Genomic DNA, 59,364 nt, shown 5'->3' on the forward strand with positions numbered 1-59,364 from the left:
CTCCACGGAGAATATTCCAAAGTATGGTTTTAACTTTCTAATTCCGTGGAATCTTGCCAAACTTATTTCACCATATTTGTTTGGATGTTCATTTTATTGGATGAACGCCTGATCTAAACCAAATGTGAATGGAATATAAAGTGCAGCCCTGTTCCTCAGCCCATTTTACAGTGTAAAGTCCAAGCCATACACATTTAAAAAAAAAAAAAAAAAGAGAGAGAGAGAAGTGGAGACTTGACTCTGCAATGGAGGTGCATATAATACGGCAATTATAAAGACCTGCTTAAGAGATGGGATACAAATGAACCATAACACAGTGAGGAGATGCACACCCCACTCAGACAGATCAGGGGTCTAACCCACAACCTCCGCACTGAGAGGAGGAGACAGGATAACCACCCTGCCACAGAACACAGGGAGGACATGCACACTCCTCTCAAAAAGATCAGGAGTCAAACTCTCAACCTCCTCACTGAGAGCCATGGAAAGCCAACTACTCCTACTTGACTATTCACATTTGCATTTTGCCCACTATTTTGTCTTGTTGAATATTTCATGTGGCAGTTGTTAGAAAAACCACAAAGTTCACCCTCTCACTGACAGTCTGCTGTGCTGGCTTTTGGTGAAAATATTAAAGTAACACTATAGTTGTTAACTATTTAGTAAGTAAACGAGTAATAGCAACAATAAGTAAAATAGGATCAAATGTGATTGTCACATGGAGAAATCAGAGTATTATTATTATTATTATTATTATTATTATTATTATTATTAATAGTTCATAATTAAAAAGCAGTTTAAAAATATATATTTTCAAATTTTGAAGTAGCAAGCAGGGTCACCTCTCCACAGATGTGACCTGTAACTCAGCCTGATGGCATCTCCTGCTTATTTTGATGCAGATACTGTGGAACATTTAAAGCCATAGCATCTCCATGGAGACAAGCAGGTGGTGGGCCCTCCATCAGAAAAGATCTTGTTGAATTCCAACATTACTCATCTCTCTCTCTCTCTCTCTCTCTCTCTCTCTCTCTCTCTCTCTCTCTCTCTCTCTCTCGCTCTCTCTTACCCCTGTCTCTTTCTCTTTCCTGCTCTCTCACTCCCTCCCCCCTCTCCCTCTCCCCCCCCTCTCTGTCTCTTCTCTTTCTCCCTCCCTCTCTCTCTTTTCTCTCTTTCTCTCTGCTCTCTCTGTCTTCCCTCTACCTCTTTCCTCTTCTCTCTCCCTCTCTATTCTCTCTCTCTTCTCTCCCTTCTCTCCCATTCTTCTCTCTTTTCTCTCCCACTCTCTTCTCTTCTTTCTCCCTCTCTTTTCTCTCTCTCTTCCACTCTCTTCTCTATCTCTCTCTCTCTCTCTCTCTCTCTCTCTCTCTCTCTCTCTCTCTCTCTCTCTCTCTCTCTCTCTCTCTCTCCATACCAATATAAAGCACTTTTAAGATACAGTTAAAATGTTCTGTTTAATTGTGGTCATTATCTTATATTCACCTGGTAAGTGGTTTTCCACCTTCAAGTCACTCAAAGCACTTTTACATCAAGGAACCACTCCACCCAGTCACACACACATTCATAGTCCAGTGTACGCAGACACTGGGGCAAGGTGGGTTAAGGGTTTTTTGCCCAAGGACACCACAACAGCATTCATCTGTGCGACCTGGAATCGCATCCCCACCATCACCTGTGGGTCAACGAATCTGACCGTTCAACCAGTCATGTTTATGTCGAGAGCAGGATTCAAACTGCCAACCTCTGGGTCAGTGGGAAAACACTTTGACCAACTGAGCTACTGCTGTGTGAAAGGCCTCTTCCTCCATCTAGTGGTCATAAGTGAATCTACAATAACTGCTGCATGCTCTGAAAACGTGATATACATTTACCATATATTGGGAAAGTCAATTAATTTTGGTGATGTGCAAGTTCAAATAAACAGCTGAACAGAATCTGAACATTACATTCTACATTCAGTCCATGCATTCCCTTTACTCAAACCCCAAATTACACTTAAACATATTCCATACATACTTCTTACTAAAAATACTAAACATTTTTGTACATGACACAGCATACCATCATAATTATAATGATTAACTTGGCATGTGTGCTTCAAATTTCTGTTGTAAACGGTAATAGCATGACAAGAATACATAAAAACTTTTAAGAAGATACTTGTGATAATTGTTTTGTTTTGTTTTTTTCTCAATTCAGGGTATTTTTTCAAGGTAGCGCGTCCCCTGTATGATTCCATGGAAATATAAAATTAAGGCAAGGCAAGTTTATTTGTATAGCACAATTTGTACACAATGTAATTAAAAGTGCTTTACTTCCTGGTACTAGTCTGTTAAAACAATACTTGGGAGTATTCTGTATTGAAATAAATACGTTTTATGCCATACTGTGGAAGATTATAGCCAAAAAAAACAACAACAATATTTCCATGGAAACAAGCAGGATGAGGCCCTCCAGGCAAAATAAGAGAGTGTTCAAAATGAGACTACAATAAAAAAAATTCATAGGTTTTACAAATTGCTACAGGGGGGCAGCAACGCAAACACGGCAGGGGGCGGGGGTGAGCTCACATCCATATAAGACTCTAAATTAACATGTGAAGTGGGGCCCCCCATTGAAGAACTTAGCACCCTGATAGCTCCTCCAACCAAAAATGTGGTGGTGCCACGGCTTTATTTCAGTAGAGTTGGGCAATTCCAGGGCTGAATTCCTGTATTACCACATAACATCACAAGGTGGAGTATTTTCTGTTTCAGAGAACTACTTAATTATGCAGGGTGTTAAACATGCAACGAAACAAAACACAACTCCAGCTTTGTTTGTGATGAGGAAACAACATTATAATGAAGATAAGAAAGTAGCGTAATAAGTTACACCATTACAGTTTCATGCACTTTAAGTGCATGAAACTGTAATGGTGTGACCTTTACTTAACGCCAAATATTTAATTAAAACACTATGCATATTTGATTCTGTTAACAAAAACTTAGTGGTATATATTATTCATTATAGGTCAACTGCCATCTTCAGAGCTGCATTGTTATCCCAGCTCTAACAAATTCCAATTGTTGCTACTCTGCATTATTGATAAGATACACGATACACTTGTAATGCCTCATAACCCAGAGACTGAACCTCATGTGAACTGAAGGACTGATCTGTCAGGGTCTGATTCAATGCCTTTACTCTTTAATACAGACAGTGGTGGAACATAACAAAGTAAAAGTATTAAAGTACTGCACTTAAAGGTCCTATATTGCACAGAATTGACTCTCATGAGCTTTTGGCCATGTTACAATGCTGTTACCGCCTCAAAAACACACCTGGAGTTGTGTTTTGTTTCATTCACATATGTTTTAGTAACTTTTTATTATTAGTCTGTTTACATCTCCAAAGCTCAAAATGCTCTGTTCCACCTTGTGATGTCATGTAGTGGCAGTTTTCAAGTTAACAGCTCCTTTTACCTTTAGTTTAGAGATTGGCAATTCCAGGACTGAAATTATCCAAATGATTATTTTAAAGGTGTATGGAGTTTAAATACACAGTGGAGCACTTCCTTTATAACCACATGACATCACAAGGTGGAACAGAGTGTTTTCAGTCTAAATATGCAGGATTTGTTTTGGGTTTGTGTGTTAAACATGTGTGAATGAAACAAAACACAATTCCAGATATGTTTTTGATGAGGAAACAATATTATAACATGATCACAAAATATCATTTACGTACAAATGTTAGGTATCTGTACTTAAGTACATTTTGTAGAGGATGCTTTTTACTTTTATTTCACTACATTTGAGAGCAGACATCTGTATTTTCTTAAGTAGATTTTTTTTCATGTGATACTTTTTCTTGAGTATTTTTTATTTATTTTTGCTCTGGTATCTGTACTTTTACTTAAGTAACAGAATTGAGTACTTCTTCCACTACTAGAAATAGAGTAGTTTATAGTATATTATTTTATTAACTTCTGGTGAATATATTTGTCTCATCATAGTGTCAGAGTAAAATGGCATGTTACGTCCACCCGCCTCTTCAGATATGCTTTATTTTGACAAAAGGAAAAGCATAAGAATTCTTTGAGGTATCAATTCTGATATTAAAGGTGCACTGCTTAACGTTTCTGGTGAAGAATTTGTCTTCACCAGCTTTGGCTGGAATATTCCACAGCATGGCATTAAACTTATCTATCTTTGGAGACAAGCAGGTGACGCCACACAAGTTATTGATCAGATCTGTGAAGAGACGAGAATCTGAAAGTAAAGTTTGCTTTTCAGAGTATTTGTTTAGCAAGTGAATAAACATGGAGCATTATATGCAAAGCAGTAACATCTCCATGGAAACAAGCAGGATACTTGTTCCAATAGAAAAAACCTGTCACACCAGAAATGTTACACAGTACACCCATGATGAAAATGACATATTAGCATGTGATGGCTGACTGCCATGAAGCATGAGCATTAATACAGTTCATTTCGCAACAAAAATAAATGGCAGGGATCTACTTTCCAAATAACTATAGTCAATGGTGGAATGTATTAAAAAAGTTTTTTAAATTATTTTTGAGACCTGCTGAAAAGGCCAAGAGTTTTTATCAACTTGAAAATTTGAACAAAGAAATTATACAAATAAAAATAATTACATTAATTCAACAGTTTCTGCTGAACAAAAATCAACACAAATCTGTATCAAAATCACTACATTTGAAGATTTATTGCTAAAATCTGTGGAAATACTTACACTTTTTACTCTCTAAGTACACTTTTAAACAGGTACTGGAATATTTTTACTTAAGTGCATTTTGTCATGTGATACTTTTACTTGGGTATTATTATTTATTTATTTATTTATTTATTCCTCCTGTATCTGTACTTTTACTTAAAAAAACAAAACTGAGTACTTCTCCCACCACTGACTATAGCCTAAATTTGTATTAAAACATTTTACCATTTACCATTTACCATTTAAATTTGTATGTAGGGTGATATCAGCCTACTACCAAAATGACTGTTATTCACACACAAATGCATTTCTTTGTGATAATAAATGTTATTGTATAGTTATTATAGCTAGATTTGCTGATATTCTAACAGTATGCATAGTCAATATTTAACCCTGAGCTTCACCATCCTGATTCAGTCGACCTTCATACTCACTATAATGCACATCTATAACTGGTTTGACTTGGCTCTGTTCATGAATAATTTACTCCTCCAAGCACCATTAGCCATTTATTACTTTATTATCATTGTACTGTTTCAGCCTATAAATGTTAGTATCAATACATATTTACCAATTTAACCTAAGTATTCATTGTAAACCCAAGAGTACCCAGTCTATTATTCGTTTTAAGACCAGACCTTATTGTCCCCACCTGTCAATCTGTCTAGTCCCATTCACATGTCCCTTGCGTTCCTATTGGCCAACTCTTTCGACTCTCCCACGTGATTGGCCGTTCGTCACGTCTGTCACCGCCTTAGCCCCGCCTTTTGTATTCGCGACTTCCGCTTCTGTGTCAGCGCTCGCCTCCCGTGCATATCAGCCCTTCATCTTTGCTTTGGACTTGGATCAACGCTCACGGGAATCTCCGAGGTACGTTTTTAAGCTAAAAATCATCGTTCCTGCACGGTTGTACTTGTCGATTACTTTCACAAATCTGCGTTTTACGAAGAGGACATATTGTGCTGCTAATTATGCTAGTTAGCCTTCTTTTTATGTAGCCCGCCGCCCGCTAATGCTAACACGCTATCTGTCAAAGCGGGGCTCGGCATCCTGTCAAAGAGTTGTGTTTACCATTGTTTTTGCGATGACAGCGAGCGTCCAGGATACCCACTGAGTAATCCTACCATACTGAACACCAAATCGGCCAGTTTTCTTAAGTTTGATCTGTAAAATATCCACTTGATTTTCCGCTCATATGAAGCTAAAATGCACAGTTTGTGATGTTATCGCGCAGTGTCAGGACCATTGGTGTTTTTGGAGTGTTTTTGAGGTGGATTCAGCTTTGAGCCATCGATTAACTGGATAAAATGTTGTTACAGGTACAAAAAAATACAAAAAAAAATAAGGAGGGAAAGCGGTTGAAAGCTTCAGAAAGGCTAAGATGCGTGAAATTTGGGCATGACAAAGTGGGCGTTGGTGGAATTCTTCAGACACAGATTGTAAACATTAAAGGAACACCCGGTTTGCATGAATAAAAGGCGAGGTCTAATACATTTAAATGACCAAATTATTTTATAATTACAATGTGCAATTTGTCTACGTTAAATGGACATTTCCATTTCTTTCTTTTTAATACTTGCCAGACAAATTTGTAGTCCTTTTGAGTAGAGTTAGGGATTTTACTGATGATTCATAAGCATGCAGTGACAGCCGTGAAGAATAAGCTTTAAAAAAAGGTCATATTGCGAAAAAACAAACAATGGCTAGGAACTACTTCTCCAACAAATACTATAACCTTGTTCTGTTGTCAAAAGTATTGAAAAATGAGATACTAAGCAATACTAAAACTAGTATTGAAACTACTTGCTGAAATGAGTATGTAGTTATCGATACTAAAGAGTCACATTCACAGGACAGAAGTGAACCTTTCCTGATTGGGTTTAGAATTATCTTGATCTGTATCAGAACAAGTGTAGACTAGTATACACCCATGGACCACTATGGAACATACCTGGACAAGTGAGGGATTGCACAGGTATAAGCCCAATGTAAAAGAAAGTACTAAGAGTAATGGTGAAAATGACATTCTATTGTCTAAAGAAAGTGCTTTTTTACTACCATCGTGGTATTGGTTTCGGTATTGAGTAGGGGTGTGAATCTTTAAGTCCCTTGCGAATTCGATTTTGATTATTGGAGTACTGATTTGATTTTTTTTTTTTAAAGATTCTCAATTATAAAATGATTCTAAAGTCATTTATTCAAAAACAAAGAAAATGTATTTTACACATTTCAAGTTCACTGTAAGCTTTTGTGTAAACTACATCAGTACAAAATAGAATTCTTCTTGGGTCAATAAGAATCTGAAAGAAGGTACTTAAAATTGTATTTAGTTGTATATATATTGTATTACTTTATAATTCAATAAAAAATAGATCTATTCAATCATTGTCTAAGCCCTGTTAATTCGTATTGCGGTGATTAAACTTAAATACATTGGCCTATTTGTAAAAGATAAAAATTGTAAATATTTTGTAATAAATTGTTATAGCCTATGTATGATGAATGGGGCTCTGGGCCTTTAACTCAGACAAATTGTGGCTGTATTTGGCGCATTAGCGTTCCTTCAGACAACAACATGGCAAAGCAAACCACGGAGCAAAAGTAATTCTAAGTAGTGCTGATGCTCCGTTCATCTCTCCTCTGTGTCAGCACAGCCTCATGTAAGGCCTAGGACACACTGCAAACGTATTTCTCTACGCAAGTGTACAAACAGCACATTTTGGACACGTATTTAGAATACATTAAAAGTGAATGGGGAGGGCCACACTACCCCTGTACGGAGTGCCTCTAGAGCAGCACGTCCTATGTGCATAGATTTCAAAAAATAGAATTCAACCTATTTATTTTAGAAGCATGCATTTGTCGCTGTATTTGTGCATTTACCATCAATGCAACATATTGCTGGGGCAGTTATGTATCGTCTGAAAGAGCCAGGTTCAGAAAGATTGTTAATTAGTGTTTTCAAATATTACTTTGGAAATCCTCACGTTTGATGTGGCCAGCCTGTAGAGACAGTAAATATAAGTGTATTCAGCTGGTTATTTTCACTGAAGACCTGTTACAAGTGGCTAATTGTGCCTAGTCAAGTTTGATCATTGACAAACACAGAGCCAGTGTCACATATGTCCTGCTTGAGCTTCCATTGTGGCCCTCACATTGTTGCATGGCTGTGGTTTTCCGAAGTTTACTCACACAAACAGCGATGTGTGCTGTGTGCTTAGGGCCTAAGTCTTCTTCTTTGTGTTTTTCAACACAGCTAGTATTGAGTATCCAGCCTATTCATTAGTATCAAAATTGAGTTTGAAATTTTTGTATTACACTATAACCTTGTGATTTTAGTGAATGAATAGTTGAAGTTAGGTTTAAATGATTGCTTAATTTTTGTACAAAACGTTAATTTCTAATGTTTTGATTGAAAAGTTTCCTACTGATGAATTAAATGATAGTTTAGTTTTATTACTCTTGTTAGTTAAGTGCAGTTTACTCTTTTGACCTGGGACATGTGCATACCTGTCCTATGAGGGTCCGTACATATCACGCATTATCTAATTTGTATGACGTTTTTATCTTTTCATCTGTGTGTCTGGTATGTTTTGTCATTTATCTTTCATAAATATTATGTAGTAGGTGATGCAGATTAGTTGTAATAGATGCCTCTTTCAGTACTTTATATTACAATGACAAGTGTAGTCAAAATAATTTGGTAAAAGTCAGTCGACTATTTGTGACTAGTAGTTTATTTTTGCCAATTTATATTGTATTAACTTGTGTCTAATTGAAATTAATTTGTGTATACTGAAATGTATTGATTTATACTCATAGGGTGGCCATACTGACTAAAAATAGCACCTCAGTATTTCTTGGGATTGTCTCACTAACAATATTTAGACAATATTTTAACAATGGATGAAGAATGTGCTAAAACGGGCCTATAATTATCTTGGTTGTGGTTCAAGTATTACACAAATCATAAATAGACCATAAAATGTAGAAGATTACACTAGGTGTGTCTGTTCATATCAATATTTATAAGTTCATCTTAACACTTGAGTCTTCATCAGGGCAGTATGGTACAGCACTATAGGCTTGTAGGCACAACTTAAATAGGTCACTATGTCACAAATAATGACATATTTATATCTTTTAGAGTTAAAATATCTAGCTTCTATGTATTTTATTTATGTGGAGCAACTTGGATTATGTGAGAAAGAGTTAGATTGTGCTGGACGATAGAGTGTTACAGCATTTGACTTTTTAAAACTTTTAAAATCTTGAAAATATCTTGCTGAAAGTTGACTCAAATTGTATAAAAAGCTGAAGTCACTGACAACTAAATAGATAATGATTAAACTTAAGCTCTGTTAGAAGCCTCCAAGTTATTACTATTATTACAATTCCCAGTTTCCTGTTGGTCTGTAGCTGTTTATTCGATTAATCGGCTGATGCAGTGTTAGTTGACTTAAGACTACAACAAAAAGAAGACAGCATGATCAAGTTAGCTGGAGTTTTGGGAGCAAATAGTGAGTTTAATCCACCTTTTAATTAGTACCTCTGCATATGCGTACTTAAAGTTGCATCTGTTTGGGTGAAATGCATGATAACAAATTTTGAAGTGTGATACATTGCTGAAGTAAATATAGACAATAAACAATAATACTGAAACTAATTTATGCTTATTTAAGAGCAGATTTATGCCACAAAGACTATTCTAATACACAATACTGTTAAAAAACATGAACAGCAATAATTAAACAGAATTAATAAATGAAACACTGTAGTTAGGCCCGAGCCCCTACAGGGCGTAGGGCCTATTGCTTCCGCAACGATGAGTGCGAAGCACTCATCGTTGCAGACTGTCTTCACGAAGTTGCGCGCGAAGCGCGCAACTTCGTGGCAGCACCGCGACCTTGCACAGACTCCTGTGTCCTAGCAACCCATGCCGTAGGCATGGGTTTTCATATTTGTTGTTGCTAGCATGTCAGCGTCAACATCGAGTCAATGGGCGAAGCCCATTGACTCGATGTTGACGCTGACATGCGTTAACAGGAGTCAATAGGAGTCGTCCCCCATCGCCTTCACAGACTCCTGTGTCCTAGCAACCCATGCCGTAGGCATGGGACATGCATATTTGTTCTTGCTAGCATGTCAGCGTCAACATTGAGTCAATGGGCGAAGCCCATTGACTCAATGTTGACGCTGACGCAGCGCGAAGCGCTAATGTACCCAAACACACTCCTGACATCGAGCCCTATCCAAGCCCCCATGCCGCAGGCATGGGCCATACTTGTTACTGCTAAAATGAATGGAAGTCAATGGGAGGTCAATGGCGGACCCCGACGTCATGGCGAATGACGAGCGCTAACGCGCTCGTCATTCGCCATTGACCCCACGGTGACGTGGGGAAGGTCGAGAGCTTTCAAAAAACGTATAATATGTGTTTCTAATGTTATCGGATATATTGTTTTTGCTAAAAATATTATTATTTTTATTATTTTTTTAGGCCCGAGCCCCCACAGGGCGTAGGGCCTATTGCTTCCGCAACGATGAGTGCGAAGCACTCATCGTTGCAGACTGTCTTCACGAAGTTGCGCGCGAAGCGCGCAACTTCGTGGCAGCACCGCGACCTTGCACAGACTCCTGTGTCCTAGCAACCCATGCCGTAGGCATGGGACATGCATATTTGTTCTTGCTAGCATGTCAGCGTCAACATTGAGTCAATGGGCGAAGCCCATTGACTCAATGTTGACGCTGACGCAGCGCGAAGCGCTCATGTCCCCAAACACACTCCTGGCATCGAGCCCTATCCAAGCCCCCATGCCGCTGGCATGGGCCATACTTGTTACTGCTAAAATGAATGGAAGTCAATGGGAGGTCAATGGCGGACCCCGACGTCATGGCGAATGACGAGCGCGTTAGCGCTCGTCATTCGCCATTGACCCCACGATGACGTGGGGAAAGTCGAGAGCTTTCAAAAAACGTATAATATGTCATTCTAATGTTATCGGATATATTGTTTTTGCTAAAAATATTATTATTTTTTTTATTTTTATTTCTTTCTTCTGCTCTTTGAGCAGGAATTTGACCCCCTGAACATATTCAAAAACTCACCAAATTTTGCCCAAAATTCAGGTCTGCCGAAAAATTTATGTTTTTATATGTTGCATCATTGGGCATAAAAAAATGGCGCGACAGCGCCCCCTGCAAAAGTCAAAATACATTGCGTCAATGGGAGACGTCCCGACGTCAACTTTGGCGTAGAGCCACGAAATTTGGTACACGCATTCTTCAAGTGATGCCAAATAAAAAAGATTATTATGGCCACGCCCCCTGACGCACCGGAAGTCGGCCATCTTGGATTGAAAATTCCAAAATGCCGACTCAGCGTTTTCGCTGACGTCGCATTTTCATCAACTCCTCTGAAGGCGCTTCACCTGCAGGGCTGAAATTCACTGTACATCATCTAGACAAGTGGGGCATCAAAAGTTATCCAATTTATGATGATCCCTATTACGGTTTCCGTGCGGCGAAGCCGCAAAATTCCATCGGAATTTTTGCAATTTTCAAAAGTCAAAATTTGCTCCCGTTTGCGCATGCAAAGTCCGATTTTGGTCAAATTCAAATCAGTTGTAAAACTTTCGGGCCTAAAGCTACTCATTATGACAGAATTTAAATTGGCGCGATAGCGCCCCCTACAGAACATCTAATATATTTGTATGGAGGCCCGAAAATTTTGTTTTCCCAAATGTTACCAAATTTGACACAAAATTCCATTGGGTCATCCCAATCAATAAAGTCAATCAGACGTATGTCGTTTTATGCACCGTATTTCCATGGCGATGCGTCAAACTGCCAATGTTATCCTAATGGGAATCTTCACAATTTTTCCCATTCATGGGAAAAATATTAGTTTCTTGGATTAATGTCAAATTTGGCACAATGACTCTTCATGTCATCCTGATCAAAAAAGTCAATCAGACCCAAGTCATATTTTTCACTGGGTTACCATGGTGATGCGCGAAAGCGCACATGTTATCCTAATGGGAAAATTTCCACATTTTCGTAGATTTCAAAGTCTTATAACGTCTTATTATCGTCAACGACGAACATAAAATTTGGCACAGTGATTCTTCAGGTCATCCCCGTCAAAAAAGTCCGGGGGGCCAAGTTTGTATTTTGCACGGTGTTGCCATGGCGATGCCTGGAAAACCCATGTTTTTGCATTTTGTGCATCAGCACTTCGAATGTGTTTTGACTTGTTTGGTGAAGAGTGCAGCCCAAAGCCGCAATAAAGAAGGGACAAGTGGCGCATTAGCGCCACCCACAGGGAGTGCGGGGTCGGCCGAGTGCGAAGCACGGCCCGCGAGGGCCGTTCGATGCCGCTTGCGGCTTTAATTTTTTATTCTTTCTTCTGCGCTTTGAGCAGGAATTTGACCCCCTGAACATATTCAAAAACTCACCAAATTTTGCCCAAAATTCAGGTCTGCCGAAAAATTTATTTTTTTATGTGGTGCATCATTGGGCATAAAAAAATGGCGCGACAGCGCCCCCTGCAAAAGTCAAAATACATTGCGTCAATGGGAGACGTCGCGACGTCAACTTTGGCGTAGAGCCACGAAATTCGGTACACGCATTCTTCAAATGATGCCAAACAAAAAATATTATTATGCCCACGCCCTCGGACGCACCGGAAGTCGGCCATCTTGGATTGAAAATTCCAAAATGCCGAGTCAGCGTTTTCGCTGACCTCGCATTTTCGTCAACTCCTCTGAAAGCGCTTCACCTGCAGGGCTGAAATTCACTGTACATCATCTAGACAAGTGGGGCATCAAAAGTTATCCAATTCATGATGATGCCATTTACGCTTTCCGTGCGGCGAAGCCGCAAATTTCCATCGGAATTTTTGCAATTTTCTAATTTCAAAATTTGCTCCCGTTTGCGCAAGCAAAGTCCGATTTTGCTCAAATTCGAATCAGTTGTAAAACTTTCATGCCTAATTCTCCTGATTGTGAAACAAATAAATTTGGCGCGACAGCGCCCCCTATAGAATAACAAATAAATTTGTATGGAAGGCTGAAAATTTAGTTTTCCCAAATGTTACCAAATTTGACACAAAATTCCATTGGGTCATCCCAATCAATAAAGTCAATCTGACCCATGTCGTCTTTTGCACCGTGTTGCCATGGCGATGCGCCAAACTGCCAATGTTATCCTAATGGGAAACCTCACAATTTTTCCCATTCATGGGAAAAATATTAGTTTCATGGAATAATGTGAAATTTGGCACCATGACTCTTCATGTCATCCTGATCAAAAAAGTCAATCAGACCCAAGTCATATTTTTCACTGGGTTGCCATGGCGATGCGCGAAAGCGCCCATGTTATCCTAATGGGAAAATTTCTTAATTTTTGTACATTTCAAAGTCTTATAACGACTTATTCGCTTCATTGAGGAATGTGAAATATGGCACAGTGATTCTTCAGGTCGTCCCCGTCAAAAAAGTCCGGGGGGCCAAGTTTGTATTTTGTACGGTGTTGCCATGGCGATGCCTGGAAAACCCATGTTGTTGCATTTTGTGCATCAGCACAAATTGACTTGTTTAGTGACAAGTGCAGCCCAAAGCCGCAATAAAAAAGGGACAAGTGGCGCGTTAGCGCCACCCACAGGGAGTGCCAGGTCGGCCGAGTGCGAAGCACGGCCCGCGAGGGCCGTTCAATGCCGCTTGCGGCTTTAATACTTTGTTTGCATCTGTAATGAGCCATAGTAATGATTAATTTAACTTTCTACGGTCAAATCTTATCATAGAGCCATAGAATAACCACAAAATCCCCAGTAGTGCAAAGAAAAAGGCCCCACGATAAATATTGAACCCCGCCAAAAAATATTGTTCCATCTAACGATAAGCCGATATAGTAATTATCGTGACAGGCCTAAAGCTTGCACCAAGGCCATTGTTGTCTACTAATGAATACACAGAGCATGTATTTAGTGGACCAATTAGTGAACTTTAGTAGTCTGCATCTCGCACATACTTGGATTGTGCAGTTCACAGCAGATTATTGCTGAGTGGGAATGTCCCCGCTCCTGTTTGACTGTTAATTTGTGACGCAGCCTGAGACTAAAATGGGCCCTGGAGGTGGAAGATTCAGGGAGGAGCTGACAAGTGTATGCCATTCACAGAATACATCTGCAGCGCCCATACTCCAGGAAGGACAAGCGGACAACAGGAGAAGCCCATTCACTTTAGTTTATTAGTTTATTTATCAGGGGCAATGTACATAAAAGAAGAGAGGTAATATGTTTGCACAAGGTTATAGCAAAATTGCTAATTTCCTGAGCTGTAACTCGGCTAAGGAAATTCTCAACTAAAGACATGTCCTACCAATCGACTGGTTGACTAAAAAGGGGGCGTGACTCTCAAAACTATTGCATATCTCTCTGTATCTGACCCAAACTGCACTTACAAGATTACACATGCATGGGAGTTCATGCAAAAGCTACTATTTATGCAGAAAAAAGTACTAGGAAATTGTGTATTTATATTAAGACAGATTAAACTGCCTTTTTACATATAAATATCAAAATATACCAACTCTTCAGCCAGGTCACGAACTATCTTCTTCTTCCTGCTATTGTCCTATAAAAATATAATATAATATTGGACAGGTTGGTGTCAAATGGCATACGTGCCACTTAAATCAAATACATTTTAGAGTAGATTATTAATACAGTCACTCATCCTGTCAATCAGTTTAAATTCAGAGACCAGTCACACCACCTACACAGGTTATAAAAAGTCCTGAAAATGTCTTAAATAACCTTTAGTAAAGTAATGTTATGTCTCTGTGGTCTGAACTCAGTCCAAAACACGTGCTTTTACTGACATGCACAACTGAAAAGAGCCATATCATTGACAATTAGACATGACAGAATCTTGATTCAAAGTCAGTCTTTTGCATCCCCCTAGTGTTGCTTAATTTAATTTACCTAATTTACCTGATCTATGGTGTTTGATGTTAAATTTTGAAAATGGATGGTTACTTTGATGCTAGGGATGCACAATAATTAATGGTGACTGACACGATATTATTGTGATTGTGATATTATTGTGATTGCAATTATGATGTCACCCTGATGAAATAGTTCACCGAACAAATTTAATCCAATAATTGCCCAAAATACATTGATTCAGCTGCTTTTCCTGCGAGGTTTTCTCCCTCATAGTGCTCAATCTTAACCCCCGACTCCGCCCCCTGCTCCAGCCGCACACACAGAGGAGCCCCGAGCTAGAGGCAGAGAGCAGAGGACACATGTTTACATATACAGGCTTCTTTTACATTTGGAGGAAAGATATTTCAGCGAAACCACTTTGAACCAGCCTCACAACACGGGAGATGGGGTACTGGCTGAACACATTAGAACAAGTCATACAAAAGTGTTCACCGCGACAATGAGTGGCAAACACGGGGCAGCCAAGACTTTGACAGTCTGTGCATTAGTGCTGAAGCTTCACATAGATGCTATGGGGCTGGCAGGCTTGGACTATGTGAGGTTTTACTTATATTTTAGTTCTTAATGAAACGAGAGGGCATGTGGTGCAGTGAGAGGAGTTTGTCTGTTTGAGCTGCTGCTGTGCTCCATGTTCTCTGTGTGCTCTGTGAGTTTTGCAAAATTGCCCAATGTAGACGTATAGGACTGTATGTGTCTGCCTCTCTCCACTAACTTTTTATTCACCGTCCATATTCACAGTACACAGCGGCTGCTTCGAGCTTGTGTCACTCAAAATCCGTCTCATTTTAAAGGAGCAGCCACGAAGCTGAGGCCCCGCTCCTTTCCTTCTGTTGGACAAAGTGTGCATGGTTTTTCTGATTCATATTGTTAATAATAAGGAAAACAACAAAATAAAACAGCATTTACAATGTGGCAAGAAGAGTTGATGTAAGCCTATATGAAACATTACCAGAGCGTAGGAAGTCTATAGTTAATTTATATTGAGCTTATGAGCAGGGTACACCCCAATACAGTTCATATTTGTAAATGCCATATTTTTAAGGCTTTATACTGTCTGCTTTAGTCACCTTTTTAGGCTTATTAAACAAAAACAAATAAAAATAAGTTTGCTTTTCGAAAACTTCAATTAAAATGTGTTATCAAATGATCCGTTATCAGCATTGATTGAATATTCCATTATCGTGCCTCAATAATTCATGTCTGTTATCTCTCAACCTAACCACATTCATCTGCAACAATACAACTTTTTTTATTTTTTTTTTATTGGTGTGAGTAATTTTTTTTTCAAAATGATTTAAGTGCCAAGATACAAATCATACAGACTTCTTGTAGATGAATGTGATAAAAACTGATTTGCTAATTGTGTCCATTCAAATGATTGAGCTATTTCGATCCAGTTGAGATGAATCTTGCAACCCTAGTGCAGGCTTTATAATAATCAGTACATGCCAGACGCACACAGTACTTACACTTATAATAGTGTATACAGCCTATTTGAAAGCCTCATTACTGTTACATGATTAGACTGTGTTGGTTCTGTTGTGAGTTGCAGCTTGTTGTCATTTTGTCCTGTCTTCCTCCCAAAGGCGTCTTAATAACCCCCTCTGTTAGTTACCACAGCCACAGTCTCCAAACCACATCGCATCATATCACATCTCCCATGGACTATATGTTCAAGTAGGTCAGGTGAGGTACGAGGTACTGTGTCTTATGATGAAGTTATATTTTGTGGTTGAAATGAAGAAACTGTTACGGAAAGATTTTGTAACACTTCCTAATAATCCTCGTAAGAATATAGACATGTGACACATATAAACATGACAGGTTAGTGTACTCATTTCAATAAACCATATATATATATAAATTATTATTATAATTTTTTTTCACATGTGACATAGTACGTAGTGGTTACCTAGCAACCATACTGTAAACAGGCTTGTATAATAAAAATGAATATCTTGGCTGTATATATAAATGGACACGGCTAACGCACTCTCCGACACGTTCCAAACAGGAAGTGATCAAGGGTGCACTTCCAGCTCCATCGATTCTTGCTTTAATTCACTTAACATTGAAAAATTGTCATCCCTCACTCTGTAATTGCTGCAGTGAACTTCGTCATTTTGGTCTTAAAATATTCGTATTAACCCGCTCTACATGACCCTGATGTGTTTATTTTGAAATTTTATCTGTAAATCAATATATGAACATTAATAACAGACAAATCAGCTGCCTTCTTTCCCTGAGGTTGCTCCAGCTAGTATTAGCAACAGATTTGATTGACAGCATTGCTAATCATTGGCTCTTTGGTTGCTATGATACCTGTAAGCAGAATTGCAAATATGGAACCCTGCTGCAATTTCGCCCCTTTAACTCTAGCCTCGATGAGCTTCATTTGACCGGAGCTGAACACTATGGGCGACGTCGCAATCACTTAGTCCACTTCTTTATACAGTGTGGATGCAGCTCTATCATCATAGAGTTTTATAGGGCAGTGTTTCTCATACTGTGGTACATAAGCTCTTAAGCAAACCTTTTCAAATTTAAGTTAATTAATTACTTCATTAAATAAGCACTTGATTTTATCCAGTTTAGAACTCCTGTAGCAATGGTGTAGTCCTGTTTTAGACCTGGTATGACTTTGGTGGTATGTGGTGTGAAGTTTGAGAAGCACTGTTGCAGGGTAAAGTCAGTGTTTGTCAGTTGCAGGATTCAAGCTTCACTGTAATCTTAATAACAGCATGAACTTGTAGTAATTGCTTTAGTCCCATCCAGTGTTCTCCCCAACAAATTGAACTGACAGACCAGCGGACAGCAGAAGCCTCCCACTCGTGTCACATTCTCAGTCAGTGTGAATGTGATGATGGACCAGACTCATGAAATGATTTGTGGTCGTTTTCATGTCTAAACAATCATATAAAAACTATACAAGTGTTTCATTTATTCTAGTAGAAGGTAGGGATGTAACAATAACTGAAATATTGTGATCACATCATCCGAACTCTCACAATAATATCGTGGGCCATCACAGTATATTGAATTAAGTTTCTCTTCTTACATTCATTGTTATGATGCAGCAATAGCTAAAATAAAAAAGAGGGAACTAGTCCATATATAATGATCCTTTGCTCTGTTTCATTGCAGATTACATGAAGACATAACTGTTATTAAACACTTTTAAATCTTAAGCTTTTGGTTCTGTCATAATCCAAAGAATTGTCAGGCATTTTAAAAGGAAAAAGTAGCATATTCATAATATAATATTCATAGGCTCCACAAAATATTCAGAGCTCCAGACTCATTGTCATTTTCATTTTAATATGTTATCCTTAAATTACCTCAACAATAAGGGTAGAATGACTTGTGTGTACAATTTGTTCTCTATACGGCACTATTTAAAAAAACCCTAAATTAATATATAAAACTATTATTTATATATATATATAAGTTGTTTATTTGAACAAAATACATTAAGAATTTACCTTTGTTAAGTTCAAACTGAATTAGTTGGTTTGATGCTGCTCTTTAAAGGTAAATACTGTGTCTCATTCACAAATAGATGAAAAAACCTCAGCACATTGGCTTCAGCCGCTTGGACTGGCATTGCAGGTCTGGTCAGAGGTGAAGGGAGAGTGAGTGAATTAATCTTTTTTTTTTTTTTTCTTTTAGTTCAGTAGAACAATAATTTAAGTATATTCTATATAACTTAACCCTTATTTATAAATAATAGGGAGGACGCAGGAGAAGGGATGTGACCAGTGATCTGGCAGGTGCACCGATGTGCAAGGAAGATTTTTAGTCGCACTAGGCACATTTTTAGGCGCATGTGCCCAAACTGGTTGCACTCTGGAGCCCTGATATTGTAATAAATTGTACTGTGAGGTGCATATCATGAAAATATTGTACCAAAAGACTTCAGACTTCAAAATCTGTACTACTACTACCACTACTATTTTAAGATTATATTAAGCTTTACCTAATATGTCCATTTCTTCTTACACTGGACCTGACCGTCAAAGAATCCAGCAGAACTCGTCTGTTGTCGTGGTGACGGAGGCGTTGATGGGAGTGCCCTGTTTGAGTTTGAGGTGGACTTGGCTCTCTGCAGAATCCATTTATGTCCTCCTCGCTCTGTAGCTCTGTTTCAGCAGCCCTGTCGATCCAGTGCTGAGTCATACTTTAGTGAGCCTCAGCATTTCTGTAAAAGCTTAGCCACAGACATATGAAGAAAGTGTAAAGATGAGGTTTTCTGAGGGTAAATTTTGGGTGACGTAAAGAATAACACCGGTCTCTGAAGGATTAACACGAAATGTATGTTTTTAATTTTGGATTAGTAGTGGTGGTTTTTGTCTTCTTTAAAACTCTGTAACAACATCAACTGAGTTTGCATTTGCTGACAACAGTATGAAATGAATAATGAATTTAGCATTTTGGCAAGTATCAGTTTAGTTTATGTATTTATACGTTTAGTTATGTTTGTGAAGGAGAGGTTGACAATATTGACAGTATCCTAATAACTTAAGTCTAGTGATTAATAAAAATTACCTGCTTAAAGTTCCTATATTACACAAAATTGACTCGTGTGAGCTTTGAGCCATGTTTAAATTGTTGTTTCCTCCTCAAAAACATAACTGGAGTTGTGTTTTGTTTCATTCACACATGTTTGAGTAACCATTTATTATTAGTCTGGCTACATCTCCAAAGCTCAAAATGCTCTTTTGATGTCATGTTGCAGTAATTTTCAAATTAACAGCTACCGTTTACCTTTAGTTGAGTGGAGATTAGCAGTTCCAGAGCTGAAGTTATCCAAACACTTCTAGCAAAGGTGTAAATGTTTAAGCACATCCTGTATTACCACATAACATCACATGATAGAAAGTGTTTTCAGTTTAAGAGAAAAACTCAACCTAAATATGCAGGGTTTGCGTGTTAAACATGCGTGTATGAAAGAAGGCAAAACTCCATGTATGTTTGCTGTGAGGAAACAGATCAGTTCAGAAAATAGCGTGACATTGGCTCTTTAAACTTTGGACATTTTACAGGAAAATACAGTGATACCAATCAGGAAAATTGCTCTTGCTCCTCAACTGGGACTATGACATCACATTGTAAAATCAAAAATAACACCTTTATAATCTTCTTTGTAAGATTACAGTATATATTTCTGACATTTTTATTTTGAAAGCTTTTGGTGGACTTTCAAGTGTTTCAACTGATATTCACATTTAGCTTCAAAACAACAATAACGTGATGTATTGCACCAATCTAGTGTTCTGTCATGTGGATATCGAGCAGGGTTTTTGTGGTACATCTGTGCTTCTAGATACAGCACTTGTACTAAATATAGTTCTTGAATTTTCTGAACTCTGCTACCAACTTGCTATAACCCTGTATGAATGTTTTTTTTGTTTTTTTTTCTCCCCTATTTGTTCATTTGATCCACTCTTCGAAGCTCTTGGTCAGAAGCAGTCGATCCTGTGTAGAGGATTTATAGACGTTAAACACATATATTGAAACCAAACCATAAAGCAGAGTTATCCCCTATAACTGTATCCTAAAGCGACAACATTGTTAAAAATATCAGCTGCAATAAAACATAACAGAATGCAACACTTAAGTAGTTGGTTGCTTCATAATTCAACCCTCTACAGCTCAGAAAAGTAATTAAACTGTTCCCTCTATTTCACAAACATGGGGACGTCACAATTATTATGGCCAAAATTATTGCGATTAATGATTTATATCACGATAATTATTAAAGTTGCTGACGATGTAAAAATGTTATAGATATGAATAATTAAATATGGATCCTCTTCATAGTATTGCAATGAAAAACAACTGTTATATTTAATTCAGTTCAATTTTATTTATATAGTACATTTAAAGCAACTTGAGCTGCTTCACATAAAAGTCAGCAAAAACCAAATACACAGATGACACGATACACAGGAAAAGAACAATAAAACGCCAAGATATCCTGTCTAGCTTGTGTTAAATGCCAGGGAGAAGAGGTGGGTTTTCAGTCTAGTCGTAAACTTTGCTAAAGTCTGAGGGGATCTATAGTGCTGTACAACAATGACCTAGAAGAGAACATTAAGGAGAAGTAGCTTTTCTGTGCACATTCTGGTGATATAATGGCGATTATCGATACCACATATGATTATTGATGATTTTATGGCGATAAACGATACTATTGTTAATTGTCCCATCCGTACGATGTGCAAATAAAAAAGTATTGTTCCATCTAACATAACATTTTACAATAACTCAATATAGTATTCATCGTGACAGGCCTACTGACTCACACTCTGGAGACGGCTCTACTTTCCTAACCCGAGCTAACAGGTTGTTTAGTGTTTGAGCAAACATTTGCAGCTGATATTACCTCAGCTACTGGAAAAAAACATGTAATATACTGTACCTCTGGGCTACTTGACCTTGCTTGCCAGCCACTTAAACCTTTGTTGGCCTTATGACAGCCAACATCTCGCTGCTGTAAATCTATTTAACTACTTGCTTTAGTTCTGGCTATACTTTCTCTTTGTGTGTTTTATTATACACAAGACACCAGAATTCTCTTCAAAACAGGTCAGATCTGGTCTGTAAGAGTGCAACATGACAGGTTTACATGTGTGGCAGTTTATGGAAAAATGTGCAAAATGTCACGATAACAAGTTTTGAAGTTTGATATACTGCTGAAGTAAATATAGACGGTAAACGATAATATCAAAACTACTTTATACCACTGACACAATAACCCAAGAGCTGATTCAAACTACAAAATCTATTCTAAATGTAGAATATTGTTAGAAAAATCATGAGCTGCAATAAGTAAACAGCAGAATTAGACAATTTACACACAATGCAGTTTAAATTCCATTTAACAAAAATAAAGGTGCTGTCACTTATTTTTTGACTAATCTTTGTTGTGGCCCTTGTTTACTTTATGGTTCCTAGGAAACCGCCAAGGAGTGACCTCTTCGTCACATCTACTGCCCAAGTCGTTCATCAAAATAATGATAATAATGATAATAATGATAATAATGATGATAATGATAATGATAATAATAACAACAGTAATAATAATAATTATAATAATGATAGTGACAATAACAATAACAACTACTAACTAACTATAACTATTAACTATGTTTTCGTGAAATTAGCAGCTCTAAGGTGTCATATGCACTAAGGTTGAAATTATTTGGGAAAAAATATCATATTGCAATAATGGGATTCTGTTCAAAGTTCACATTTTAAACATGTCCAGAAGAATTGACAAAAAGACTGAACTATGCCTTTAAACTGACTAAACTAATACAAGAATCACATTTCAAAAGAGATAGATAGATCTAAGATAGACCTAAACTACAAGGTTAGCAGTTTTTGAATGCAGAATAAGACTGGAAATTTAGTTGTTTGTGAAGAAAACTATGGCATTTAAAAAACTGCAGCTACTTTGCGATTTGCTAATAGTTTAAATCACGATTCATCTCACAGCCCTAGTGCATATCCTGCTTCAGTGCATAATATTTATTCCCTGTTTCGGAGGCGTTGTTGGAAAGGCACAAACAGAGGTTGGGCCTTGTGACTGCGTTGGGAGTCGATTAGATTTCATACTCACTGTGTTTGCTCCAATGAAAAGACATTTGTGGTGCACTGACATTTGGAACGAGCTCCTGGTAACGGTCTTGTGATGTGCGTTTGTGACCATAAATCTCATGGCTGGATGGATGTGTTAATGCTATAGTAAAGATCTGATTTAAAACTACTATTAACTACAAAGACTGAATTATTGATCGATTGGTAGTGAGGCACGATAATGGGATTTTCAACTGATATGATGAACAATAGTTTGAACATGTGCGTCATCGATAAGTGATTAAGTAAATCTGTCAATACGTTTTAAATTGACCTGATTTTTTAAATGCTTGTTTTAATTTATTGGTTTATAGGTTTAAATGTGATTCGGTTGTTAAGCAAAAAACACGGTCCCTGAAAGTTATGAAAGGTGAAATTTAATGCATCAATAATGTAGTTCCGAAACTTAAAAAAACACAAAGTTGGAAAGACATTAAGCCAAATCTTAGGTTTTCAATGTTTTTTGAAGTTAAAATAATTGTGTCATAGAAGTTAAAGTTGCTGTACCTATTTTTTTTCTTTCTTTTAAAATGTGAAAAACAGAATTAGTTCATTTTAAAGTTTTGCAGCATCAAGTTATTCCTCACTTATCTTATGCATTTCGAACAACTTAATTATTCACCCCGATGAGTTTATAAGCGCTTTTCACAACCACACAACCAGTGCAGAGTTTTGCCGTGATGGTAAAGCTAACAACAACTAGGATGCTAACTTGCACTTTCTGATTATCGGACAATAAAACGCTTTTATAACTTGATATGCAGGACTTATTTCGACCTCAAGAGCTGCTTATACTGGTGCAAAAAGACATATTTTGTTCAAATACATGGAAAAAATCAGGTACAGATTTCACTGAGCTTTTAAACTCAATAGTTCTTCATGAATTTTACGAGAGTTTCATTATATTAACCAAGTTACCCAGGCGCTTAACGTCATTAGTCACTCTCAAGGTGAATACTGGTCATTGTTTGTATGGGATAGGACTGTTGTTTAAAGGCAGGTTCAGTGCATTCGCAGAGACAGGCGTGTTGCATCAGTCTAACAACGCAGGATCATTGTTTTGGCTTATGTCATCTCTAAGGGAACATATTACTGAAACCGCCTCAGGATTTAACTCCGCTAATGGTATAGAATGTTTTATTTTTATATCTAATCAACACAATACTAGTTTTCATGCTAATTCATACAACGGCTAATACTGAAAAAGAAACTACTAACATTCTTTTGCCTTAAAAAATGAAATGTTTGTACGGCGACAATACCAGTTTATATGCCAGTGGTTCTCAAACTACGGTGGTGGTACGCAACCTCCTTTTGATTTTGCTGCAGTTCAAATATTTGCTGTCAGTTTGATCTACATTTCGTCATGTTTCTTTAAAAATGGTGAGGCCAAAATTACAAATTGGCTCTCAGAATAATCTCGTATCTTGTATCTATCTGGAAATTGTATCTCGTCCAACCCCTACTAATTATTCACCCCAAATTATTCAACTTTTCTTTCTTTTTTTTATATAGAGGAACCAAATGAGAGCACCCAGTATTTATTTTTAATGGGTGCCTTGTTAAAAATATAATGCAAACAAAAAACTAACAAAAATATAAGTATGTAAGTCTATATAAAACATTAAAAACAGGTGCAGGTGTGTGTATAAAAGTTCTTTACCAGATTAAATTATATTAATTTACTTGCCAGACCAGAGTTTTGCCATCACAGAAAAGCCAACAATAACTAACCTGCATGCTAACTCGCACTTCCTGTTCATCGGACAATAAAATGCTTTATAACTTGATACAGCCAGCACGCAGCGGACATATTTTGAGCTGTGTCTGTACTTGGGGAAACACAAATTCTAGTTAAATACATGGGGGGAAAAAGAAAATCACTTTCTGACCTAAATTTCATATCTTGTACAGTTGTTTAGCAGTGACTCATTGGGATTTTTTCGGCATTAGGACAAACCAGATGGACTGATTGAGAAGGCATCCAGCGCACGTCAATATTTTAATAATTAATTTCGGAATGTTGGACTTCCCTGTACAGACATCGGAGTTTCGCTGCGGAGGCGTGTCCTTGGCTCACCTCTTTCATATTTATGTAACGGCATCAGGGAGACACCATCCTAATCCCAACATGATCTGAGGTTCCCCTTCAACCAATCAGAACGCTCTCCGATTCACGCTCCAGCCAATCGCGGCGCTCGAATGAACTAGTTTGCATCATTACGGATGCAAACAATATAGCCCAATTAAGAACGAGGAGCTTGAATGAGCTACTTTGAACTACTCAAATTAAAGGAACAAATTATATTCTACTAAATACCTTTTAAAATATATTTACTCTTGACTAGGATGTTTGCGATAACATTTTGTGCTATCTTTTCTGCATTCTAGCTATAGGTCTGTACGCTGTATTGTAATCTGTTGATGTTGTCTTTCTTACACATTATTTTGTTAAGTGAGAATCCATGGAATGAGTTAATTGCAGTTTTGTGAGTGATTGGACAGTTTAATCTGCCTTTTCACTTCTGGATATACTGTTTACTAATGTTTTTGTGAGATGCTAATAATTTTGAGTGCTTTTGCTAGCGCTGTGGCCTTTTAGTTGATGAGTCGATGCACAGGGCTTTAGTCGACTATCTTATATTTTGCACATTTAATTTTTACATTTTAGGTACAGTGTGCAACTTTCTGATGGCATGTCACCTGCAACATCATGGAAGCAGAAAGTTAAATACTTTGCTCCACGGAGATAGTTTTATGAGATACTGTGGATATGTGGAGCCAAAATAATTACCTTTACATGACAAGTAAGAGTCAGGTTTGTGGAAATGCAAGTCTGCTCACAGTAACAACTGTTTTTTTCTATGTATTTCAGCTTTTATATAAGAGTAGGCAATATGGGGAAAAAAATATTTTTTTCCCTTCCCAATATTGATCAATCTCAAGGCACAAAGAGCAGTGTAACGATCACTGCAGTTTTTATTTTTGTGTTATAGGACCAATAATTCCAGAGAAATCCACACAATCCGCAGACTGCACCACACACACAAGGCAGAGGGAAGGAGGAATAGACTTTTAGTCAATTTGTGAAGATTAAAGTTAAAAGTTGTGAAATGCGAGGCTACGTGAGGACATAAAGAAACGTCTTATGGCCCTGACTCAGAGCCTTCACCTAAACACTCTTGTTTAGGTGAAGGCTGAGTCAGGGCCACAGCAGTGACTCCTCTTCAGTACCGTACACTCTTAGTGCCAAACAATTGACTGTAAACATGTCGATTAAAATGTGCTTGCTTGCAAAAAAAATTTAGATTTTTGGCAAAGTCCAACTTCTATGTTTGTCTGTTTTGTGACAAACTGTGACTTTATTAAAAATTGCACAGTCAAATGAAATTCTATGATAAGTAACTTTTTTTATTTTAAAAAGAAAAAATAAGGTAGCCCAACTTTGAGATTGTTAGGACACAACCATATGACTAAACCTCTAACTATTTCAGAGTGAGGCAATGGTTTCTTAAGAACTTCCAGGACATCACAGACAACCAGGTCATTCACTGGAGTCTGAGTTAAACAGCACTGAGAGGGGAAACCTGTGTGGGTTTACAGTGAAATTAACTTGTGTTAAGTGTGTCCTCAGGCTGAACCTTTACCAAGAGGGATTCTGGGAAAGGTCTTGAGTACAACTGCAAAAGATAACAGGAAATCTGTTTCTGTTCATGCTGTTTTTTTATTGCATTTCAGGTCACCACAAGCACAGGATTAAAAGACTCATTTTTACAGCTTGGGGCGGTAATATTGTGACTGTTGTGTGTTGTTCTCTTGGTGAAATCAAGGTAGGAAAGTTTAGCGGTTCTAAAAGGAATGGCTTGTTCTTAAAGCCCCATTGTGTAACATTTTTGATGGCTGCTACATCAGTCTTAAGTCACAATCGAGTGTGTGGAGAGGCAATCCTGCCCACAGTGGAGTTGTTGTGATACAAACATTTAGATTTTGATACTAAGGATAAAAATTCATAGTATTTCTTAAACTGACATGATTTAGATTTTTTTTAGTAACATCTACATTTGGAAAACCCTGGTTAAACTACAGTTTCCAGTGAGGTATTTAGGCATTGGAACCCTTTGCATCGATTAGAATGAGTTTATAGATCTTTTTTTTTGTTTTTTTTTTTACAACTCTACAAGGTAACCCAGTCTTTTCCCACATATCCTTCATGTTTACCCGCCTGGAGCCGCTGCCCTTGACCAGTGCTGCAGTGACCTCCAGCTGTGACGTTGGCTGGGGACACTCAGTCCTGAGCAGCCGAGCAGAAACGGGCCGTTTGATAAGAGCTTTTACTACCTCATCTATTCTGCCTCAAAAACCACCCAAGTCTTAGAGCAGGACAGAAATACACACCCCATATACTGTAATACTACTGGGGGATTGTCAGCACATTTCAAATTAAAAGTGCGGACATTGTTCTTGCTGACCACAGGAAATGTCCCGAGATGTAATTTTATCTTTTGTTAGAAACCAATTTTGCCCTCTTTTTGTAGGGAAGACCTATAAACAGCGACACGTAAACAGGAGCAAGTGCGCTGGTTAAAGCCTTTTATTGATCAGTGCCCTGTTTTATTTTATATTTTGTCCAATCATAGACATGACTCTTTCGCTGCAAGTGATATGGCACACGGTGAGCGAGGGGCTTTATGTGGTTGAATTAAAATTTCTCGGTCGCTGGCGTGAGGGTCCGACAGCCACGCAGCTCCTTGTCGTGATGACGCTTATGGTGAAGTCAGCTCCCATTTGACACGGGTGTTTTCTAACGCGGAAGTAAGAAGAGGACTTGTTTCTTTTGAAGTTGTTTTAGATAAATATTGCGATTTTAAATGTACAAATTACAACATGGTGATCCTCGGGTGTCATAGATTAACTATATAGCAGACACGGACACAATAGGTCTTCTTGAAATACTCTGAAGGTGGTTTACAGTTCTGCATTATTCCCTCTCTCGTCCGTCTCACTCAGTGGTAAGTTAAGGTTACAGCATCTCCAACCCTAGAAGGACCTGTGATAAAATTGGGTCACATGTTTGCTAAAAGGCTAATTATCAGTTCGCTGCCGCCTATCTCGTAGCTGTTATCGATTTGTACATGTTGGGATTCAAAGTTCAGGCGTGCTAAAGGTGTGACTGGATCAGACGAGGCCTCGCTAATATGAAGGGAATGCAGAAGAAACAGGGCACAGTTATAAACTGCATGAGGAGGTATCCATTATTGAAGATATACACAGTAAGGTAGGTGGGTAAAGCGCGTTACTTCATACTGATAACACAAACGGAGAGTCGCCATAGGATCAGTAGGTTTAGTTTTTGTTTATTTAGGATGTTTGGCTCTGTGTGCAACCGATGATGTATTAGATCTTAGACCAGTAAATGAACTGTTGCACTTTTATTTACAAAGCTTGTCTGTATTATTTGATGGATAAATTGGTTTGTAAAGCATTTGGATCAGTTTTGTTATGTCTTGATACTGTTTTAAGTATAGAAATGTTGTTTTCTGTGTCAGTATCTCGTGGGTAACTACACGTATAGCCAAAGTACTACTATTTGTAATGGAACTGAAAAAATTGGATTGGTACAGCTCTGTTTATAGCCAGATCATTTGCATTCTGGTATAAATATTAGCATATACATATCAGAAAAGCATGCTGTTAAGTTAATTTCAATATTTCCATACAAAAACTTAACCTCTGTCTGAAAATTTGTGGTTCATTTCTCAGTTCTAATTTCCAATTTACAAAGCAAGAACCTAAATGTAGCGTAAATTGTGTGTTATTGCTAGTCCTACAGTCTGGCATGGCTCGGCTGACCTTTCACCTCTGTATTTGTACCATAACAGCGTGGAAGTGTCAGTCAATAAACGCTAGCAACATGTTTGTTTAATCACTGTCAGTACAAACAAAAGCTTCAGTGACTGCTGTTCATTCTTTGCGCTGCGATTTGAACATGAGAGAGCGGAAATTTTGTTTTTTATTAGAACTTTTTGGCACAGGTTTGGAGTGGGTACTTTAGATTTGTGTTGTCACGATACTAAAATCCCTAACTCGATTTTGATATTAGGAATAGACTCAGTACTCAACCGATTCCGATGCCATGATGGTAATAAAAAAATAAATTAAAAAAACTCTTCTTGAGACAATAGAATTCAGCATTAAATAATAGTTTATTTTATGCTACCATGTGGCTTTATATCTGTGGAATCCCTCAGTCGTCCAGGTATGTTCCGCAGTGGTCCATGGGTGTATACTAGTCTATATGGTCTTATAATTTTTCTGCTACAGCTCAAGATCATTCTAAAGTTATTCAGGAAAAGATCATTTCTGTCCTGTTGATGTGACTTTTTTAGCATTGATACCAGTTTTGATAGTAATATTGATTAGTCTCTGATTTACGAGGCTTTTGACAACCCTACTTTGGATCGATAGATTATGTTCTATGTTTAGGAGACATTTTCTGATTTTAAATGGTTTGAGGAGGTAGTTTGAGGCCAGGTAGCTTTAATATTTAGTTCAAGGTTAATCGATAATCATGATTATTCAGGTCACAGTAAGAACTAAAATATAATAATCACCCAGGGCACGCTGACCTGGAAACGCCTTAGGATGTCACTGCAGGAACTGGAAGAAGTGTCTAGGGTGAGGGAAGTCTGGGAGTCCCTGCGTAGACTGTTGCCCACTTAACTTGGCCCCGGATAAGTGGAAGAAAATGGATGGATGGACAATTTTAGAAGGAAAATTAATCATTTCCATTGAATCTATAGTCCAATAAAAGTACAATTGTGATGTAATGTTAAGTGCTTTTTCATCTGGCTCTCATCTCAACCTGACTTTATCATCCAGAAAGTTTGAAATCCTGGAACCGTTTCAGGAAATCACTGTTATTTGGTTGTGGTATCAGTAATTGTGGTGTTTTTTTTCTCACAATTAAACACTAACATTAAAGTTTGATATTATTCAAGATTTGCATTTTAAACTAGGAGCATTTTGAGAGCAGACTCACTGAGATATATACTGCAGTGCAGAACTAATAATAATCTCTTGCATTTCAGAACATGTTTAAATTACAGGGTTAGCAGGTTTTATAATTGGTTTGACTCCATGGGGAGAAGGTGTTCTGTTTGAACTTTATATTGTGTACATAATTGCTACCTTTGCAATTTTGTATATACAACCATTCAAATTTAAATTGCTTTTTGATTGCAATTAATCTTACAGCGATGGCGGGAACATTGCATTTATAGAAAGAAGGATGCTAGAACATGAAGGAAGACTATAGATTTACATGTATATGGCACGTATGTTGAAGATAAATAGAATAGCTTAAACGTGCTGTACCTGATTTTTACCGTCTTTAAAATGAACTAGTCTGCAGTGGTTCAAAGTTATTCTTCACTTACCTTATGCATTCCAAGCATCATAATTATTTACAGCAATAAGTTTAAAAGCTCTTTTCACAACTAGCCACCAGAGTAATGCTAACAATAACTAGCATGATGACTTACTTCCTGATCACTGACAATAAAACGCTTAATCAATTTATGTTTTTTCAGGTGACGACTCCACTCCAAAGCAGACCTGATATCCTCCTTCTCTGATTTGTCCAAACTCAACAAGAAGATTGAGGATTGGGATATTGTGCAGTATCTGATCTTGGTTTGTTGCTGGGGGTGTGGCTTCTTGAAGGCCCAAACTTGGAGGTCTTGGTCCAGAGGAACTGAGAGTCTCACCTCAAATTGAAGAATCATGTGCTAAAGTCCAGCTCTGCCCAACTCCACACCAACTCCACAAAATGAATAATGAGGACGAGTTCTACGACGCCATCACAGGTTTGTGTTGGAAAATGTTTGATTTGACAGTTGAATAAAGAGAAGTGTTGAACCATGGTCCCTGCTAGAGTTGTCACAAGCTAGTTGGCTATTCAGGAAAGGTTATTTTTGTCCTGTAAATGTGACTTTTTTCATACCAGTATGAGTATCTAGTTTCTGTATTAGTTTTAGTAGGCAAGGCAAGACAAGTTTATTTGTATAGCACAATTCGTACACAAGGTAATTCAAAGTGATTTACAGAATAAGAAAGAAATTAAAATAACAATACAACTAATCAAAACATAAATAATCACAAATAATCATCATAAAATTAACATTAAAGGAGAAAAGTGCAGAATAAAAACCTTTCAGTCATATGCACAGCTAAACAGAACTGTTTGAGCCTGGATTTAAACATTGTCAAAGTAGAGGCCTGTCTCACATCTTCAGGAAGACTGTTCCAGGTTTTAGGTGCATAAAACTGAAACTCTGATTCTCCATGTTTAGTCCTGACTCTGGGCACCAGCAGGAGGCTGGTCCCTGAAGTCCTCAGAGTGTGAGATGGTTCATATGGTTCTAAAATGTCGGAGATATACTTTGGTGCTAGGGATCCATAAGATGGTAAAAAGCTGCAGATGTTACTGATTTGATGTGGCTGTTAAAGTTCAAGTCTGAGTCCATTACCCCTAGATTCCTAGCCTGATTTGAAAGTTTTAGAGAGAGAGAGAGACTGGAGGTGACTGCTGACACTTTCTCTTTGGTTTTATGGGCCAAAGACTATGACTTCAGTCTTGTCTGAGTTTAGCTGGAGAAAGTTGTTTTGCATCCACACACTGATCTGTTGGATGCAGTGGCAGAGTGAATCCACTGGTCCATAGTCACCTGCTGCCAGTGAGACATAGATCTGAGTGTCATCTGCATAGTTGTGGTGGGACACATTATTGCTGCGTATTAAATGGCCTAATGGCAGCATGTACACACATTTTCCAATTTCAACAAAGTACTCCCTGTTTTCTAGATAGGACTTGAACCAGTTTAGTGCCGTACCAGAGATGCCCACACAGTCCTCTAGTCTTTGTATCGATTAGTATCAGTGTTTCAATACTTTTGCCAACTCTAATCCCTACATGTACTGTTTTTTTGACTTAGTAGGAGGGCAGTATGTAAACAAAATTGCGAAGTGTGTTTTCTTTCCTATCTCTAGTATATTGGGGACATGTTATATTGTGAGTAGCGCTGCAACTAACAATCACTACATTAATCGGTTAGTTGTATAAATGCTAAAGGTCCGTGAATGTCACAATAACAAATTTTAAAGTGTGATATATAGCTAAAGCACATATAGATGATAAGCAAAGATACATTCTTAATGTGAGCAGACTCGCCTCCCCAGAAAAACTTTGACCTGCTTGTTTTTAAGGTATTTTAGCAAGAAACTAATAATTAGGCTATACAATTAATAATTTTTAATTCAGATGGAGATCCAGTCATTCCAAATCTTCACTTACGATCAGCTTGGTCTTTTATAATGGAAAGGTCTGCAGGCAATTTCCTACCTGTAATTGAATAAATGCAAGATAGATGCCAGACATTGGAGCATTCAAGGCAAAGCATTCATCTCTGGTGGCAGGTGCCGTCCTTACTAAAAAAGTTGCATATTGCACATTTAAGGATATACATAAAAACGTTTCACTTTATTCTGGAAGTTCCTGCGGGCACTGCCATCGTTATTTGAGTTGTATTATTTTGCATGGGGCTGCCGATCTTGACAGTAAATAACTTCTATACAGTCTACAAAGCTGTTTTAAAGCCTTCCAGAGAATCAGTGCAGTGTTGACTTGTTGGTCATGACCATAGAACGTTTTACAAAAATCAACCTACTTATATCAGATTTTAGCAGCAAAACCTTTCCCAAATTCTTCAGTGTAATGAATGGGATTCCCGCTTAAGTTCCAGAAGTGCCACCATAAATAAAGTGCCGTTTAGTAACATTTAGAGGCAAAAGTGGGCAGGATGAAATAAGGTCAATTGCATCCCAAATCACTTGTGGCTAAATCAATGAATCAGACACTGGCTTGCAGAGCTGGACGATATGAGAAGAAGATGAAAAATTGCTCAGTTAATTAAAAAAACTGCACTGATGTTTTAGTCAAATTATGTAAAAGTAAAAAAAATCTAAAACTAAACCAAGACCAATCTAATTCTAATTTAAGCCTTCAAAGGAAAACCATGAATACAATCCACCTTGTTGTCCATTTTACTTTCCAAAAGCGGTATTGATTATTGCGTCTGCCAGTATTTAGATTATTTTGCCATATTTTCTGCAGACATGGTGGCTTGTCCAGTTTAGTTGCAGCAGATGTTGTTTATATGTAACAGTGTCCCTGGTCCTAATAACCCCATCTCTATCATTGAACAAACCGCAGTGCAACGTGAGCAGCTCTTGTCTGATGATTTTTTGAATAATTCAGTGTCTTGTCCGCTCCACAACATGCCTTCTCTACAACACACTCGCACTGATTAAATGGTCCTTTTACTTGTTCTTTTATAATGTATTTTAATAGATTCCTTTTTCATACCAAGGTTTAGTTTGATTTCATGCCTGACAATTTCGACTGCTCATTAGCGGTCTCAGCTGATTTAAACAGGTTTGGTTGGTGTCTGACATTTCCGTATTTAAACTTGTCTAAATCAGCTGACCGGACATGTCACAACAACATCACGTGACCAGTCTGACGAAGAGCACTATAGTCGAAACTCGGGTATGAAAACAAACTAAACCTTGGTCTGAAAAAGGAATCTATTAAAATAAATGAACAGAATACCACATAAACCTCATTGGACCTTTTAATTTGATGTAATTTGCCCATAGCTATAGCATGCTAATGACCTTTGAACTGATGAGATCTAAAAGTGGGCTTTGGGCATGTGCGTGCCTTTGAAGATGGCTTTAATATTCAGGGAGATGGATGCAAACATTTGTTACAATCATATATCATTTTTCATTTGGCATTTGAGACATTTTAAAGAATTGAAATCATGATGAACCTTTAGATACGGCCCGAGGAAGTATAATATGGGATAGAATGTACCACCTAGTGTCTTGAAGTGCTTGATTTATTGCAATATTAAATGTACTGTACCTGATTTTGTTGTGAGATGTGAAAACCAGAACTAGGGCAGCTGTTAAGAGTAGCCCTTCCTCATTTACTTAGTGCATTCTGAGTATATTAATTATTCACCATGATGAGCTTATAAGCGCTTTTCACAGCTTTCAAAGTGGTAAAGCTAACAACAACAACGGCTAGCATTGGACAATAAAACGCTTATTTTTTTTTTAAATTAGTGTTGTCACAATACTAAAATTTCATACTCAATTTCAATACTAAGAAATGCACGCTATACACCAAACTGATTATGATACTGCAATGAAGGTAATGCCCTTTTTTTGGTAATAGAATGTGATTTTCATACACAAAATAATAGTACTTTTTGAATCTTAGCATGGGGTCTTGTATCGGTTCAGTTCAAGTGGCTTCCTCAGCTGTGGTCAAGTGCTGGTGGGACACTGTCTTATATCTGTCTGAAGGGAGGATATAAGACCGCATGAGTGGCGAAAGGTCTTCACTTTTTTCCAGCTGACAGAATTGCTTTTTTGTTTTTTTCTATGGAACCTACCTGAAGGTTTAAACAGACAACTCTCAAAATCGTACTAAAACTGCTCAGGTCAGTATGTCCTGGCAATGCAATTTTTATCAACATTTGCTCAAATCAGTATCTAGTTTTGATTTAGTAACGATTAGTATCTGATTTTCAACTCTTTTGACAACTTTAGACAACACACAATAGACTTGTTTTGTCCCTCAGAGCTGCTTATACAATAATCTGTACTGGGACAAGACAAATTTTGCTCAAAAACACGAAGAAAAATCGGCTACAGGCCCATTTAATATCAAGCCTTTGCAAATCTATTTCTGCGATGGAACAGTCTCACATTATAGGCCCCATAGTGAACTGAAGTGGTCCCTCTCTCATTGTAATTTTAATAGCAGTAATATAACGTCTTAAGCAGACATTTACTGTCCCGTGTACAGTGTCCCTGCTGTGACGGGCCTGTCCCTGCTCCCACTGCACCTTAGCAGCTCTTATTTGCATGTACTTTAGAGTCATCAATAAAATATCATAATGAGGTTGTTGTTGTTGTTATGATCGTCTTACTGAACAGACAGGTGCAGACCAGAACTCATCTATTATTTATTCAAATGGGGCAGTGTCATGTGGCAGGTCATAATCATTTTCCCATAATGCACGGTGAATTATAGATGTTCTAAAAATATACAAAGCTGCTAATAATGAAGGACCAGATGATAGTGACAGATTTAAAGGCGCTGTACCTGATTTTTGAGTTCTTTAAAATGTCCTAGTTATGTTTTTCCCGTTTTTAACGATTTAGGGTGGTCCAAAGTTATTCCTTATTTTTCAAATGTAGAGCGTCCTATTCATTCACTTCAATGAGTTTATAAGCTCTTTTCATAACTTTCAGAGGCCAGTGACAGTGCTAACAATGATCTGTTTTGAACAATTTAAAAACACTTTGAAATGATTATAATTATATGTACTGATTAAGGTCCAATAGAATTTTTTTTTTTAAATTTATTTGCTTGAATCACAACCGCATCAAAACAATGTATGAGCCACCAGGGGAGCTAGATCTGGAGACGTGTAAAGTATTCTCAGATTTGGAACTTTTCTTGTTTGGTCAAACTTATACCACTAATATATATTTTATTTATTGTGAAATACTTGTTCAAAAATTGTAATTTCCCCTCGCAGAAAGGCCTGTTACAATAAATATTATATCGACTTCATCGTTCATATGATACATGGAACAATATTTTTTGGGGGTCAGTATTTGTCATGTGAGCTTTTTCTTTACAGTAGTGGGGTATTTTTGGTTATTTATTGCAATATGATAAGATTTGAGCTGTAGAAGGTTGAATAAGTAACTTCTATGACTCATTATAGATACAGATACTACTATTTAGTTATTTCAGCTTTTTTTTTAATATTGTACATTTAGAATTTTTTTTTTTTTTTGTGTGGGGATAATTTTGCATTCTGGTTTGGCTTGAATATTATCATTTATCGTCTATATTTACTTTATCAATATATCAAACTTGAAAATGTGTTATCGTGACCTATAGCGACAATGCTTTGCACCCAACAGACCCTTTTTGTCCCCATGTATCTGTGCCAGGGCAAAACAAATGTCACTTTATTACAGCCAGGCACAGACCCTTTAAAGCTAAATGAGTTAGTTATATTAGTTATATTAGTAAATGTTCCACAGCATGACATCAAACGGCTTTATCTGAATGACAAGCAAGTGACGTACTTTTAAGCAATAAAAACACCTATTAAATAAATAAAGTAGATAAGATTATGGCCATAATAGAACATTCTAGGCAATTTAATAATGTCTCCATCAAAGAAGTTATATTGTACATTTTATTAATAGTGATGTGATGCATTGTGTAACTTTTTAAATCCTTTCTTTCAAAACACTTGCTGATATGGGCAAATCAATAGAATCAAACTTTATATGTGACAGAGCCAAGATCTTTTACATCCCTTATGCAATCTTTTTGTTAAATAATGTCTCTGCAGAATATTCAATACACAAAGCTGTGTATCCCTAGCAGCAGCAGTCGTAGTATCTTGACAAATTGTTAAATAAATGAAAGATATGATTTTTAGACCAATATTTATGGTTGTACCTTTTGTGCTGTAGAGGATTTAAAGGTCCTGTATTATGCAAAATTGATTATTATGAGCTTTAAGTCATGTTATAATGTTGTTCACTCCTCAAAAACATACCTGGAGTTGTGTTTTGTTTCATTCACACACATTTGGGTAACACTGCATTATTATATATCTGTCTATATCTTGAAAGCTCAAAATGTTTTGTTCCACCTTGTGATGTCATGAAGTGGTAGTTTTCAAGTTAACCACTTCGTTTTACCTTTAGTTCACAAGAGATTGGCAATTCCAGGGCTGAAATAATCCAAATTATTCTAAGAGCTCAACCTAAATATACAGGGTTTGTGTGTTAAATATGTGTGAATGAAACAAAACACAACTCCAGGTCTGTTTGTGATGAGGAAACAACACAATAACATGGCTCACAAAATAGTATCTATAATGAGTCAAATATATTATCAGGGTAATTATTAAAAGGCCCATATTATACTAACTACTCAGGTGTTTTTTTGGTGCTCATGTTTTTGTTTGTTATAGTCATAGACTGTAAATAGTGGAATGAGATCATGTGACATCACCCATCGCTTTTGGTTCCAGACAATTTAAGCCAATCAAGGCTAGCAGTTATAAAGTGCACAACAAATAACCTATTCATGAGCAAAGTTGTTGACGGTAGTCTCCCCTTCCCGCTCACACCGCTGCTTTGGCAGGGGGTTGGGACTTGGCAGCGAGCCTTGATAGCTTCAAATTAAAGTTGTTGCTAACGCTAGCAGGAGTGACCTCGGGGAAAGAAGGCACCTGATTGGTTTGTTATTAATGTTCATATCTTGATTAACAGACAAAACGGCGAAATAAAAACACAGTGATCAGGTAGAGTGGGTTAAAACGGACATTTTAAGATCAAAATAACGAGCCTGACCACAGCAGTCGGAGAGAGAGAGGGGCCACCGTGTTTCAATACAAGGCAATTTGAACGAGATCAGGTTGCGCCCAAGCTAACTTTCTATTTTGAGCGCGGCGTGCTAACAGGTTTGCTATATCCATGTACAGTTTATGGTTGTGGTTCATTTTGTTTATTGGTAACACAATTGAATATAACAATAATAATAATAATGTAAAACAAAACAAGCATGACTCTGTGTGACTCTGGCCACATATTTCTAAACGTAAACCTGATTATCTTCATTCTTTGTTGTTATGTAATCCCTGCCTTTTATGTTTTAAGATGGACACAAATAACTCAATTCAATTATATGTGGTGTTAGGTGTGTTTCATGAACTATTTTAAAACTATTCTAATCCACCGTTCATCAGCTGCTAGTACGGCCCCACCCTTTTCCACCTAAAAGCACCAACAGAGTGTGTTTGCTGACAGGTGCGGCCCCGTCCTAACCTCCACCTGACTGGGGCTGACTCAAGTTCATAACATGCACTGATTTGTGATGCAGTAGTAGTGATTGTGGACATTGCAGTATAAGTGAAGTTATAAGCAAGACAGGCGTTTTTGTTGTTTCTTTTGGTTCATAAAAGGGCATTAAAGGTAATTACGGGATCTTTTAATAATAATAATACATTTTATTTATAACGCACTTTACATTTGACATCAAATCTCAAAGTGCTACAATACAAAAAGACTTTAAAAACAGAAGACAATTAAAAATCAATGTAAAAGCAATTTTACGATTTGTTTTATTTGAATTGTTTTAGTGGACATGATAAAAAGTCATAACAGTGCGTCTACAGTAGACTGCGATTCTCATCTATTTTATTAAGAACATGACAGAACACGTAATATAAGAAAACATGAAACGACAATAAAAAATGCAGAATATAATGCAAGAAAAAAGGCTGTGCTTTGAAGAATTAAAGCTACACTATGTTACTTTTCTGCTGGATAGTCCGTCACCTTCTTGTCTCCATGGAGATGATGTTGCTTTCCCGAGAATGCTTCAAAATTAGGGATGCACCGATCCAGCTTTTCAGTTCCGATTCTGATACTATCACTTTAAGTATCTGCTGATATCCGATACCTGATCCAAATGTGTTATGTAGCTGTTATTTAACTCTCAAGTAATTACAGAACAGTTTTGTGTGAAAAAAATCTGAAATTATAAAACTGTCTGGGCCGACTACGATCCATAAACAGCTGTTAACCTGGTTGGACATAGAAATCGATGAGGCTGAGTCGATATTTGGCAGCTGATATCTGATTCAGCAAAAAAAAATGTCAGTGTCTGCAACTGCACTGATATTTGGTACCAGTATTGTATCGGTGCATCCTCTACGTCAGGGGTGTCAAACACATTTTCACCGTGGGCCACATCAGCAAAAAAGCTTCCCTCAAAGGTCCAGATAACTACTTTTTGAACTTGTTAATTAACTGTCTCTGTATTTATTACTTACTTAGTTACAGATACTGCATATACATTTGCCTCGATGTAAAAATATGGCTGTGTAACTGCGTATCTACTAATAACATGACATTTTAAGACCATCATACCTTTTAATTTACCCCGTCGAGGGCCAAATAAAATAATGTGGAGGGCCGCATTTGGCCCACGGGCCTTGAGTTTGACACATGTGCTCTACGTCCATGGAGAGAAGCAGGTGACACTACAGGGCCACGATACAAGTATCAGATCTGTGGACACTGCTCATAGTATGGAAGAATGCATGTTTTTCAAAGATTAGATTTTGACAATAAACAAACCTGTTATGTAATTAATGCAAGTGAAACATTTCAGTTAAAACAATATGGAGACAAACGAAAAGTCCTACCCTAAACTCACTTTTTATATTTTCATAAAGCATTTTTTTATGTATACATTATCTGATTTGACCATGTATGCTAGAACACAATCTGACACTCTGTATATCACTGTTTGATACATACTCAGAGTTACCATTGATTGATTTGCATTGTATCGGACAATAGTTCAGCAAACAATAATTAATCTGTAGATACATTCTCTACCTAGTGATTTCTTTGTCTCTTTCTTTTGTTCTTCAAACCATAACACATTTATTTATGGTAGTGGCTGTATTTTACTCCTGGCATAACTTGAACCTACGTTTTGATTAGCATATAGGCTTTATTTATCTGAACAGGGACAGTGCACATTCATGAACATTTCTGTAAACGCGCCAGTTTAAACTACAAAGCACATTTTCCCAAGCAAACTGTAGAGACCCGACAACAGACCTACAGAAAACACAATAATATAAACATTAATTGACTTTTATTCTCATATTTGACTCATTTGCTGCAGTAAGACCGTCCACACGAGCCTCAAACTACAAGCGTTTTCACTGGCGCTGTAGCCTTAAATGGGTGCGCACAGGTCAGTGGAGATCAGAGCGAAATGCAGTTTTTCCAGTGAAGAGGCAGAGTCAACAGTTCGGAACGATCAATAACATTTGCCATTCAAACGGAGCCAAGAGTGACTGATGCAAAGCTCTATGCAAACCCACACGATGCTTAGAACATCACCAGCGGCTTCCCCTATTCCTCAACTATTATGCAAACCTATTGTAGCAGTCTGCAAAAACCATTTACATACGTTGTTTTTTTAAAAATAGATTTTATTTCAAATGTCCCATGTTAGTTCACTGTGGTCAGTTTGTAATTTTATTTTTTTTTCCTCGGCCTTTTTTCACAGAGAAATAAAAATAAAAACAAAACAATTACGTGAAAATTGTTACACCCATCCAAACGAGCTCTGAAATGCAATTGGACTTGATTTGAATGTGTCTGCTAGCATGATGCACTGCTAGTATCACATTTGAATAGGCCTGTCAGGATAAATACTATATCGACATCATCATTTATGGAGGTCAGTATTTATCATGTGTACTTTTTATTAGTACTAGTCAGGAACTTTTTGTTGTATTTCCTGTTTGATTTGAGCTGTAGAGGGATGAATAAATAACTTCTATGACTCATTATAGATACAAACTGACTACCAAAGTGTTTAGTTCTACTGTTTATTTCTTGCTGTTTTTGTTTTTTAACCATATTGCACATTTAGAATAGTTTTGGGGGATAATTCTTCTTTAGGGGTTTTGTGTCAGTGGCACAATTTGTTTCAGTTTTATCATTTATCGTCTATATTTTCTTCAGCAATATATCGTACTTCAAAATTTGTTATCGTGACAGGCCTTTATTTGAAGTTATTGACAGACATTAAGTAGGTTAACTATAAAATTGCCCATTCTCATTTGTTTTTCAATACTATTAAAATATGTTGATAAAAATGTGATATGGTAAATTAAGGACCAATATTTGATGACGTGCTAGAATTTTAAGTCATAATTTTCAATTTTTTTTTACCCTAAATAAAAAAAAACAAAAAAAAAAAAAAAAAAAAAAACACCATTCCCAAAATTAACTGTATAAACATGAATTATGTCATGTTCACAAGTTTGCCATATTAATCTGCCTAAAAGCTCTTTGAACCGACACTCTTTCAACAATGCCCCGTTTTGGAAGACCATATTGGGAAAAAAACATCACCATCGTGCCAACAGAGAAAGCATTGACCTTTTGTTTGACCTTTTTTTTGCATAGGCCCAGTAATGACAGGGATGTTAACCATAAATTAGGTCAAAAAATACTGTACTCTCCAGCTCCGTTTAAAACTATGTACATTTTAAGACTCTATACCCAATTTATACCAGCTTTATTGTTTATCGCCCTTTATTGACCGGTCCTTCCTCTCCTCTTCCTTCAGGCCTGGATTCGGACGAGTCGTGCGAGGGCGTGTCTGAGGCCAGTTTTAAAGATGCGGTGGTGTCCCAGAAAAACAATGGGGCGGTACCACAGGAGAACGGCATCAGGAAACACAGGTAGAGCTGCATTCTACTGCTGTTAAACACTATATATACACACTGACTGATACTACTACTGCTGACAAAGTGTATGTGTGTTTATGTGTGTGCCATCTTATGAAATATTGGCACAAGTTATGTAAAGCTAACCTCAGTACAGATTGCGTAGTAGAATGTAAACATTAGACTATTCATCTATCATAACTGGTTTGAAATTAGATTTGAATAGATTGAGTGGTAGTAGTAGTAGTAGTCTATGCTGGGTGGCTTTGTACTTGCACCTAAACATTTAATTTTCTTTTTTGTTTTTCTTTTTTACTTACTGTCAGAGTAACCACAGCAAATTGTTGGCAGATTGCAGCAAGAGCTATGGTGAACCTGATCATTTTAATTAGTAACTCGACCATACAACTCGCTATAAAACTACACAAATCTGCATTTTAACATCAGCAATTTTATCTGCCCCTCATCTATATTAAATATTATTGGCCTATAGAAAGTTGTGATTTCATCTGAAACTCAGCAATATAAATAGACGATAGATCGGGCCCAGTATCGGCCTTGGCCAGTACCTGAACCTTTTTCATTTTATCTTATATATTTATTTCTTATATTTATATAGATTTTTTCAGCAGTGCCCCGTGTGCCCAGGTGTTATTCCCAGTTTCTTCACAGTGCATCAAATGTGTCTTTATGAACAGACTCATGAGTGAAAATGGAAAGTAACAAATTATTTCATTTACCAGATAAATATATTTTGTTAGTATGTTTACAAAAGTGTTCAAGGATTTGTGACCTTTACTACAATGTAATTAAAATTGTACGGGCCTTACTATGGGTTTTAAAAGCAAAAGATCAGCATCGGCCTGAGCACAACATTTCAGAGGAGTACATTTCTCTTCAGAGGAGTACATTTCCTCTTGTGTTTGTGTGTACAGTTTGTAGCGATTTTAGAGATAATTTAACATTCCTCACGCAGTCTTCTGATTGTATCCAAGGCCGTTGACCTCTCATCTGTCCTCATACAAGATTAGCTGGGAATGTTTCAAAGCGCATCTCCGGTGGTTTTTAGATTTTAGTAACCGAATTTTGTAACCGGAGACTGCTATGTTCTAAAACAAGAAATGGGGGGGAAAAATCTGTTAATGTATAGATCATTGCACATAAAAAAATAAGAAATAACTGGAGGAATGATTTTTGTTAAAGTTTTAAAAGCATAATGGGTTAGTCTTTAGTCTGTTGTTGCATTTCGGACTTAAGAGTAACTGATTATTGGACTAAATTGCCAAGAATCTGGTTTTGGAATAGGTACATTTAATATTTTTTTTTCTTTTCAGGACGTCGTTACCTGCGCCAATGTACGCCAGGAACACTATCAGTGTGTGGAGTATCCTCAAGAAATGTATTGGCTTGGTAAGGACAGATTCAGCTGTAAAAATACAAATATACAAACATTTAACGCTTAACACTTATTGGTCACAACCATGTTTTTAAACTGTTAACTCTGTAGGTCAGACCTCTACAAACATGTTCTGAAATGCATGATTCGGGTACACTGGTACTGGTTAAGCTGTTCATATTTCCAACTTACAACAAAAAAAAACACTTTTAGTTAGCTGGGTTTAAGTGTTAATTTTGGCTGCAACAATTAATCGTAATAATTATGACTAGTAAACTATAAAAAAAAAAAAAAAAAAAATCACACATCATCCAGACTGTACAGATCCTAAAACAAGATCTAAAACAAAGATGGCAGCACTGTTAAACTGTAAAAAATACTGACGAAAATAATTGTTAGCTGTAGCTCCATACTCAAATGTACTTTTCAATAGGTCTGTTACAAAAACAAATTTTGATGTGTGATATATTGATGACAAAAATAGATGATAAATGATGATATTGACACTAATTTATGCCACTGACACAATAATCCAAGAGCAGATTTATACCACAAAAGTAACACTTTCTTCTAAATCTACACTATTGTTAAAAATCATGAGCTGCAATAAATGAACAGCAGGATGAAACACTTTAGTACTTATCTTTAATAAGTCATAGAAGTTAATAATTCAATCTTTTATGGCATAAATCAGCCAAAAAATGTCCTAGTAGAACAAAGAAAAAGTACACATGATAAATATTGACCCCAAATAAATATTTTTCCAGCTCCAGATAAGTCGATATGCTAATTATCCTGACCTACCTCTCACAATTTGTATTTATTTATTTATTTATTTTATTGTGGTGTTTTTCAGGAATTATCCAAGATCACAATGCCCATAGCGTTCAATGAGCCGCTGAGCTTTCTCCAGAGAATCACAGAGTACATGGAACACACTTACCTCATAAACAGAGCCTCCTCGCTGCCTGACTCTATAGAGCGCATGCAGGTAACTATATGCTCTTCACACGTTCTGTATTGCTGTATCCTCTATTCTGTCCTACACATGGTTTGTAAAAGTGCACGTTTGATTTTCCAGGCTGTAGCTGCCTTTGCTGTGTCGGCCGTGGCGTCGCAGTGGGACAGGACTGGAAAACCGTTCAACCCCCTTCTGGGCGAGACGTATGAACTTGTCAGGTGATTTATTAATGGAATAAAGTTGTTATGGTTTGCAGCGATAAATCTTCAAAACAGTCTGTGTTAGGGTCACATGATAAGCTATGCAATTTTTATGGATGGTGAAATACCGTTTATATTTCCACTTTTGCATGGCATTTAAATTGATTGCATGTTGGTCTGATATTTCATTGAACACTACAAACAAAACCAACACATTTTGGCACCAGCGTGGCAGTGTTCTGTTTAAATTGGTCATAAGTGTGTTTGTGTTAAGATTAAGAACATTTTCAAAAGCCAGAGAAAGGAGCACATCAATGTAACCGTGACTGCGCTGGATGAAAAGGAGCAACCCAACAAACTTAAAACGAAAGAATCCTGCACACCATTAATCCTTGAAAAAGTTTATTCAAATTAATTAAAATATTTACCTGTTTTAAACATGCTCATTTAAATTGAACTTTTACTTAATTAAAGCTTTTTTAAATTAACTTTTATAATTAACTTTTGCAAGGAATGAAGTTGTATTTCTTTCTCGTTATAAAAAAGCTAGAGCAAAAACATATCCAGAATCTCACTTGCCCACCAGTGGATGGAGCTGCAGGTATTAAATAAATCACTTACTTATTGAGTATTACTTGCGTACTCAATAAGTAAAGATGAAATGTAAAATTTAAAGGTACTCTGAGTTCTACAGTACTTTCAAAAAGATGATCTTGGTGTTGCCTTGAGCTGATCTTAATTCAAGTCTTGGCATTAGTTATAATGAACATGGTCGGATGCTCCCGAATCCAGACTCTGATTGCATCAACTTTTCTATTACTCTTAAATAATGAATGCACCGCAAATGTTTAATGCATGTCTTTGATCTCAAGTGATATTCATGAAAAACAATAATTCCCCACCCACAACAGCTTTCTCTGTAAAACGGCTTCAACAACACTTCAATGTAATAAACCACAGTGAGTTGATCTAAGCACTTGTGTTTTGTTTTTCAGAGAGGAGCAGGGTTACCGGTTGATCTCTGAGCAGGTCTCACACCACCCTCCCATCAGTGCCTTCCACGCAGAGAGCCTCACCGGGGACTTCGTCTTCCATGGATCCATCTACCCCAAACTCAAGTTCTGGGGCAAGAGCGTGGAGGCCGAGCCCAAAGGCACCATCACTCTAGAGCTGCTCAGGTCTGCACCACACGCAAATTCAAAATAAACTTCTTAGAATCAAAGTACTTGCAGTGACTGATTGTGAATGGTTTGCTCTCAATAAATAAAAAACATGAAAGTAAAATAAATAATATAGTAAAGAGAGAGACCAGTGATTTTTATTTTGATCCAATACCGAGTAATACTAATTACTCTTCTTTATCCACAAAAATGCCACAAAATAAATGCTTGTATTTTAATCAGAGCTTTTTTCACATGTTGTCAATGTAGTTAATTTTTCAGTCGAGTCCTACAATAACAAATATATATGTTTCCCTTATGTTTCAGGCATAATGAGGCGTACACTTGGAGTAACCCGTACTGCTGTGTTCACAACATCATCCTGGGCAAACTGTGGATAGAACAGTATGGGACAGTAGAGATTGTCAATCACAGGTGAGGAGTACCTATAGTGATTAGTACTTAGAATTTGTACTGAAGTAAAAGTGCAGTTGCAGGGCTAAAATGTACTCGGTTACAAGAATAAGTACTTTCTGTAGGTGGTACGTCACCTACATGAGTTTATAGAAATATCTTTAAACACATACATTGTATGCCATAGTGTATAAGATTTTGGCCAAAGGAACAACATTTCCATGGAAACGAGTTGGCATGTCACAATAGCAAATTTTGAAGTGTGATATATTGCTGCTATTGACGATAACCAATAATATTGCAACTAATTTATGTCACTGACACAATAACCTAAGGCTCTTTTACAGCTTATATTTTATCTTGTAACCAACCAAACGTTTCCTAATAGTGCAAAGAAAATGTTCGTATTGACCCCCAAAAATATTGCTCCAGCTTTCATATACTGTATTTAATCATAAGTTCATATAGTAATTATCGTGAAAGGCCTAGAGACAAGCTTTTAGGCCAAATAGGAGTCAGGTTTGTGGAGATGCAAACCCACTCATGGTAAAGACGTATTTTAGTCTGAATTACACATAAAACTACTACTCAGTATTACTCAGTGTACTGCTTACTTACTCAACTTTTAGTTACTAGTTGCAATTTTAAAAGCACAACGCCATTTCTAAACCACAATTCATGCATTCTTTGAGCCCTCGTAAATAAGAGCAGGTGATGCAGTGCTGTTAGTGTTTGTGGATATAGAGAGGAGCAGAGATGGTAGTGACCGATGTCTCTGGGACAATGTGCTGAACTCAGTAACACCTGTGAAAATGTGGCTAATTACATGTGCTATTACAAGTTTGAAAATGTCATTACAGTGACATGAGTAATTGTAATGAGTTCATCTCCACCCCTGCAAATTTGTGTTGTTAATATTTGATTAATTCTCTTTTAGCACTGGAGACAAGTGTGTACTAAACTTTAAACCTTGCGGGATGTTTGGAAAAGAGCTGCACAAAGTAGAAGGATACATCCTGGACAAGAGGTACAAGCGCTGGGTTACATTTCAAACTGTATTCAACACAAAATATCTGACACCATTTTCTTTGTCTGCAGTAAAAAGAAGCACTGCGTCATCTATGGGAAGTGGACCGAATGCATGTGGAGTGTGGACGCTCAGACATACGACGCTCACAAGAAATCTGAGAAGAAGGGAGACAACAAGAAGAGCAAAAATGTAAGTGTTTACCTAAAGTGGGATTAACCACCTAAACCTCCTGCAGCCAGGTGTTTGTAATCAGAAACACCTTTAATCACATTTAGTCTTTTGTGATGTCACCAACCACTTGAAATTGCACAAGCACAAGCACAAACTTAGATATAGGCATTTTTGCTGCAGATTTACCTAGTTTGTACTTAAGTTGCCAAAAAATAACAAGGATCGATAGATGCTGTTAAAACATCATATACACAGTTTAGTAGCAGCAAAGTGGGTTTAGTGTTTAGTTCCACTTTAACTTTACAGAAGTGTGTCAGACTTTTATTTAAATTAATATATATTTATTTTTTTCTAAATGACATAACTGTGTTGAGAAGGAGAATGAGAAAGAAATAAGTAATAAATAAGTAAATAATAAGACAATATATTGTGGAAATAGAAAAAGAAACGGGTTGATTGACTTACTGTTTAAATGTAGATGTGATAGGCTCCGCCTCTTTATCGTAAGAAATTTAATTGGCTTGTTATATTTGAATAATGGCTATGTGACATTTTTGAACCCTATGTACATGACCAGAGTCTGAATGTTTTAAACAATCGTAAGTTAGTACAGAACAGTGGGTGGAGATATGGGTTAAGTGAAAACAGACATTTTCTGAATGCTCCAGCCTTGAATGCAGGAGAGTAATACACTCAAAGTTATATTTTAATTGATTCAAGCAACTTTGAGTAATTCTGTAATGATGAAGGAAGGAAGATTATTTTGTGGCTAAATGCTCATAAAAGTAAATTTTATATTTACATTTTCAAGTTATGTCAAATACAGTTAAAGCACATATGAGGAGTGGGAGGAAGTAATCACTTACATAGTCCCACCCCATGGAGGGGTGATCACATGTAGTGACTGGGAGGATAAAGTCTATTCAAGCCTCGTAGTATTCTACCCCTACAAACTGTTAATTGCTAATACCAATTGTTATCTATATGTCTATATGTTATTTTTGAAATGGTAGGCACAGTATATAAACTAAAGATATATATTGGAGTACCTCAGAGAGAAACTGACTGTGTTTGTGCCTGTCAGGACGAGCCGGAGGGGGCAGATGATGATGCAGATGACATGCCCGAGGTGCAGGAGACTGTGGCTGTGGTCCCAGGAAGCACTCTGCTCTGGAGGATAGACTCCAGACCCCCACACTCTGCTACAGTCAGTACTATACATAACAGACAGATTTTGTCACTAGCTTCTATATTTTGTGTGGTGTCGCTTAATTTCTCAGTCATTTCAATTGGTTTGTTTTTTTAATTAACCTTTTATTAGCTCACAAAATCTACATTCTTGATCTTTTTACAGATGTACAACTTCACCAACTTTGCAATGGCTTTGAATGAGCTGGAGCCAGGGATGGAGGCCATTTTAGCTCCAACTGACTGTCGCTTCAGACCAGACATCAGAGCCATGGAGAACGGCAACATGGGTAACAATAAATAATTTGTAGATATTAGATTTTGCAATCATAATTGAGAAAATTCGAAAATTCTCACATCAACTTGTAGAGACTGAATATACATTACTGATACAGTGCTGCCATCTAGTGGTGCATGCCTTGATACTACATTTAAAAAGTTATCAGATTACTTTTCATATTTTTTTTTAGGCATTATCAGTTTAAGAACATGAATGGGTTGCAGTACATAAAGTCATAATTTCTATTCTATTGTAATCAGTAATATTGTTTTGTCAGATAACTTTAGATACTATATCCAAGAAAAAATCTCACCAGCTCTCTCAATTTTTTTACAACGCTAGTTTTGAACTCCTAAGCAATATTATGAAAGAATTTGAGATTAGCCTGCTTGGAGTTATCCCAATTTAAAACAAAGCTACAAACTCCACTTGCAATACATTCATATTAATCTTCAATTCCTAAATGTATATATGTTGTTTTGTTCCAGATGAAGCCAGCAGAGAGAAGGAGCGTTTGGAGGAGAAACAGAGGGGCGCTCGAAAAGAGAGGAACAAGAATGAAGAGGACTGGTCCACCAGGTATGTGCAGTATCAATTTGTACATTTACATTTACATAACTGCCAAAACCCGCACAGGTGTGAAGAAATCCAATTAATCAGATCAGATTGAACATCTTGCCACTCATCAGATCACTGAAATGTCAGACAGATTGTGTCACGTCTGTCTCCCCATACAGTCATTACAGTCAAGCCTTAGTATTAATCTCAAAATGAAAATAAAATTGTTCTTAATCCTTTCCTTTAGTGGACAAATGTGATATACAGTGATTCCCTAGCACATTTGTTATAGATTATGTTCCACTAGTGCTGCTTATTTATGTAATGTCATAACATGGTGAAGTTCCTATTGTGAGAGATGGAGAGCAGGTCAGTATTTAACATTTGCATTTCTTTGCAGTTTGTTGTGATTAACACTTTTCCTTATTGAACCACATGGAACAAAAATGGCTTCAAGTAAAACTTTTCTATCAACAAAAGTACAAAGTTATACTTCACTTAATTAGATGCAGACCACACACAGCTGACTTTTTTTTTTTTTTTACTTCAAGAGCTGTTTATATACATCTGTACTGCAGCAAAATTCAACGGGAAAAATGGATACTGTACACCCACTTTAATTTCAAATGTTTAAACAAGAGATTCAACACAAAAACAGAAATAGTTTTTTACTGACAGAGGATACTGTTAATTTGTAAAGCCCAAAATTGATCATTGACAATTTGAAAATCCCAATATGGTTTAAAATTTGATTAATTGTACAGAAATACTTAAATTATTGTAATATTGTCCTCATTAATACAAATAAATCTAAACCTATTGTACTTTTGTATTATACATGTGTCTTTTCTTCACAGGTGGTTCCAGATGGGCACAAACCCGTACACAAACAACCAGGACTGGATCTACTCTGGAGGGTACTTCAGCAGGAACTACCAGGATCTCCCTGACATTTACTGAGATTTTACCCCTAACCCCCTCTTACTAATGTCTGCTCTGGGACAGACGTGTTCTAAAATTAATGAATGATAATAATTCAAGCATTCTTCATCAAAACTACATCTCTGAACTTCTACAGCACAATTCTCATTTTAACCAGCGGCAATGAAAGACAAAGGGTTAAAAGTCCAGTCAAGATACTCCGTCATATGGTCAACACTGGGAATCAACTGAATGGATTTGCTGAAAAAGAACCAATCAGGTATTACATTATAACGACTTGACTTAAACTGATATTTAACTTAACAGAGCTACTATGACAGCAGAAATATTACCGTAGATAAAACAAATATAAACTGTGACCTGAACAACACAATTTATTTGCTATAAATTATGTCCAGTTCTTATGCCGTTCCTAATCGGGACCAATCTAGGTTGAATATTCTTCTGATAGATACCTACCACCCAAAACAGTTGAAGACTGAAGATCCCCCAGGGGAGATGAAACTAATCCAACACTAAACAAGGACTAAGCCACGACTGAGCTAGGACTAAATCAGGTCTCAAGTACCTCTGATAAATGTTGATCACTACAGGCCAAGAACACAAAGACACAAGAGCTAATCCAGGTCTAATCCAAGTCTCAAGTGCACCTGAGAAATACAGACCAAGAACACCCCACAAGAGCTGTAAACCAGGACTAAACAAAGTAAGACTAAAGTAAGACTAAAGTAAGACTAAAGTAAGACTAAAGTAAGACTAAAGTAAGACTAAAATAAGACTAAAATAAGACTAAAATAAGACTAAAATAAGACTAAAATAAGACTAAAATAAGACTAAAATAAGACTAAAATAAGACTAAAATAAGACTAAAGTAAGACTAAAGTAAGACTAAAGTAAGACTAAAGTAAGACTAAAGTAAGACTAAAGTAAGACTAAAGTAAGACTAAAATAAGACTAAAATAAGACTAAAATAAGACTAAAATAAGACTAAAATAAGACTAAAATAAGACTAAAATAAGACTAAAATAAGACTAAAATAAGACTAAAATAAGACTAAAATAAGACTAAAATAAGACTAAAATAAGACTAAAGTAGGACTAAAGTAGGACTAAAGTAGGACTAAAGTAGGACTAAAGTAAGAATAAACCAGGACTAAGGTTGGACTAAACCAGGACTAAGGTTGGACTAAACCAGGACTAAGGTTGGACTAAACCAGGACTAAGGTTGGACTAAACCAGGACTAAGGTTGGACTAAACCAGGACTAAACCAGGACTAAACCAGGACTAAACCAGGACTAACCTAGAACTATACGAGGTCTGAAATACCCAACAAGATCTGAACAAAACTATTTCTAAACCTAGTCGTCTAGCTACCACAAGTGTTCAAATCCACTCATAGGGACTACCTGTTGTACTTTATCAATGAATGGTGGCAGTAGAATGTTTTACCTGATTGGTGTCAGATTTCTAGCCCACCCTTCACTACACTGCTTTGCTGAAATTAAGTGAAGAAAGAAGATGGTAAAATGGACATTGATAACTTACCAGCAACACTACAGTCTGTAACAAAGATGTCCTCTACTTCAAAGTCTATAGTCCAACTCTAAAACATAGTACAGTGCATCAAGGACTGCAAGTGTGTAGATGACTAAAGTGAATTTTAAAAAGCGAAATGCTTAATATAATGATTTTTCTTTGGTTAAAATTGGAAAAATTGTCCATAAACTTAAAATAATCCCATGAATGTCTCTGTGAATACATTTGTTCATGTGTAAACTTGTACAGACACCTGAAGCCATATTAACTATAGGAGCGAGTGGAGAATGACGACACATGTAGGCCTGTCACGATAACACATTTTGAAGTGCGACTAAATGTAGACGATAAACTAAATGTACAAAATTGTTAAAAAATATGAACTCCAACAAATAAATTTAAAAAAGAAAATGCAACACTAAAATAATTAGTGTCTATAATGAGTCATAGAAGTTCATAATTCCACCATCTACTGCTGAAATCTCCTATAGTACAGAAAACGTACCAGATATTTTCCACTAGTACAAAGAAAAGGTACCACAATAAATACTGACCCCCAAAAATGATGATGTCGATATAGTATTTATCGTGACAGACCTATACACATGGGCAGTAAATAGAGGTGGACAAGTATATAATAGCAGTAGATTGTTACTTCGATTAAAAAAATACAAATTATACATCTCAAATTATGTTTTTTGATTAGTTAAAAGTATTGTACCTGATTTGTACTCTTTAAAAAACTGTGAAAACCAGAACTAGTTCATTTTAAACAGTTTGCAGTGATCTAACATTATTCCTCTTTTACTTTATGCATTTTGAACATCCCACTTATTCACTGCAACTTTCAGAGACCAGATCGGGTTTTTGATGCCACGGTGTAACTAACAACTAGCATGCTAACCGCACACTTTGGAAATAGGGTCTTTTTCAGATGATTTGAATTCAGAATATTATGATTTGACTTCCAGGGCTAATTTACAAGGAGTGTCTTTGACCCTTCTACGTTCTAGTGCTTAAATATCCCCCAATTATTCATCTGTGAGTTAATTAATTAGTTTATTATTGCTTTGTTGAAGTTTACAAGTTCTGCTTTTGTCCACTACTATTCACTGTCCACAACTATTCAAATACTAAGCTAGTAAATATCATCCTAGCATATGTAAAATATTGTACAGAATGGGCCAATGGCAAAACTGCATTAACTCTTAATATAAACACCTGGATGAATGTCGACGCTAATGCTAACCCTGTAATGTAAAGTCCTTAGCGGATCCATGACTCTAGCTTTAGCTTCAGTGTTTTAAGACAATATAGACTGTAGATGGTGCTGGCTTCACTGAGCAGGACTCGTGTTTAAAAATACTCCCTTAAAATGGCAGGATTTGTAATGAAAGTTTCCCATCTCGTAATGTCATTTGTTGTTTTACTTTCCAGGTCATGTACTATATTTGAATGTGTATGTTTACAGAGACCTGTATAGTATGACTTGCCCGTAAAGAAGCAATGGCTAAAGGTAAAGTTACATATTCTGGAAACAAAATTCAGCCCTAGCATAAACTAATTGCGTGATATTTACATAATGAATATCCCCATACATATATATTTTTATTATGCCATTGTCAAATGATAATACAGCAATCCTTAAAGGTCCTATATTGTGCAAAATGGCATGGCAGCTCTTAGCCATGTTGTAATGCTGTTACCTCCTCAAAAACATACCTGGACTTGTTAAACATGTGTGAATGAAATGAAACACAGCCGTTTTTGTTGAGGAAATGACATTATAACCACAAAATGGCATAATATGGGCCCTTTAACAAATGCGTTAAAACTAATATTGAAGTATTGGATGGATTTAAAGGCGCTGTACCTGATTTTTGACTCTAATACACTAGTTGTTTGTACCACTGCAATCCATTTAAATTGAACTAAAAAACAAAACAAAAAAAGAAACAAAGTTATTTCTCACTTGCCTTAAGCAAGTAACATCCCATTTTGCACATCCTAATTATTTACTGCAGTAAGTTTTTTGTGCTTTTCACCACTTTCATTGACCAGAGTGGAGTTTTGCCATGACGGTAAAGCTAACAGCAACTAGTATGCTAACACTCGCTTTCTGATTATTGGACAATTAAATGCTTTATAATTAGATGCAGACAGCACGCAGCAGACTTATTTTGACCACAAGAGCTGCTTATAAAATATATGTGTAGGCAAGACAAATTTAGCTCAGATACATGGGGAAAATTGGGTACAGGGCCTTTAAATAATTAAACATGTCCAGGAGAATTAATATTTGAGAGAAGGCTGAAATATGAAGTGCTAAGCTAATACTAGAATTACACAAATTTAAAAACATGTTTGTAGTGCTCGTTGCAACCACTCAAAGTGTGCTTTGACACTGATTCATTGTAAATCCCCAAATTATCTGTAACATGCAGTTCTAACTTCTACCATGTGACACCGTTAATTTCATTGTAAAGATTTAAACAGTAGTACAGTACTGATACATAATTATGTGTAGCTCAACCAAGCTAAACATATAAACAGACTCATACAGAGCAATTACCCTTAATATGAGAATGTATTGAATGATGGATGGAATGTCTTTCACACTTGTCTTTGTCCCACTAAATTAATTTGTGTCCAAATATATATATATAAAAAAGTATGCTGCCACAAGTTATTCATCCAGCCCATACAATGTCAGCAACTTTGCTAAAAAAAATAAAAATAAAAAATATTTGAAAATTGCCAAAAGTGGCTTTAATTGTGATAAGAATTTAACTAATTGTGGATACCTCGTAATAATTTGTAACCTTTAGTAATACAAATGTACCTATTGCTATATGTAAGTACTTAAAAGTCAATCACACTTGTTACTAAAAATATTGTTTAAAGAGGGGGATTTATGCAAAATCGACTTTTTGGAGCTTTCCACCATGTTATAACGTTGTTCCCTTTTCAAAAACATACCTGAACAGGTTTTAAATATCCATGCATGTTTGAGTAATCTAGCGATCTCTTCCGGGCTACAGTGTGATTCTGTCCAATGCTCAGTCCACGAGCTCACTTCATCCATGCTCTCACACAGCATTTTTTTCATAATTGTACAAAAGCAGGATACAATACAATACGCTACAACTTCACAAACCTAATTCGATGTGTAGTAGTTTCATTAGCAGGACACAGTGATCTAAATATGTAATGTATTAGCAATTAATTCCCCATAGAAGTGTAACACCCCCTCTTTAACAAAAGTTGCTTGTGCCATGTGAACAATTTCTCAATACATGCCGTTAAAACTGATAATTATGAGTTATTTTTGGCAGCCAGAACCTTCATGTGTTGATTTGAGTGTCACTCTATGCAACTGTCTTGATGCTGTAGCCTTACGACCTGGTCAAAACTCACTACAAACGTCGTTGAAATCTTCTGTTACGCGTAGTGCCTGTTTTGTTTATTGCCATTCCTTTTTAAATTCTATTATTTATAAGGTTTTATGAATGAAATGCTTGTCCTTTTTTCTTTGGTAACGTCTTAAAATGTTAAAATGTTAAACGCTACTTCCGAAATGAACAAATGTGCTTTATAGTTCATAAGTAGAAGGATTTCATTTTGAAAAGTTGAAAAGTTGAAAGTTTGCAATGCAGTCACTATAATAACGACAAAACCGTAACCATAACAAAGTCTACTGCAAAATACTCAATAGTTTTCAATCCAATCCCCAAAAATTCTTAAATTGGCTTTTTTAACTACACAAATTTACTTTAAAGTGGATTGGTAGCTCATAAAATGTACTAAAATGAAATTAAAGGTACCCCATGTAGCTTTTCTGGTGGGAATCTGCTACTTGCTTGTTTCCATGACGATGTTCCTGCTTTGCCTGGACTGTTCCACACTGTTACTTATTATGGGATCACCTCCACAGATCTGACATGTGACTTTACCTCCATGGAGAAAAGCAGATGACACCAACAGGTCGATGCGTTTAATGCCATACTGTGTGACATTCTAGGCAAAGCAGCACATGGAGATGAGGAGGTTGGGACTGTTGCCACACTAATGACCATTATTATAATAAATAATTATAATTTAAAAAAGTGTGTTATTGGCAGAAAGGGCAAAACATAATGAGATTTGAATGTTTCTAACTTCTTAAAACAAAACGCCCTCGTCTGTCCTCGCTGTATGTGAACTGTATCATGTCGATGTTAAGTGTACCCGAGTTGCACAGAGGTAATTACAAGTGAAATAACATATTATTTTGTGCAATTGATTTATTTTTATAGTATTTAAAACATTTTGGTGGGAACATTGTACCAGATGTTTTATTTTGAGGTGGGGGACTGTACTGTGGACGGCTTAGGAGATTAATGAATGGGGAAATGTCTACTAATAAAAAAAAAACTAAAAAAAAACTTTTTAGCTTGTGTCCTTTGTTTTATTGTTAATAAAGTCATTTCTAACACTTGACTAATGGATCACAGGTTTGATAAATGATTGTAAAAAACAATAAAAAAGTGATGAATGGCCCTCACGAGGGTGCTGTAGTTGGAGAGCTGCATATCAATCCTGATTTGATATTTGTTTCAATACTGCCACTGTCATGTTGGAGATAAATGTGTCTGCTCCATTAGCACTTTGCAGGGGGCGCTGGCGCATTTTTAAACAAAGGAGTAATATGTATCTCATTATGTTTAAGTCATCCAAATACACAAATTCTGCATTAGGTCTGTTTAAATGTTATGATGTTCACAAAAATTAGAAGGAATTTTGGGTTTCCAAAATGGTAGATTCTTGGCAATTGTATGTAAATAAAATTTGAGTTGACCTCTATTTATTTATTTATTTATTTATTTATTACTCCCATGAAAAGAATTCAAGACAAAACCTTGTAACATGCACCTCAGATTGAAATTTTACATACCATCCATCCATTTTCTTCTGCTTTACTGGGGTCGTAGAGGCAGCAGTTTCAGCAGGAGGCCCAGACTTCCCTGTCCACACACACTTCCTCCAACTCTTTTGGGAGGATTCCGAGGTGTTCCCAGGCAAGCCGAGAGACAATGTCCCTCCAGTGTGTCCTAGGTCTTCCCAGAGGCCTCCTCCCTGCAGGATATGCCCGTCCAGGGGGCATCCTGAGCAGATACCCGAGCCACCTTAGCTGGCTCCTCTCAACACAGAGGAGCAGCGGCTCTACTCGAAGCTCCTCCCGTGTGACTGAGCTCCTCACCTTATCTCAAAGGGAACGCCCACCCAACCTGCAGAGGAAACTCATTTCGACCACTTGTATCCACAATCTTGTCCTTTCAGACATTACCCAGAGCTCATGACCATAGGTGAGGGTAGGAACGTAGATTGACCGGTAAATCGAGAGCTTTGCCTTTCGACTCAACTCCTTCTTTTTGACAACAGTCTGATACAGCGACCGCATCACTGCAGACGCTGCACTGATCCACCTGTCATGTTACATACATCATTTCATATTGGTAAAAATGTATTTTCACATCTGAAATGTAAGCCTGTATATTATAGACTGATAATAGTCAATGATATGACGCATTAGATTCCGTGTGATGTGAGTATCTATGATAGAGAATGATAAAAAAAAAAAAAAAAAAACATTGCCATAGCAATTGCCAATAAACAAAATATCCTGTTTTCAGTGATGAAAAGTCCTCAGAATTTCGCAGATAACAGGAAGCTGAAGCCCATGAATATGTAGACCTCAAAAACTGTATGGATTTTACCACAGGGGGGCAGTGTGAGCTCAGAACATCAGATCAGACAAGCTACAGTCTGTAAATGTAACACTGTTTATTCTAATTAAATGTCGAAACGTATTTTAAGCATTAATTAAAAAACAGAACACTGCAACTGAATAAATGCAGTTCCTTCCACCAAAAAAGTTACATTTTACATTTTTAAGGCTTTTTTTTCCCCCTGATTTACTCATTTGTTCATTGTCTAATTTAGTCTTTTCACACATCTGAGATAAAAGCAAACAATTAAATGAATATATTACATCATTTTAAGAAGCGGTTGTGTAGTTCAAAAGCCGTATATAGCTCTACAATTGAATCTTGTTCAGAATTTATTTCCTCCAAACACTTTAGCGCCTCACAGGGGAACTATTTTAACAACTGCCAACTAGGCTACTAGGTTTAAGGGGCAACCTGTCAGGAGCAGGTGGTGATTACAGAGTGCAAGAGGAAACAAACTCCAGCACAGGGAGAACATGCAAACTCCAAGGTCCCATGGTGTACTCAAATAAACTAGATTACCTCTTTCTGCCTTTTGTTTAGCCACTGATTCTGCAACGGACGCTAATAACTTACAGACTATAAAGGCAGTAACAATAACATTTTGCCTTTGTTATTATGAACTTATTATATTAGATTATGACACATTTATGGTCTAGCAAGAGAAAATGACCTTTATTTTGTTCAGGTAAAGTAAAATGTGATGTGGAAGCTACACTTAACACAGACATTTTGCTTTAAAAGTACTCTGTGCATCACCTACCTTGCATTTTTTATTCCTGCAAAAAAAAAAAACCCACAATCAATTCTTACTGCATATTGAGTCACGTCTCCACTGATCTGACCTGTAACTTAGCCTGATAGCGCCACCTGTAGTAATATTTTCATCTATATAAAACTATTGTGGGGTTAACATTTGTGTTTTTAAGTATTTTGACAATTGAAACTAAAGCTCAGTCACACTTTCCATTAAATAAACAAATGATATAAAATACAAGTAGACACGCTGTTGCTTTCTGTATATGTCTTTTATTTTCCTGATTGAAATGTATTGTCTTATTTGTCATTCATCACATTACATGGCATGATGCACCAGGTCTACTACACCCATTTACAGGATACACAGAACATACACGAGGTTACGATGGACAGGAAGTTAGCTCATTGCACTTACAACAGTGAATGGAACATCACTTACAACTCTTATATTTTCACCCCAGCCCAATGGGTTATTTTCATTCAATATATATTTTTAAATTTGTACATGTCTCCATTGTGCGAATCACCCTCTCTCTCCTTGACCATTTTCCAGAACAAAATTAACTCCCCCCCCCCTTGGAATTTCATGGAAGCCTGGATATTTTGTTATTTTCTTTCCATTTTTACAAACACAACATGTATAGAAACTCTACACAATATGACCAATATCTTTTGAGGATTTTTATAATATATATTTAAATTCTTCAAAAGGGTCCGCACGAGCCAGCCACATACGTACAGCGATGCGTTTCCGATCAGTTTTCCACACAAAAAATGGGATCCTTGTGCACTTATGTGGTGTGACGTATTATTTTTACATTTTATTATTCAAAGTGGACTTTTATTTAGACTATTTTTGGTATTTACACTGGAAAACTTTAAATGATCGCCCCCAAATATTTTGGAAATAGGACAGGGAATTGTGTCATGCAGTTGCATTACAAGTGAAGAATGGACCGACACCTCCTGATGGTTTGACATACAAACATAAATATTATATAGAATTTTATTTTTTTTAAATATGGATTTGTTTGAGCATTCTCTCTTTTATACAACCTCTCACCTAAAAACACTTACTTTAAATATACTTTATAACATATTTATAGACTTTGTGTGTAAAATCCGGCTACAGTAGGTTTGGCTATAGAATTAACTGTCAGTATATAGCATTAGCATTAGCCACTACACTGTGCTAACTATACAATATGCTACCACATTCTCCATACACAGCCTGGGTCATCAAAAATATTTTTATTTAATATTTGTAAGGTAATAAAAGATGTAGAATGTATGTTAATGGCTCTATGTTATATAAAATAAAGTATTTTTTGCATTCAAATGATTCATAATGTGTTGCTAACGACAACAAGATATGCACAAACTGAACAGTGCTCCATCATTGTTATATAATTTCACCATCTCATTCTCTTTCAACAAATATCTATTCTATATTATTTCCTATTTGTTTCTAAGGAGTTCCTCAAGGGCCGTACATGCCCTCATCAATGTTTACAATAACACATTTTCTTCTATACAAAAAAAAAAGTTCTATTCAAGTGTATATATCACTTTTAACTTTGTAATATATGTTATACTGCATTTGTAAACATTTGTTATTAATTTATGTTATAAATTACAACTAAGACTGACAAAAATGAAGGTCCATATTTGCAGCTTGTATTATTTACTCCAACAATTATAAGAAAAAAAAGTAAAATGAATCTTTTCAGTCTAAAATATAAAAATATCTCTAATTACTTACGTTCAGAATTTAAAATTGAAGCAATACTCTGAATCTAAAACTATTGCCAAACCTCTAAAATGTAGACTTATTGTAAAGCAATTTGGAAAAAGTAGAAACCTAAGACATTCAACAAGAAATTCAAGTTTCAATGATTATAATAAACTTGCATGTTATTTTTCATTTGTGCTTAAAAACCCTTGTAACCCAGGCTGTGTACTCGCTGCGCCTCTGCTATGGCCCATACTGACGAGTTTGTTCCAGGAAATAGACAGAGACTTTCCAGTGTTTAGACAGAGACGGTGACTGGCTGAGGGCAGTAACATGATGGCTTTCTTCACACACCAGTATATTAGATTATAAAGCCCTTGCTGCTATGCATATTTGACTCATTGGCTCCATTTACAATGAAAGGAAACACTAGTTTGTAATGCATTTGAACAAAGGCTTATTG

At 36.7% G+C, this 59,364-nt stretch overlaps 1 protein-coding gene across 2 annotated transcripts; it reads left to right on the top strand.

The window, feature by feature from the left end:
• The first annotated feature begins 5,502 nt into the window (after nt 1–5,502).
• Nucleotides 5,503–55,048, top strand: osbpl2b (oxysterol binding protein-like 2b). 2 transcript variants are annotated; one of them, XM_055223222.1, is made up of 14 exons: nt 5,503–5,592; nt 29,962–30,237; nt 40,707–40,821; nt 42,141–42,216; nt 43,059–43,193; nt 43,284–43,381; nt 44,359–44,541; nt 44,851–44,958; nt 45,875–45,964; nt 46,036–46,156; nt 47,223–47,345; nt 47,493–47,616; nt 48,095–48,185; nt 49,022–55,048. In XM_055223222.1, exons 2-14 carry the CDS (start codon nt 30,201–30,203, stop codon nt 49,122–49,124), a joined length of 1,404 nt encoding a protein of 467 aa, XP_055079197.1. In that variant the 5' UTR covers nt 5,503–5,592; nt 29,962–30,200; the 3' UTR covers nt 49,125–55,048. The 2 variants fall into 2 exon arrangements, with proteins under 2 accessions (XP_055079197.1, XP_033825785.1); XM_033969894.2 differs by lacking the exon at nt 5,503–5,592 and adding an exon at nt 27,583–27,647 and having other exon boundaries at nt 49,022–49,974.
• Nucleotides 55,049–59,364: the final 4,316 nt, after the last annotated feature.

Source organism: Periophthalmus magnuspinnatus, chromosome 7, assembly GCF_009829125.3.
Source record: "Periophthalmus magnuspinnatus isolate fPerMag1 chromosome 7, fPerMag1.2.pri, whole genome shotgun sequence".
NCBI classification, from domain to species: Eukaryota; Metazoa; Chordata; class Actinopteri; order Gobiiformes; family Gobiidae; genus Periophthalmus; species Periophthalmus magnuspinnatus.

Excerpts from the sequence above, each read along its gene's own strand:
- osbpl2b (XM_055223222.1), top strand. The coding sequence starts at position 30,201 with ATGAATAATGAGGACGAGTTCTACGACGCCATCACAG. Across the intron at positions 43,382-44,358 it reads GAGACGTATGAACTTGTCAG|AGAGGAGCAGGGTTACCGGT; the intron begins GTGATTTATTAA and ends TTTGTTTTTCAG. Across the intron at positions 47,617-48,094 it reads CATGGAGAACGGCAACATGG|ATGAAGCCAGCAGAGAGAAG; the intron begins GTAACAATAAAT and ends GTTTTGTTCCAG.